This window comes from Sparus aurata, chromosome 17, assembly GCF_900880675.1.
Source record: "Sparus aurata chromosome 17, fSpaAur1.1, whole genome shotgun sequence".
In the NCBI taxonomy this organism is placed as follows: domain Eukaryota; kingdom Metazoa; phylum Chordata; class Actinopteri; order Spariformes; family Sparidae; genus Sparus; species Sparus aurata.
In genome coordinates this window covers 5,174,682-5,246,770 of record NC_044203.1, presented here as the reverse complement: position 1 = coordinate 5,246,770, position 72,089 = coordinate 5,174,682, and the positions used below count along the sequence as shown (strand labels likewise).

The 72,089-nt window shown below is 41.1% G+C and overlaps 2 protein-coding genes and 1 pseudogene across 2 annotated transcripts; all 3 read right to left on the bottom strand.

Moving 5' to 3' along the window:
* Window positions 1-23,231: 23,231 nt before the first annotated feature.
* LOC115567173 (uncharacterized) lies at window positions 23,232-62,951 on the bottom strand. The gene is made up of 22 exons (XM_030393490.1): window positions 62,935-62,951; window positions 61,013-61,388; window positions 60,771-60,869; window positions 60,584-60,647; window positions 60,305-60,405; window positions 59,941-60,213; window positions 59,425-59,518; window positions 59,273-59,340; window positions 58,755-59,135; window positions 58,523-58,639; window positions 58,354-58,431; window positions 58,110-58,232; window positions 57,930-58,007; window positions 57,771-57,854; window positions 57,470-57,550; window positions 28,202-28,338; window positions 27,841-27,934; window positions 27,583-27,748; window positions 26,676-26,821; window positions 26,426-26,504; window positions 26,206-26,333; window positions 23,232-26,095 (listed from the first exon to the last, which is right to left on the bottom strand). The coding sequence occupies exons 2-22, from the start codon at window positions 61,115-61,117 to the stop codon at window positions 25,775-25,777; spliced, it is 2,817 nt and encodes a 938-aa protein (XP_030249350.1). The 5' UTR covers window positions 61,118-61,388; window positions 62,935-62,951; the 3' UTR covers window positions 23,232-25,774.
* Window positions 47,965-54,354, bottom strand: LOC115567686 (uncharacterized). Its single transcript, XM_030394512.1, has 2 exons — window positions 48,717-54,354; window positions 47,965-48,615 (listed from the first exon to the last, which is right to left on the bottom strand). Exon 1 carries the CDS (start codon window positions 54,306-54,308, stop codon window positions 49,848-49,850), a length of 4,461 nt encoding a protein of 1,486 aa, XP_030250372.1. The 5' UTR covers window positions 54,309-54,354; the 3' UTR covers window positions 47,965-48,615; window positions 48,717-49,847.
* An 8,454-nt stretch (window positions 62,952-71,405) lies between the features above and the next one.
* Window positions 71,406-72,089, bottom strand: part of LOC115567172 (growth/differentiation factor 10-like) — a 6,183-nt pseudogene continuing 5,499 nt past the window's right edge.

Here is a 72,089-nt window from a genome sequence, read left to right as displayed (position 1 = left end):
AAAGTTACAGGTTTTGGTGACTGTTCAAGGAGACAGTGTAGGAGTCTGGGCTGGATATTTCCTGCAAAAATGAAGGTCCATTTATACCATTAAGGAAGTGTGTCTGCCATAGACCGTATTCACATGGCAGTCATTTTCCTCTGACATCACAGGGTAGGAAGCAAAACATATACTCTAGGGAATCTAACAAGCTGTTTCCTGACTGATCAGTGACTGAAAAGACAACATTTTGTAAAGATCTAGAGGGACATCAGGCTTTTATTCAAAATAAAACAACCTAATTGATAACCATTTGCTTCTGTCAGACAACTGCTGATGTTAGCATTTAATTGTTCCTAGCTAACGTTAATGTTTAATACACAGTGTTGGGAGTAACGCGTTACAAAAGTAATGCAATTACTGTAATGCATTACTTTTTGCTGTAATGCAGTATTGTAAGGCATTACAAAAAAAATGGTAATATTTTACTCGGTACAAATCATAGTAACGAGCGTTACAATGCATTTTAAACCTGAAATTAAGTGGTGTGTTTTTTTAATACAAATTCACCAACACCACGAGATTAGCAGAGGAGAAAAAATCTACGCAAATGTTTACTACCTGTTAGTGCTAGAGAACTATTGATTGAGGAGAAGATGACTGCAGCAGCAGACAAGTTGGACTCTACATTCGTGAGATGGACATACGCTCATTATTTTCAGTTCGTCAGAGACAAGGATGTGAAGAACATTATAGTTAAGTGCACTTTGTGTGCGAAACCTAAAGATCTCTCTACCGCGCGAAATAGCGCAAGTACTTTAACGAAACATCTAGAGCGGTGCCACACTAACATGCGAGCATGAGAGCAGAGAAAACAGGCTCAACAGCTTTCATCAACATCAATGCCCTCAGCCCCCTCTTCATCGCTTCCATTAAAGAACTGGGCCAAGTAGCAGGATGTGCTTTCTTCTGCACTCATTTTTGAAAAATAAAAGAGGCAACATTGTATCTTCCTATATATCAGAAAAAATCAATCTGTGTATTTCAAAAACATTCAATAAAATGTAGATGCATTATAGGAATCTGTACTGTTCCTGATACGTAGAGGAAGGTGGGACATGTCCATGCATCATGCATGTTTAATCACATCTAGAGGACATAAGCTTTTAGAAAATGTATGGTGCAATCAGCTTTCCCTTATATTAATAGAGACCAAGGTGTTGACATACAAAAAGTTTTGACACATATTGATTTCTCATGGGACTGCAAAAGGTAGTGCACCCCAAATGTTTCAATTTTAACACTGCAATTCATGTTCAGCATGGCCAGCCATTTCAAAAACTGTTGTTTTCAGTGTTGGTGGTTGTGAATTTTGGTGAAAGTAACGTAAAAGTAATGCAATAGTAGTATGATGTCTTACAATTCAAAGACAGTAATATTATAACGAATTACTTTGAAATGACAGTAATAAGTAATAAATAATGCATTACATGTTTGGAGTAACTTGCCCAACACTGTTAATCAACACACACATCTCAGACAGACTTTTTTAAGCCTGGGTGTGAAATACATACATAAGTTACATAAGTTAATGAGATATAAACATAGCAGATCTGACAGAGCTAATGTAACTGTTTGATTAGACGACATTCAGTATGTTTCTCTTCCAATGTGTCAACATGTATGTTGATGTTTTAGAATTAATTCAGGCCTTCATTGTCGTATAGTGTAACACTATGAAACAGTAACGTCAGCCACATGTAGGAACTTGTTGGACTGCTAATATTAGCTTTTGTCTAATGGTTATTGCGGCCTAGAAAACATTTCAGCTTTCAAGCTTCCCATCCTGATGTGCAGCGCTTCTCTGGATTCAGAGGCTTGTAATTCCCAACTAAATCAATTTATTAATACACTTTCTGTTTGAATGTGTAGAAGAGATTGTTCTGAATATTGAATTTGTGAATCTTGTCAAAATAGATTTCCATTAAAGTGAAACTCTAATGGTACTCTTATTTGCGATTGAATATAAGTCAAACCTTCGTGTAAAAGCATAATTACGATGAAAGACGCACTTTTAAGATTTACTGTAGTTTGGTTTTCGGGCACGTTAATTTTGAACGGGAGTAACGGGGGCAGAGATACGATGGCATCAAAATCACAATTTTTTAGAACACTAAGAAGGCTCAACACAACATGTAACTTTGCGCCACAGATGCAGCAGCTAACGTGAGTAGTTCAAAAACCTTCTCTTTCATAAACTCTGTGTACACAAACAATGTTCTCAGTGCTCAAGTGTAGAGACCCTGGTGATACTATGAGCAAAGTTTCATGTTGTGTCGAGCCTTCTTAGTGTTTTAAAAATAGAGATTTTAATGCTAGCGTAAAAGTGCCCCTAGCACTCCAGTTCAAAATTAATGTGCCCGAAAACCCAACTACAGTAAATCTTAAAAGTGAGTCGTAATTATGCTTTTACATGAAGGTTTGACTCATATTCAATCGCAAATAAAGCCTCGGTTGCTTTTTGGCGAGAATTTCACTTTAATAAATGACATTGTTTTATTTTGCCCTTCCCCTATTCGGAAGAAACAATCTCTTCTCCCTGGATAACTTGCCACTCATAATAATCAGGTTTAAGATTTTGAAAGTACTGCAATATACACATCTCAACCTTCTAGAAGAGATGTGCTTGGCATTTGTGAGCATCAAAATTGTCGAGGGAGACACATGGAAAAACAACCAAACATTTCTTAGTGCAATTGAGTATGGTTCTCTATTTTGCTCATAACCACATTGCCCTTTAGAAGTTATTGTGGGTTCCATACCCCCAACAAACACTCAAGAATTAATACATTTCTTTCAGGCAGGGCAGACAATCTTAACTGAGAAGGAATTTTACTTGAAACCCCTTTAATTTTAAATACATAAAAAAGTAAAATGTTATTTCGCAAAATTTCATGATTTCCGCCTATTGTATCACTGTTTTTATGGTTTACAGCACACAAATTAAATTAACTATAAACATAACTTTTGTTGAGACATATGCAATAGATACCTGACTATTCACATACAAAATTTGAGCAGGATCTGAGCTTCCCTTGAAAAGTAAGACAGCATTACATGGTTTTTGCACCCTCCGGGGAGATCTCAATCTGCTCTTTCTGAGTTTATGAAATGCATAATTTTATTCATTGATTTGATCCTTTTTGCCCCAAAATAAAAGTTCACAACAATCCATTTCATGAATGGGAGACCCTGAAGATTTAAAAAATATTGTGGTGTTTTGTTCTACCTCGGGTAGGGATACCTCAAAATCTGAGGGCCCTTCCTGCTAGTCTATGTGCCTTGTTCGCCAGCCAGATTCCTGAACAGAGCAAGTAGTAGTCTTTTGCTCCTTGACACACTCACACAATGAATTTCTTCATTTGCTGTCCACAGAAAGCCAATAAGTGGTGTTCACAACTGAAATATAAAATACAAATCAAGCAATTTTAAAGCACTTTTACATGGCACGTGATAAATAAGAAAAAGCAACAAGAATGATATTGATATTGATAATATAATGGTAATAGTAATGATGATGTCACCTTCTGTTTGGGTTTACCTCAAAGCCAGTACAGTGCAAGAGGCTTTTAACTGAGTGACATTAAAATTTGCGATATTTAGAAAATCAGTTGTACTACCATTGACTTTACAGCAACTGGAATGTCAGAGGGGTTGTGGTTGAGGGGGTCATGAGGGTAGTGAGATTGCTAAGATGACTCGAGAAACATCAGGCCATTATCGTCATGCTTTAATGCAGAGCTTAGCATTCAACACATCAATTTTAGTCTGCCACAGCCTGAGCTTCATTTGGAATTCAGTTACAGTTTCATATAATGGCAGCAGCAAGATTAGAGAGGTGAGACGGGAGAAATAAGAGAGAGAAATAGGGTGAAAAAGCAGAGGCCTTCAAGGTGAGGCAGCGATGGCGGTAATGGCTGTAATTTTTGCCACACACCCGGGCACATCAGCAGCAGCAGCAGCACATTAGAATAAGGAATCTATGTTTCCTTTGTGTTTTCAACTAGAACTGCCCTGAGTTCAGCTCAGAGGTCAAATATGTACCAGAAAAGGGAGGGAGAACTCAGTAAAGGGCCAACACAAACTGCTTTCAAATGCACTGTAATCATCTGTTCATTCCTGGTTGCTGAACTGTCCGTAAAAAGTAACTGACAGGTGAGTGATTTAAATAAAGCTGGTAAATATAAACTGACTTTATGTGCATTTCCTCCCCACTATAGCCTGCTACATTGTCCCTCTGAGCTTACTGTATCAAGCCATCCTGTTCTCTATTTAACTCACAACTTGAGGCTGCAGCTGGACACTCATTTTCCCTAGAACATTTTTCATTGATTTGGTGATTGGGAGTTGCTTGTCTTGTTGTTTTAAATGCTGTGAGATTATATTTACTGTTTGTCAACTGTATGCAATGGTATTTACTTTGAATCTTGCTAGCATAACATTATTATCTGGCTAAGAGCTGAGCCAAAGGGTTCAGCAAGCAGAGCTGAGTAGTTATTTACTGTTACTTTGTATCTTAGGTCCGTCCTATCAACTGGAGTAGTGAACAACTTTTCCATTACATAAGGACCTGATGGGATTTTAATGATTGTTTTCAACTATTAGTCAAACTCACAAGTGTTGCCAGGGAAACAGAGTTACTGCTTGAGAAAAACTTTATATTTCAAAATATGAATGTCATCAAAATATACACAAATGTTTTGACTGTTTGTGTGACCATGGTATTATGGAAGCAAATTTGTACCATAATTCAAATTAAAATGCATTTACAGAAATGCTTTTTCATTTTCAGAATGTAGCTGCATTTATTTATTAGTAATAAATCATCCAAATTGCATTTTCATTTTCTTCTTCAAGACTGCTTATTATGCAACTTAATTCAAATGATAAGGAAAAGGACATTTAAGATTTAATTTTCAAAAGATGGCCCAGCAAGTAGGTACCAAAATTCAATTTGAAATGTCAAATTTGAAAATTTAAATGCATTAGCCGAAATGCTTTCTCATTTTAAAGTCAGACCTGCATTTTTGACTCATAAATAAAATTAGTAATAAATCATCCAGATTGCATTTTCATTTTCTTCTTCAAAACTGCTCATTTTTTTACACAAAGACAAAGAAAACAGCTTTTTCGTTTTGAAGCCCTCCCCCTGCAAAAAAAGGTCCAAAATTCAATTTGAATTCGCAATCCCAAGCAGCGCAGGAGAGTGACGTCAGCAGCCTCTCTTCTTCTTCAGCCCCCAGTCTGACCAACCATGCTCAGTGTTGCCAGGTTTTCCACCCAATTGGGCTACTTTTGTTGACGCCAGGCCGGAAAAAAATACATTGGGCGGGTGAATAAAATTTGGGCTGCTTTTGGCGGGTTTTTAATATTGTGAAAACAGCACTCTGAACTGCGGGAGCCCATCACGAGCGCCGGAGGAGCAAGTTCAATAGAACAGAAAGCACCAACCCCACCCCCCAGCTAACGGCGAGGAGCATAACTCTCTCTCTCTCTCTCCCTTCCCTCTCCCTCTCTCTCTCTTCCCCCCCCCCCCCCCCCCACACACACACACACAAGGGTGTCTGGCAACTTCGTGATTTGGGCTGGTTTTTAGTGGATTGGGCGGGTTCTAAGATCTGATTGGGCTGGAAACTGTCAATCCGATCTGGCAACACTGACCGTGCTACGCATCTACGTTGGGGGGCGGCGGTGTGCTTATTCGACACTGGAGCAAGAGAAGGGACAAGAGGAGAGTGGGAAGGCTGTGTTGGTAGCATTTTTTTTCCAGTGCAAAATTCTCTAACATTTACGGTGATCGTAATGAAGCCGCTCTGAAGAGCTGCTGGCAGTGACGGTGGGTCAGACTGCTGACTCACAGTCAGACCCATGAAACACACACGGTACTTTACAGTCAGTATTCCCGGTAATAAACTGAAGGTATCAGCGCTGGACCGTACGTCGACGTCGCCGCCATATTGGATGTGGCAGCTCAGCCCCGTGAACTAATACAAGTCAATGGAGTGAACTTTATAAAGCTCCTTCTACAAAGTGCTATAAGCTAATGTCTCTCTCTCTCCCACACCCACGCACCTGCAGCGGGTCACAAAATCGGCGGCCGCTTTATAGCCTGGAGCCCCGCCTTTCCGAAACCCCACTGTTCCGAACATAGACTTTAATTCATCGTAATGGCGGGGTTTCCCTTTTTTTCAAAGACCCCGCTATTCCGAAAAGTCTATTGGGGAAACCCCTCCATTCCGAAACCCTCCCACTCCGAACGGACACAATCAGAAAGGAAACGGAGGCTGCGCATTTTTTTCCTTTGTGGGTTCAAACGGATCATGTGGCTGATTAACCGCCAAACAAGCCTGCTTCATATTAATGACATAACGCTCATTATGCTTCAGCTGGACAAATGGCTATGTTGAATTGAAATTATTTTATCATGCTAAATATCCGAAATTGTATGAAAATTGCTCCAATGCGTTATACCGATCTTCGTGCATATTCAGACACAGCCTGATATGGGTTCTGAGCAAAGGAATGTCTGTTTTCTCCCCCGGTCTGTTGTCAGCAGGAGCGGGGGCTGCAGGCTCGCGCCTGGGTGAAGTGGGCTCAAGCCAGAGTTCAGCCGAGAGAGAAAAAATGTGTAGCCTATGCTCTGTGGGAGATCTCCCACAACAGAGTGGATGAGAAAGCAAGGGGGACAGATCTGCCCAGCAAACATCAGAACACAGAGTGCAGCCTTTGTCTGTCACCTGGTTCAGCACCCTGGACAGCTGCCTGCGTAACTGGATGTGGGAATTTGATGCATTTGAAGCCGCGACATTTGGTTTAGAAACATCATATAATATATAATAACATTGTTTCGAGTCGTAAACAGTTCTGTAAGTGGAAGAAATAAGAATCAATTAGGCTATTAGTGTTAGTCCTTCTTCATATAAAGTTATGTTACAGTCGCACAGCTGGAGAACGCTAACAAAGTTAGAGACAAGAGAGACAATGAATGAAATCCCGCGAAATGATGTGCGGTCAATATGACCGCTTATGGCTGAAATAGGTAAAACAAATCACATTTTCTTTTCCTTTTGTGTAATTTATATAAAAACTATTCTCAATTAAAATACAGACACTTTTAGAAAAATGGTTAGAAGTCTGTAATGTTTGCATTTTGTTTACATCGCAGATTGATAACTTAATTGTGATAATGTTCAAAGTTATTATTATTATTATTATTATTATTATTATTTCACATAAACACACACACAGCAAGTATAATGGTACTGTGCTAGGTATTCTTTTCGTGGTTCTTCGTGCTTGGAGCAATATTGTTGTTGTGGCATTCATGCCAATAAAGCGAATTTGAAATGAATTGAATTAATAAACCTTTAGATTCTTGCCTATAGACTGATAGCCTAAGTGTTGTGTTTACAAATGAGCAATACATCCAGATTTCTTGAGATTTGTATTGTCAATGGGAATTTAAATTTAAATGTCAGGCGATGTTTTTTTCATGGAAATAATTTTTCAGGCAAACAATTATAAGAGAGAGAGGGAGCGCGGACGGGGGATCCGTTGTGTGACAGCGGAGCGGAAGGTCAGCAGCTGGATTTTGCACGCACGGTCAGTAGTATTAGTAGGTGTTTGAGGTTTATCACGTTTGCGGACATTATTACATTCAATGTAATAATGTAATGTAATGGATGCAAAATCAATTTCATGTAGTTTTTATTGAATCAAAAATGCATAGGTAGCCTATTGTCTTCTCCTCTGCTTTTTTTTTTCAAAGACAAACTGAGCAGCACTGCTCAATCCACTCATACATTGTTAACCTTCCACAAAGACAAGTTATGTTAAAACGAACGACCAAAGGGGTCATTCCCTGGCAGATCGCACCCATGGGCCACAGTTGATTTCAGAATTGTGCGAGTGCGGCTGGAAGTGGGGATTTCAGCACCACGGGTTGCGCGTGTAAAAAGATAAGACAAACGTTTAAATGTGTTTGCTGCAAGCAAAAATATACTACATAATAAATGAAGGTAGTGACATAGGCCTATTAGCAATAAAAAACAATGAGTTGTGTGAGTGCGGCCGGCAGTGTTTGATGTAGGAAGTAATGTAAACTTGAAAATCAATTTCGGAACAGCTGTGTTTTGAGGGGAGGGTCGGAACAGCGGTGTTTTGGAGTGGGGGTGTTTCGGAATGGTGGGGTTTCACAATGGTGGTTTGTCGGAATGTCAGGCTGTCCCCCCCGGGGGGTTGTTTTGTTGTTTTGTGTTGTTTGTGTTGGTTGTTGTTGTTGTTGTTGTTTGTGGTTTTGTTGTGTTGTTGTGCCTCGCGCCGCCCCGTTGCCAGATGATTTCGTGTTCTACACGCGGTATTTGGCTAAGTCATAGTTTTGCCAAGACTAAAGCTTTTGTGCATTAACTTCTACCAGTGTTTTCCCCCTAACTCTGCTTTACTCTGCTTTACTCTACCTCCAACGACTGGCTTTACTCTACCTCCAACGACCTCCCGTGTCAAGGAATGTTGGGAAGAGAAGAGAGCAGAGAGCACAAAACGCTTACAAACCAGAGATGTGGTGATAGCAGGTAATGTTAGGTTTTAAAAAAAATATATTTTAAGATTCAGTGGTTTGTTGAAGTTTGAATGTGATGTTCATTGAAAATAATGTATTATTTACTATTTCAATAGCGGATGGAAGAATGGACAGTCCTGGGTATTGTGCCCAGTACTGTACATACACTTCCAGAATGACTCCCAAGAAATCATTTCCATCGTAACAGTGGACAAAAGGGAAACGGGGAGAAATTCTGTGGTCATGGAGAGAGAAGCATTTGTGCGGACAGTCGATAGGCTATTGGAAGAGGTGAAGCTTGTGGAGGTCTGCACAGATGTCCATGTCCAGATCTCTGCCCTAATGAGTAAGTATTGAAAGTTTGTTAGGAATCTTACAGGAAAAATAATAGTAGTCATCGTTTTATTTATTTTTTGGGAAAATCAACTGTATTTACCGTACATAATTTTCAATTAATTTTACTGAATCAGACAAAGGAAAGTACAAAGACCTTGGGATGCAGCACAGCTTGGACATGTGGCATGTTGCCAAGAATTTGGCCAAAAGGATCCATTCTGTAAGTGTAGTTTTCATTACAAACACTTTTACCATGATAATCTAACTTGTGGTTTGTTTTGATGACTGTTTTATCTTTACATCCTAGGCTGCACAGGTGAAAGGTCAGTCCAGCTTGAGCCATTGGTTTAAGGACATCGTCAACCACTTTTGGTGGTGCTGCAAAGAGGCAGATTCGTACCAAGAATTCATTGTAAGTTGTCATGGTTTGGAAACTACTTGATTATAATTTTTTGGAGAAAGTAAAGGTTTATTTCTAAGAAGAAAACGAGCAGTGTAATAAAAAGGTAAAATAAAGTACATCTGTTTCTATGATTTTAGACTATAGATTATTTTACAGATACTGCAAACAAATAGTCTGTATTTTTATTGTATAAGTGTGTTCTCAAGAACTCAATTAGTTTGTGAAAAAAAGCTGTTATCTATATATATATTTTTTAGGAGCTGTGGCTTGGACTACTACATCATGTCACCAATGAACACAAGTGGGTCCTGGGCAGCTGGCAGCATGTGGACCTGGAATCTGGGGGAACTCAGCAGTGGCTTGTGAGAGGCTCCATGGCACACGAGGCCCTCAAATCCATCGTTGCAAAAAAGCAGTGGCTGAAAGAGGTCCACAAATACCTAAAATTTAGGTAATTTGACTGTCTCTTTACTAATAAGGATGTTTGCAAAGCTAGAAAGTAATTTACTAAATATTTGACAATGGTTGTCCCCATCTACAGGTCCACTGCTTATCTGGAGTCTTTCCAGAATCATATTCTTATGTATGCAAATAAGCGTACAGCATTTAGCCCACCAGTGTTTGAGGCCTGAACAATCCTTGCCGCCATGGATTACAATTTCCATAAGGACAGGCCAGATTTACTTAAATCTGACGGAGGCAAACAGTAAGTCACTTGCTCATTGCTCCATGTATTTATTTTTTGAAAACACTAAAGAACATGTTTTGAGGAATATACTAAGACATCATGCCCATCACCACTTTGACCTATTGCCCTCTGGGCGGTGCGATCAATCAATTCTCAGCTTACTTTCCTGAGCTGAAATATTCTAATTACATTTCTTTCTCTCTCTCTCTCTCCCCTCTGCTTCTACAAATTTCAGGTACAAGAGGCAGTACAACAAAAATGCGAGGAGGTACATGCTCTACACTGTGAAGGCTGCAAAAACATATGCATACATCCCAGAGTTGCATGCCAGGATTCTTCAGAAGAGAGTGGCTGGGAAGGGGATGCCCAGGAAGAGGTCACTTCGGCCTGATGACCCCAGAAGGCTTGGTCTGCTCCCCCCTGTCCCAGCACCAACTTTGACAGAACTCCTGCACACCCAAGTCAGGAAAGGTCTTGGTAGGTGGAATGTCTTCATTTCTTACTCATTGGGCTACAAAAGACACTCTCTAAGTTAGATCTCATGTGTAACATAACTTTATGCACAAACAAGAAACCTGTATTCTGTGCCAATGATTTAATCTACTGATTTCTTATTTTATTTGTTGTCCTCCGCAGCTCCAGCATTCAAGAGTGACTAAAGAGCCAATAAGCATTGTGGAGCATCAAAACTTTTTTTTTTTTACTCTATTTACTTTGTTTATTTTTTTGCCTTTTTGTTATTATTGGAAATTTAAAACCACGTGCTCAGTAAAAAGGAAGTCACCGTGCGATCTGTACTGTGTGTTATTTATACTTCATCTTGAGGTTTATTGCACTGTTTTCACACTGAAATGACTGAAAGAGGACAGTTTTTGGTTTGTTCTTTAGACAATAGAAATAATTCATTACATTGTAATGGCTGATGCAGTTGATAGGACCCTGGCCACAGCATTTTCTCTCCAAATCTGTGGTCATCTCCCTGTAGTTGCCATATGTGCACCATGGAAGAGCAGCCGCTGGTGGAGGAGTAGGGGTGTTCCCTAAGGTTAGTAGGGCATCAAAAACCAACCCCGGCTCCCGAGAAAAAAGTTGGGTGGTCAGCTCTCTTAGCTCCACTTCCCCCATCTGCTGAATAAGTGCCTAGGTAAACACATCACAAAGAAACAATGTTATGCATTTCAGCTAGTAAAAGTAAAAAATAAAGCTGACATCATGTAACACTGCCTCGGACCCATATAATTTAGATGGTCTACACTAAAGGTTTTATAGCCATGATGTCACTTGAGTAATCTATTCATTTATCACAGTTTTAGCATACTCTGAACATCTCTTGTGGAAACAAACCTCTGTTTGAACCCTTCTCTCAGTCTGTAGTCTCTGGACTCTTTCCTCCTCCACTTCATCTCTGCCTCCTCTCCTCCCTCTGCTTCCTCTGCCACTTCTTCTCTCACTTGGACCTACACTTTCTCCTCCTCTACCAGCTGTCTGTCCTCTGCCCACTGGGGCTGGAGCTGCCTGCTCTCGTCGTCCTCCTCTTCCCCTCTGTCCTCTACCTGTAACAGCTGTCCCCTGCATTATCTCCCCCTCTCCCTCCTCTCCCTGGCGCAGTAAAAGTAGAAGTAACTAAGTAACTAGTAAAAGTAGCTCAGTCGACATGTTACATGAGTAAGAGTAAAAAAGTACTTGCTTTTAAAGGTACTTAAGTATCCAAAAGTACATGCTTTTAAATTTACTTTAAGTAAAAGTAAGAGTAAGAGTAAGAGTAAATTTCTTATTCTTCACATCAATGAATTACTATAATTTTTTCTAAATGAATTTAAGGACCTTTTAACTCTTGTTTCTGAGAATTAACTCTTTGAAACCACCTGCACTGATGTGCTTGCTTTTAGAACCACAATGTTATATAAAGCCTGCAGAAACACCTATAAAAACAAATCAAATGAATGGGATCACAGGGGGACAGAAGATGTTGCAGATGCAGATGTTTATTAACAATCATTAAAACTGTAACCAAATGAACCTGCACCGTCCAACTAACTCTCTATCATTTAGCTAAGTTAGGAACTGGAACCCCCTCAAAGACCAATGTTGTCCCCAGACCACTGGTTGAGAATCACTGCTTTACAAAAAACTACATCTGATGCAGCCATTGTCGCGGTTTTGTGTTGACAAACGCAGTCGAGAGCGTGGCTACTTTGGTGGTGTCTTTATGGGGAGGATGACGTTTTTCCGCTTTTACGTAGATCCCAGTGGAGAGCGTGCACTGTGATAGGTTTCCTTCTTTGACAAACACAGCTTGTGTCCAATAGTATTTTAGAAAAAAATAAAATAAAAAAGAGCAGACCTGAAAGTAACGAGTACTTTTCAGCCTTCCTAGAAATTAACTCGAGTAAAAGTAAAAATATTTGTCTTGGAAATGTATTCAAGTAAGAGTAATAAGTACCAAAGAAATCTAATACTCTAGTAAAGTACAAATCCTCTGGATATGTACTTAAGTACAGTACTCAAGTAAATTTACTCCATTACTGTCCACCACTGAGACTGTACCACTCCTGAATGCTAATGCTAATTTATGTATAGAAGTAAGCTGCATACTTGTCATATCACAGTTAAACTTTATACCATCAGAGACGCTGGGATAGACTCAATACATTTAGTATTTACATCCATTGCATGTTCATAATTTTGGCCCAACCAGGACACCTGCATTCAAGATTTAAATAGGTTAATAGCATTCTGTCCAATACATGCATGTACTCACCCGAAGATAAAGTCTCATCTGGCTGTGTTGGAAGACTGTCACAGGCTGTATTTGAGGACTGGTGGTTGCTTGGAGGACTGCCCAACACATCTCTTTTGCCTTAATAAAAGACACGCAGTACTGGAGTTATGTTTTGTATTATCATGTAGTATTTTCTTTGGAGATGATAATTCAATCCTGGAAAATCATATACTTATAGTATAGCTGTCTTACTATGCATATTTTCTTAAGATGAAAGTTGCATTATGTGAGTACTTAAAACACCTACTTGTGGTTCTGAAATGTGAAAGCCGTTTCCTCACTTCCACAGGCTTTAGGACATGAAGGTCACTCTCTTGTATGTAGTTCAAGTCCTCCAGGTCATGGACTCCTGATTCCTGAAGAACCTCAAAGACTCAAGTTCACTTAGTTTGGAAGAGTGGATGTAGGCTAATAAACGAGGCAAGATCACTTCCTCCATCCAAGGCTCACACAAATTATCTGCTGAGAAAAACCCCGCTGGTACTACTACCACAGTCCATACGCATATAGAGACCAGAGCTCGGGAGCTCCGGGACAGAACCAGATACACAGAGACTTGGGCACATCAGGAGAGAGCTTGAAGAAAAGTCTGCGAGGTAGTTGGACTCCGTGCTGCCCAGAGACGGACGGCTACAACGGTACTGTAGCTGGACCGTCCAGCCCCGCCTTCCCGCAGGCTGCTGCCATTACCTTCTCAAATGATATGCAAACCACGCTCTTCTTGCCCCTCCCCTCAGGCCCCTCCCTCTCGACGCCAAAACAGTGACAGAAAGTTGAAACTGAGAAGTGACACTGAAAAAATACTGACACTGTAAAAAAAAATCTGTCACTGAAAAAAAAGTGACATGAAGAAAAAATCTGAAGATTGTCATTGAAAAATACAAAAAAATCCCAATAAAATTAAATGATAAGATTTTCGGATTTGAATTATTTGAATTACTTTCTTTTTTCAGTGCCAATATTTGTTTCAATGCCAATACAACTGTTTTCAATACAAATGTTTCAATGACAATGTTTTTTTTTTCATTACTGGTTTTGTTTTCAATGCCAATTTTTTTTTGGATGCCAAATTTTAAAGTCACGTTCTGGCTCCATACGTTAGCTTCTTTCAGTCCACCGGGCTTTCTCTCGATAGCTCCTCCCCCTGCAGTGCGCGCTCTGTGCAGCTACGTCCAAAACTCAGATACAAATTCTGATTGGCTGCAGAATGGTTCCTGATTTAACCCTTTCAATTCGTTCATGCTGTTGATAAAATAATTTAAGACCTTGCAATTCAAGTAATTATTTCTCACATGATAAAGGCTATGTGTTGCTGGAATCTTTTTTTTTTAAGCACAGAAACACTCCTGTTTCCGATCCTATATCTCCACTGTTTACATTTAAATTATTGAAGGCAGGCAGGCTCAAATTAAATTTGTTCTAAATGCTAGAACAGTAATATAATGCATTCATGCTGTACCACACAGAGAATGGTTATTTTGAAAGTAGTACCAACATCTAGTTTTATCCTGAGGTCTTTTATAAATTGTCTTTCCTAGCGACAGATAGTGATATGTTTATGCCACTACAACAGCACTCACTTTGACTGATGCATCCATGCACATCATAAACTGCATTTCATATCATAACAGGCCTACATCCCTAAAAAAAAATCTGTTTTCGGTAATTTATAAGGTGATGTACAAATTTGTATTGCCAATTTGTGAACTGGTTGGAATGTAACTTAAAAAGACCTTCACCAACATTCTCACTTACCTATATCTGTGGACTGATTTCTATGTAAAGTACTTGGGATAGTTTTTGCTATCCACAGGATGTGACCTTTATGCGACCTTTATGCACACCTGTTTAGTTTTGGCTGCCTTTTTGTAGACAATGTTTAGTTTAAATGATTTTGGTCAATGCTAGGCTAAAAGTGATGCCAAAGAGGCAATCGGTGCAGAGCAGAGCATACTGTAAATTCTTAACATTCTTAAGAATGTTATGATGTCATTTTGTACGTGTTAAGGTCAATGTTTTTGTTATTAAAGTATTTATTTATTTTCAAACATATAATACAAAAACCTTACAACGGACACCACAAACACAGACAAAACCCAAAAGGCAGTCAAAACAGAAAACAACTTAAAAGGACAACACCCCTCTGTACCACTATATAATATGTGATTGGCTGCAAAGTGTTTCAACACATTTTCAATGTATCAGGCCCTTAATATACTCAAAGAAATAGTCCCACACTAAATGAAACTTCCCTTTGACATTATTCTTCTTGGCAACCAATAATTCATAGGATGCAGTCTCTGTCATCAGTTGGATCCAATCTGCGAGCCCCGGCATACATGTGCTCTTCCAGTTTCTCAGTACCAGCCTTGCTGCAGTGATGAGGCCTACAGTTATTAGCGCATGTTGTCCTTTGTTGACTCCTTGTGGCAACAGTGTGCCATCTCCCAGGAGGCAAAACAGTGGCTCTGGCAACTTGTGTCCTAACCAATCTCCCAATTTCCTGAATACTTCTTTCCAGAAAGGTAATACCACAGGACATTCCCAAAAGGCATGTAAAAATGTACCAATTTCTCCCTTACATTTCCAACATCTTCTGTCTTCTATTAAGCCCATTCTAAAAAGCTTCACGGGAGTATAGTAGTATCTATGTATAATTTTATAATGGGTAAACTTACTTCTAATATCCCTAGTGGCCCAGCCAACTTTAGAAACTATGTTATTCCATTTCTCCTTACTTATTTCACACTCTAAATCTCTCTGCCATATTAACCTAAGATTCTCAGTATTCACCTTTCATAATTCCATTATCTCTTTGTAAAATACTGAAGCCTTATGCATTGTACTTGGCAAGTCAAAAAGACTTTGCAGCATATTAGGTTCCTCTATGTTTCTATTAAGTGGGAACACACTACACGGCAAATTTGGAAGTGTTAATCCAACTCCCTGGGAGTTAAATTCAACACTTTGAAAGTGTCTATATTGGTCCACTCTAGATCGAGTTAAAACAACACTTTTGAAAGAGTTAAACAGTTAACACTGTGACAGAGTTGGAACAACACTCTTGATAGTTGAAATTTAACACACATCAGTGTTGAATTTACCTAACACTAGTGTGTAGTGTCAAAAGTTAACACTATCAGTGTGTTTTTTAACACTGAATAAGGTTCAAATTATATTAAAGGTCCCATATCATGCAAAATACACCTGAGAGCGGTTTTCTATCAATAATATGCATCCCCGGCCTGTCTACAATCCCCCCTGGTATGAAAAAAGTTCATCCTCTCCCTTTTTTGCTTTCTCCGCCTTTAGAAAATGTGTGCTTATACAGGCCAGTTGAAATTGTCTGTCGGTGAAGGGCACAGTGAGGATCACCCAACAAAGAGAGTGTTGGAGATGTGTTGGGAAAAAGGGAAAGAACAAAAAACAAGCTTTGGATGGGTCAGTGAGGGTATAGCACAACAACTAAAAATACAGCAGATAGAATTCAGCCCAACAGTTCTGTGGACAACAAGACCAGAGTGGATGTTAGAAGAATCAAGTGTAGATCTAGAAATATGGAATATCAAGAGAAGAAATAAGACAGCAGATCTAGTACAGGAATTTTATAACTATGTAGATGAAAAGTATGGGGAATATGTAAAAACATCCAGATTAATTCAACAGGGGAGGGAAATAACGTTCATGTGGGTTCCAGCGCATTCAGGAATACAAGGAAATGAAAAAGCAGACAAAATTGCTAAGGAGGCAGTAAAGAAAGAAGAGGTGGAAATGAAAGTAAAATTATCAAAAGCAGAGGGGAAAAGTTTAGTATGGAAGGAAATAAATAATCAATGGAGTCAACATTGGAAGCAGGAGGAAAAAGGGAGACATCTATATAAATTACAAAGTGTAGTAGGAGATATAGGATGTTATGGAGATAATAGAACAGAACAAGTAATCATGAGCAGAATGAGAATAGGGCACAGTAAATTGAACAGCACACTTAGTCTGATAGGCAAACATACAACAGGTTTGTGTAACTGTGGGGAGAGGGAGACAGTAGAACATGTGGTGATGGCATGTCCTGGTTATGAACGGGAGAGGGAGATGATGGCTACAGGGTTGCGGAAGGTGGGAGTAAGGGAAATTAACTTTAATAGTATTATAGAATGTGGAAAATCTAGAGAAGGGAGGAGAATCATCTTCAGATTTCTTATATCAACTGGATTAATTAAAAGGATATAGAAGAAGAGAAAACGAGAAAAGTAAAGTCCAACAGATGGCGGTATATGCAACATTAAGGATGCCGACTGCCATTAAACACAAAAGAAGAAGAAGAAGAAGAAGAAGAAGAAGAAGAAGAAGAAGAAGAAGTCTGTCGGTGACGTCACCGACAGATTAGACGCGTCCCCCTAGGTTGGTGGCACCATAGACATATATACATAGACGCCTCATTGAGCGGGTTGGCCCGCTGCTGCGATACGTCAACGTCGCCGCCATATTGGAGGAGGCAGATCCGCCCCGTGAACTACTACGAGTCAATGGAGTGAACTTTATAAAGCTCCTTCTACAAAGTGCTATAAGTTAATGTGTCTCATTTACACATTCACACACATACGGATATATTCAGGAAACAGAGAGGAACCAAAAACAACGTCTGTAACGTTCTCTGAGGATTATAAATGTTAGCTAATCCTCATATGTTCAGTATACAGGTCGGCACCAAACCATTTTATAATGTTTTTATGAGTGTTTACAGCTGCTAATGTATGTTACGCTGTTACTGTGATGATACGTGACAGTTAAATATTTAATCTGTCCACAATAACCACATCCTGACATGCAAATGTGGCATCTGTGTGAATCAAAAACACCGTCATTTTATAAATGCAGTGATTTTTGACTAATAATATCATGGCGACAAAAATAAAGTCTGCAAATCAAGATGAGAAACTGCAACAGCAGTGAAGAGATACACACCATGACAAATATGGTATAAAATAACATTTCATGGTAAAAAAAAAAGTGAAGTATCAGCAGGCTACTATTATAAATATGCACCATATATAGTTTTCAACATTATTATTAGTGAAATCATAGTAGTAGTATTTTCTGCATATTCTTGACTTTGAATGGGAGCAGCTGTAACGCTTGAATTTCCCATCGGGGATCAATAAAGTATTTCTGATTCTGATTCGTATATTATGCAGTCAGTTGTCCATATAAAGTTAAATTAGATTAACCAAGTTGACAGTATGGCGGACAGATGTCTCATTTGCATGTCAGGATGTGGTTATTATGGACAGATTGAATATTTAACTGTCATGTATCATCACAGTAACAGCGTTACATACATTAGCAGCTGTAAACACTCATAAAAACATTATAAAATGGTTTGGTGCCGACCTGTATACTGAACATATGAGGATTAGCTAACATTTATAATCCTCAGAGAACGTTACAGACGTTGTTTTTGGTTCCTCTCTGTTTCCTGAATATATCCGTATGTGTGTGAATGTGTAAATGAGACACATTAACTTATAGCACTTTGTAGAAGGAGCTTTATAAAGTTCACTCCATTGACTCGTATTAGTTCACGGGGCGGATCTGCCTCCTCCAATATGGCGGCGACGTCGACGTACGGTCCAGCGCTCAATGAGGCGTCTATGTATATATGTCTATGGGTGGCACCATAGACATACATACATAGACGCCTCATTGAGCGCTGGACCGTACGTCGACGTCGCCGCCATATTGGAGGAGGCAGATCCGCCCCGTGAACTAATACGAGTCAATGGAGTGAACTTTATAAAGCTCCTTCTACAAAGTGCTATAAATTAATGTGTCTCATTTACACATTCACACACATACGGATATATTCAGGAAACAGAGAGGAACCAAAAACAACGTCTGTAACGTTCTCTGAGGATTATAAATGTTAGCTAATCCTCATATGTTCAGTATACAGGTCGGCACCAAACCATTTTATAATGTTTTTATGAGTGTTTACAGCTGCTAATGTATGTAACGCTGTTACTGTGATGATACATGACAGTTAAATATTCAATCTGTCCATAATAACCACATCCTGACATGCAAATGAGACATCTGTCCGCCATACTGTCAACTTGGTTAATCTAATTTAACTTTATATGGACAACTGACTGCATAATATACGAATCAGAATCAGAAATACTTTATTGATCCCCGATGGGAAATTCAAGCGTTACAGCTGCTCCCATTCAAAGTCAAGAATATGCAGAAAATACTACTACTATGATTTCACTAATAATAATGTTGAAAACTATATATGGTGCATATTTATAATAGTAGCCTGCTGATACTTCACTTTTTTTTTTTACCATGAAATGTTATTTTATACCATATTTGTCATGGTGTGTATCTCTTCACTGCTGTTGCAGTTTCTCATCTTGATTTGCAGACTTTATTTTTGTCGCCATGATATTATTAGTCAAAAATCACTGTATTTATAAAATGACGGTGTTTTTGATTCACACAGATGCCACATTTGCATGTCAGGATGTGGTTATTGTGGACAGATTAAATATTTAACTGTCACGTATCATCACAGTAACAGCGTAACATACATTAGCAGCTGTAAACACTCATAAAAACATTATAAAATGGTTTGGTGCCGACCTGTATACTGAACATATGAGGATTAGCTAACATTTATAATCCTCAGAGAACGTTACAGACGTTGTTTTTGGTTCCTCTCTGTTTCCTGAATATATCCGTATGTGTGTGAATGTGTAAATGAGACACATTAACTTATAGCACTTTGTAGAAGGAGCTTTATAAAGTTCACTCCATTGACTCGTATTAGTTCACGGGGCGGATCTGCCTCCTCCAATATGGCGGCGACGTTGACGTATCGCAGCAGCGGGCCAACCCGCTCAATGAGGCGTCTATGTATATATGTCTATGGGTGGCACCGCCCCAGGTGAAGGTTTGCCACACCCGAAGGAATTCTCTAAAGGGCGCCATTTTTTTCCGCTCGGTTAGAAAATGGCGAATGTACGACCGGGAAGAAGCGGTTGCAATGTCCTAGCTTAAGTTGGCAAAAAAACTGTTGCCAGTACAAGGCAGGAGTAGTCGGCAGACTTATACTCAAAGGAATACTTGCAGACCAAGGACATGTAAGTATACAAATGTGCTGTGTGTTTCTGTAGATAAGGCTGAACTCGTGCGTGATGTACTGTGTTTTGCCATTGAGAACAAGGTAAGGTTAGCAGCTAACCGCAAACGTTAGCTTTTCTGACCACACAAGTTAGTGCTACAGCAGAATCATTGTGTGTATTACATTTCTGATCTTGCACATTATGTAATGCGTGTCCTAGGGAAATTTCTGCATGTGCAATTATTTAGCTGTGTTTATTTAGCAATTGTACACGAACTAACCAAGCAGTGTCACATAGTATCAGCTAACGCTAACCGCGATCTTCCAAGCTAATGCCAACCGCGAGCTTCTGGTTCGCATCAACACGGTCTCCACATGCAAACCCAGAGACCCGGTCGGTCAAGCGGTACATACACACACCCTCCGCCTGGTCTAAGTTTTCAGGATTTTGTGAAATAATGCATTTGAAAACGTTTTCTAAGGTGGAATATGTTGGGCCAGGGCAAAACAAGTGTACTGTTGCCTGCTACACAGTTTAGATTCTCTGCCCGAGCCCGACGCCAGGCCGGGCCGGGCCCCTGACCAAGTATTCGTGATTTTTTGTTTTTAATAACTCAAAATAATGACCATATTTCCAGCTAGAAAACGCGCATCTCTCTCCTCCCTCCATTTTTGTGTTGCTGCGTGGTGTTACACGTGAGTTATCCTCATGGCTAAAACGTGACTTCAGACGGACGTGACACCACTCCCCGAGACGCAAGAAGAAAGCAAGAATATATATTTTTACTGAGGAAAATGACCAAAATAATTGTAATGCACAGTGACTTGAATAAATAACTTTAATCTGATCACTGGTTTGGAAATGTTAACGCGTTAGATTACTCGTTACTGAAATAAAGAGGTCAGGTTAGAGTAATGTAACGCGTTGCAGCCTTTAGTGCTTGAATTATATTGTAAAAGTGCTGTCATGTGTTATCCTATCCATATCTGGGAATTCTGTGCAGGATGATAAAACTGTGAATACTTGTTGAGAACATTTCAAATTATTTGCCCATTTCTTGCAATTGTTTTCATGTTTTATTGTATTTTTACTGTTCAAGACTCTACCTGGCTGCACTGCATTACAGTGAGAAGGCTGATAGAGGACAAGCCACCACATCAACAGGAGATCCTCTTTTCAAACTGAGCTTTCCAAAGTCCAGGAAGGAAGGGAGAGTGCAGAGCCAAACCCGTGAAGACAGAGGCGACATTCTGTAAGTTTTACAATCTTTTATTTGAACCTCACAAATTAAAATAAACATGGACACACAGGGATCACACAAAAGGTTGAACACAAACACTTAAAATCTGAATTCTTTTAAGATGGTTTTCAAAATAAATAAGGAGAATGTAAAAATAAGAAGTAATTAGGAGAAATAAGAGAAACTTCACAACAGTACAGCACAAGGCTTTTTGGTTCTACTGCAATTTTCCTGTAAACATACATTTGTGTTTATTGCACTGCAGACTGCGGTGATGCTCTGTTGGACCTGATCTTCAAGAAGGTTTTCCAGGACCCTGCCCCATATGTGATCGAGGTGCTGAAACTCATAATCCCTGAAGACCTCTCGGACTACGCAACTCTCACTCTCCACCCCAGAGAGCCCCAGCACCAGCTTACAAAGCTTCTGTAGGCTATATTGGCTGAACACAATTCAGTATAAAGTCAGCACTGAATGTTTACACCCATGGCAACTAGATACTTTCTTTGTTATTATTTTCATATTGATATTGAAGTTGATATATAAAGTCAAACTGTTTCACTTTATATTTTCTTCTTGTTATTATTTCATTCATGTCAACACATGTTTACAAATGTTTCTTACAATAAAACATCTTTCCTGACTGTTCTGTGTTTTCATTGTTTGATATTTAATTTTCATGGTAATAAGTAAAAGATAAACTATAAGCAATGTAAGATAGAGGACTATTCCCCTCAGAAGTAAAGGTCCATAGTCTGTCCGATAAATGTTCAGTGCATTCTGCAGTGCAGATACAGACAGGTTACAGGCCAGGAGGGTCCACCATGCATGATGGTGGCTCAGGATGCTGCTGTAGTCTTCGTGTAACCGAGAAATTATGAAAGGTGAGTGACAATAGATTAGAGAAAAGAGACAGCAAAATGACAACCTTGTTTGCCCAGTGTTCACACTTAATTGTGGTATTTCCATACAGCAGATATTCTCAGGTTATGTAGGCATTTGTACACAATTGCCACAGGAACACCTGTTTTTTATGCATAATTTTTATCATTCATTGGAAACTATAATCGCTAATCACGTCGCATTGTTTCTTTGGTAATATATCTAAAGTTTATAAACCGTTGTAACTGGTAAAAAACAAAACAATTCTGCTGGTAGAGAGTTGATGGGGGGGGGGGGTAACTGTGGCTTATTGAAAACTTGAAAATTGCTGGCAGTAGCTAATTACAGGTCGTCACTACAAATAAGAGGTTCTCAATCAACTTACCTGGCTACATAAAGGTAAATAATAATATGGGGTTACGCTTTTGTCTTATAATGGCTGTTGCTAAATTGCATCCGCGTTACTGTAACTGAACAGCAGTAAACACCAGCCAAGGTTTGGCTAAGCTTTATGATGTAAACACTGGAGGCAGGAGAAGGGGGCTGTTATCAGAACAACGCGGGGCAGACGGCCAGTAAGCTCGTAAAACTCGTTAGTCTGCAGTAACATAAAAGTAATGTCGAGGTAACAAACTTAACTACTAACCAATGAGAAACATCAATGTTCATTCTTGGCTGCTTACTTTCTTCTGGAGCCTCTTGTTGTTCTGGGTCGGACCATAGTCTTGTCGTCTGGCGGCCATTACTTCCAGAAACTCCGCCGTTGCCATGGTCACATGATGCCGTCCTCACGTCTTCCGCAGGCAGGAAGAGGTGGGCGGCACCGTGGGCGGCGCGCAGTAGCTCATTAGCATTTAAAGGGAAAGGCACTGAAACAGGCCACCTGGAGCAGGGCTGTGAAACTGGTGTTTCAGGAACCCTGCTGTGCTTAATCCTTCAGCTTATTTCGACCAAAGCATGTTACTAACATTCCATTTAGACTTCAAGGAACCATATCAAGAAGCAGAAATGACCATAATATGGGACCTTTAACACTGTAGAGTGTTATATATAATTCAACATAGAAATCTTTTATAGTTGATTTCATTTTAAAAATACTACTGGGAGTCAATTAATAATTTCCAATTTCACTCCTAAAAACAATACATGCCACTTGAATTTACAAAGAAAACCACACAAGTTGCAGTCTGAATCAATCTGTATTTCAAACAAGCACACCACATAAAAAACAGCACTGGCTTTGCAATAACCACAACACAGGTCACACAATATGACAATGTGGCACAATGTATGTTTTTTCACACATCTCATTAGAAAACTGTTTGTCATACGGTCTGTAATAAATCAACTCCTTAATTGGAAAAACAGACTATGAATCTGCTCTCTCATCGACACAGTATGCATTAAAATCATCATCAAAATAAAGAATATCCACTCTGCAAGTCAAAATGAAAGCTTGCTCATCATGTATAATGATGTTGGTGACCTTTCTGAAAATGGGAATTTCTGTATTTGTTCCAGTACAAACAAACATACCAATCTGATATTCTGTTCCATAGTTCTTCACCTAATTAGTGGTTGACACTTCACAGTATGCATTTACATTAAAAACAGAACTTAAAACAGCACCTCCCTCCAAGCTATCAATAATTTCTTTCTTCACTGGACCAAACTCAAATCTCTGAAAATCAAAATTCTCCCAGTGGTAAGCTAGCTTTCTCTGGTGTTGTTTCACCAATGTTTTTGTGATATTTTTGAAATTTTTCACTGATCTTTTAAAAAAATTATGTTTGGCCTCAAACCTCATGCACCATACGTGAAGGAGTAGACCTATTTTTCTAATACAACGTGGATAATGTAGCATGAAATGATGCTTTGGAATCAATCTTTTCTGTGAAAACAAAGATTTAAATAGCTTGTGGTGGTCCTTAATCAAGTGCTTCAAATAGTATGTCATACCGTTAGTTACAATGGGTGAAAACACAATATTCACAATCTGAATCAAGAGGAGGCGCAGATTCCAGTAACAATTATTTCTTTCCAATACATCACCAAAAATAAGAGGAGCATTTCTCACAAGACACCACGACTGAATTGCATTTAATCCAATATCCTTGCTAGCCTCATCCATTTTCAATCCACTTGGCCTATTTTTTCTCTCAATATAACCATAGTTGAAACTTTGGATCCTCTGTGACAATGATTCTAATGACAGATATTTCTGGTTGACAAGGTATTGAAAGACAAGTTTGAGTTCGTACTGTACTACACCTTCAAGTAAATCGTGCATTATGTAAACTGCATAGTTGTCAGAGGTGTGGAAAAAATGCAATGTATTGAGCAAGCATGTCTTTTTGACACCAAATGTTGAACCCAACATGGGATTTTCCTGTAGAGCTGCACAATGTTCTGCATGGATTTCTTTTGTACGAAAAATCATGCCAGGGTCATCTTCAGTAAAGACAGACTGTGACTCATCCTTACTTGTCAAACAAAATCTACAGAAATATGTAGCACTGAAGGACTCAACAAAACCAAACAGTCCATGTAAACCTAGGCTGTCCCCTGTTACTTGTATAACAGAACCAAGCAATGGTAAGTCTGAGAAAGGCACCTCAATTCCTTGTGTTTCAAATATTTTAAGATCATCAACAAGAGGCTTAAGGATGTCATCAAATCCATAAGTCTTCAGGTCTTGTGAGTGAAAGAGTGCCACAACATGTATATTCATCAACACAGAATTATATTTTGGGGGCAGGTTCCTCAATATAAAGTAAATACAACCAAGTTTGTGAATCCCTTTCTTTGAACCTAAGGGATTTGCTGTCTCAAACTCATCAAATTAGAGTTGAATCTGTAGACCATGTTTTTTCTGGGAAAACAAAATGTTACTCTCGAAGTATGAACCATCACATATGTCTTTATAAATGCCTTCTTCGTATTGTTTGGTTTGTAAGAAACTTTCACATAATTCAGTGTTCTTGAACATAGACTTAAGAGTTCCCAGGATGGGTGTATACACAAATTTATCTGTTACAGGGACCTGACTGTAAACTCCTGTTGTTTTATCTCTGCTAACATCAAACCGCACCCCAAGAACATATTCAACAGGTTCAACACTTTCCCATTTTTCCTCAAAGAACTTCTGTCGTTTGACTCTTGTGTTCAAGGTTGAGAAAGGATTTTCTAGTTGCTCAAAACACTTTTACACCTTCTTTTCCAAATCTGTGCCTTCAATTTCTGAAGTACAGCTGAGAACTGCCTCTCTCGCTTGCCTATGAATGTCATTTACTAGTTCCTCCATGGACCCCACCATTGCTTGGACTGTGCTCTCAGCAACACCGGATGCTTGTAACTGTGTTACAACAAAAGCACACATGTTTAACACATGATTATTGTCAACAGACGGCTGGGTAGATATTGGAGAGTCTGTACTGACTGCTTGTGAAGTTGAGGGCTCACCAACTTCATTCTGAGTGTCCACATTGTCAGCAGTATTAGTCAAAGCAACATCTCTATGGAAATGAACAAGATGCTTCTTGAAACCTGAATAAGTGCAAAATGATAAACAACATCCCGGCTGTCCACATATCAAACGTAATGTCTTTCCAGGATATAGACCGTGGTGAAGTCTTAAATGCTGACAAAGCAATGCAGAACTTTTGTGGTGTGCCTTACAGACATAACAAAGAAACATATTTGCATCCAAGGATTTTTATCACCTCAAGCGTCGTGCAAAAATCTTGCTCTTAGCTCCTTGACTCTGGGACTTTCCTTGGCACTTCCCACGTCAATGTTAAAAACTGTGGTTTGGATGAACGTATAGAAGTTGTAGAGGGATTCCTGGTAGCTGACACTGAAGACGAAGTGTGCTTTGAAGAGCTCATCAAAAGCTGCCAAGGATGTCTGTGCCTTGCAAGGGATGGCCTTGTGATCAATGATGACATAGTGTCTTTGGATGCTGTTCTTCTTCTCACCAACACACAGGAGGAAGGGCTGTCCCGGCTCCACACCAGCAAGGAAGGTTTCAACACTGGCTCCCATCTTTAAGAAAATGTAAAGAAGAATCGTGAGAAAATCATGAGTCATTCAAATGACTAAGCCAATAAAAGGATCATCAGAATAACTGCATAGGTACACTACTATTTGCATACCTGTATATATCTCACAACATGGTCAACAGCTTGACAAGAGCTGATTTTAGCGCTCTTCTTGTGGCCTTTGGAGGTAGGAGGAAGCAGGTGAACCAACAGTAGAATGCTTGACAGGTCACTGTCCCATCCTAGGGGAAAAACAGGAGAAATATCAGACACATTCACATCATAAGTAAGAGATATCTTAAAGAGAAGAATGAGCCAAGCTAACCAGACCCACCTGAGTCGTGCTGCACAGACAAGAGGTCTTCAATGTGCTCATTAAAGGTCAGTTTTTTGCAGTCTGTCAGGATCCTAGGCTTGAAAAAAGAAGGCCATTTTGCCAAAAATCTGCCCGACACTTCCTCTCCAAACATCATGGTGAAGTCTTGCTCAATTTACAGAAGAACAAGCATTTTTATACATATGCAACTTAAAAGTGTATACCTTGAGTGACAATTCACTTAATAAAAAGAAGTTGTCTTTCTTACCAAGCCAGTGATGTCGAGGAATTGTGGGAAGACATCAAAGACTGTCGAAGAGCACTGCTGATCTTGAACCAAACCTGATCTTGATCTTGTTTGGCAGTACTGAAATGTGGCCCTCATCTTCTCTTTGATTGCCGCAGGGTTCGTACACATTTTTCAAGGTCAAATTCAAGCACTTTTCACACATTTTTCAAGGTCAAATTCAAGCACTTTTCAAGCACTTTTAAGGGTCATTTACAAAATTTTCCAGCACCTTATCGCTGGGGTAAAATACATATCTACAGGAATATATATATACTCATGATTATTATTTTTTTTTACTTTTTATCACATTTATGTACATTGTATTATGCTGTAAACATCTAAAATGATGTTTCATGATAGCAAAAACTTTAGAAATTAAAAGAGTACACAAAGTTTTATCCAGAAAAAAAGGAAGCCACTTGGCGTTCTTCAGGTACACTTGCACCGGGACAAAGAGAGACCTGAGGGCACCCTGTAATTTTCTTTTTTGACATAAACTTTTATAAGATTTTCGCTTATTCATCAGGTTTATTAATATTGAACGTGTCATCAGTCCAAATTGCATCAAATTCACCTTCTCCTCAGCCATCCTTCTCTATTGCTACCAGGCTGCATGTGTGATGATACACACACACACACACACACTTATTTTATTTCTCCTTGTAATAAGAAAACTATCCAGTCTGATCCAAATGTTGCCAAGACACAGAGTCATAATGTCAAGCACTTTCAAGCACTTAAACTAAAATCCAAGCACTTTTCAGACCTTGAAAACACAACATTGAAATTCAAGCACTTTCAAGGATTTCAAGCATCCGTACGAACCCTGTTGCCGATTCATCAGTTGAATGTTTCAAAAAGGATATTGCTTCATGACAGTGCTCACCAAGCAGCTGCTTATCAATGCAGATAACCTCCCTCTTTCTCTTTGGACTATCTTGATAGGTTGTGCTGGTGGAGGATCTCCGGGACTGAGCTGCAGTGTTGCGCTGAACAGTCTTTATCCTCCAGGCCAAGTAGCCAGATCCACTCTGTGGGTCAAAGAAGTGTTCCTGTAATATTAAAAACAATAAATTGTAGAGTAAGTTCAAAACATATTACTACTCCATAAATTGACATACAAGCTTTTCATTTACAAACGTACATATCCATTGTCCGAGTATGGATCTCTGAGGCTGGGAAATAGGGAGATGATGCCCAAAGCATATTTACTTCGCACAGAGACGGGTGGGCTCCTCCTGAAAGATAAACATGACATTGCTACTACAATTCCTTCAGTGTTTAAAAGATACAAATGTTACTGCTGTTAGCTTCAGTGAGTTTTAGTCTCTCTCAAATTGTTAGTTTTTGTAAAATATTTTAGCCATTTAATATTTATTTCTGACATAGGAGAAATTAAATAATAAATTGCTGTACTAATATGCAATGTCCTAAAATGAGTGTGCCCTTTTAAAAAAAAAAAATCTCTATTAAGTAAAGTACAAATATGAACACTGAAGTCTTACCCATGAATTTCAACCATGTCGGCCACAAGAAGGTTTACCAACTGTCTCCGTGTGCTATCCGTCAACGTTGTCATTTTATCATATTCATCCAAAATAATCTGTCCACCCGGTTTAGCCTGGAGAGCATCTCTCACCATCTAAAAGATAAAGAATCAGAAAGTAAGCAATTATATCCATCATCATCATCATCATCATCATTATTATGTCCAAGAACAAAACCACAGTTTAACTGCATAATATCTTTGTGTTTGATAATTTATCAAATTATTTATTTCATTTGTTACAAAAGCTGCACACCTCTTTTGCCGATTCCCGTTCAGCATGGGTTCTCTTCCCTCCGTTTGTCTGAACAATCACTGTTGCATCTGGGCAGACAGAAGCTCCGCAGCGAAGTTTAGACGGTAAGTTTCATTTGAGATTTATTTATAGTATTCACTTCAAACCATGCATCAGTTATGCAATATAAGTTTAATAGTTTAATAGGTCCTGACTGGTTCTTCTGGTGATAGTTAGCTAACTGGCTAACTGACGCGGTGTAAAACTAACAAAAGTCCACAAATAGCTAGCTAACCAACTACATTAGGTTAACTGGCCCCTGGCGATAACTAGCCACATAATGATCCCTGAGGCTAAATTTAGATAGTATTTATTTTCAAATTGTGAAAATGTAAATAATCTCTCTGCTTTGTCTATTCAGTGTTAACTGTTGTAAGTAGGCTGCTGTATAATTTTTATGATAAATATTGGTTTAATAAGGCAAAGTGGAAGTTGCCTTACTTATCATTCGCTGTGATACAGAGCGGCCAAGTGAGTAAAAAGTAACGATTTAATGCAGGTTTAAGTTTTAAGGATCTACAGTATGTGTGTTTTGGAAATCTTTAAAGGCTTACAGTGTAATATAATCATTATAACCTGTGTTATTTTTTTCTTGTTTTTATTTATTTACACAGCTCCACAGTAAATTCCAGGGGATCACCAATAAAACATTTGCTTTTCCCCCTTTGCTTCACCCGGCAAGAATACAACCCAGCCACTAAATATCTACAAAGAAAAGGAGGCTGGAAGTTTTGATGGCAGATGAGCCATAGGTAAGGATGCTTTAATGCATCACATTGGTGTTTTATTTTCTCTCCATTTGTGACAAAGTCAAAAACTACATCAGATACAGAGATACTGGAATATCATTAATCACTTGTAGTTTTTAGTTGTGGTAAGTCCTATCGAGTTGAAAGTGTTAATGCTATCCACTCTTGAAAAAGCAGTGTTTCTTGAGGGTTTCTCATGCCTTCAGTGTCTATTTATTAGTTAATTGTAGATCAAGTGCTCTCAGCCTTTTTGGATATAGGGACCGGTAAGAAAGTGAAGAGCACTTCACTTGCACGAGGTGGTGTAGGGCCCTATAAAATCTGTTTTATTTTTTCCCAAATCCCTTCCGTTTTAATTTTTGGGAATTCCGTTTTTCCCGTTTTAATTTTTGTGAATCCCAATTTACTCTTATTATACTACCAAAAACAGTGTGTTTTTAAAGTAAATGACTAAAATGTACACAAATTAAAAAGAAATTACCTTAAAGTAATTGAGGTGACAAACATATTTCCTCAATACTGTACCATAGAGTACAGTAAAGTGCATCAAAAACATTTTGACTTCATCATTTCTTCATACAGTAGTATATTTTGCGTTTTTATGGGTTTCATTGAATAAAAACATGGTCAGCTCTCAGGCAGATCCAGAAAAGCCTCCCAGCCCAGGCAGAGTCAGCTAAGAGGGTTGTGGCTAACGGGGCTAACTAGCTAACAGCAGCTACTGTTAGCAGCAGTTAACAGTCACTCTGGTGATATGCCGATAATATGAATCATTACACCTTTAATTATGATTTCTCAGGTCTGCTTCTTTGCAAACAACAGTTCACCTGACACATACAAGTCGTCGACTTCGCCGACGAAGACGGAGCCGTGGGCAGCCGCTTCGCCATGCTTACACTGTTTTGACGGGGGAGCTCAGTCTGTGGGGGGGGGACAGCGGCGACTTGTTGTGCCACCCAGATTTGGTTCCCCCCATGCAGTTTTCCCCAGACAAACGTTCCTCTTCCACACGAGAACAACATTTCAGTGAAATTATGTCATATTCCGCGTTAAAAAGTAGATTCCGTTTTAATCAGCCAATTCCGCGATTCCGTCCGCGATTCCGTGATCGCGGAAATCATAGGGCCCTAGTGGTGGTGGAGTGGGGGTGGATACATGATGTCTGTTCTTGTCAGATAACATCTTTGCCCAGTTGTTGAGAATCATGGTTGTGGATGGTAGATTGCACTCAACTGGTCACAGTACAATCTGCACTGCACATTCCAAGAGTTTGTCACTGTTATATACAGTACTGCTCAGAAATTTGGGGTCGCCTGCCACAAAAGCTTGATTCTGTTCAGTCCGATGGCTGAGAGGGCTAGTCTGTCAAGAGGGCCTGGACTAACTTATCTCCAGAATTTGGTCACCATAACATTATTTAGGGAAACCTATTGACTACAGGATTGACATTGGTTGATGTCACAATTTGTACCTTTTTGGAAGCAAAGGTGTGTGTGTGTGTGTCCGTGTGTGTTTGTGTGTTTGTGATTTTTTTTCACCATTAGCTTATAGCTTGATGTTTAGTACAATTACACCAACACACTGAATCTGTATTATCTTCTCAGGATGATTTGGAGGCATGCCAGCAGTGGTCATTGAGAAGCAAGTAACTGCAGGAATGCCCTTTGAAACTCACCACTTGTCAATCATACTCAACCATCTCACAGATCTTGAATAGAATAGAATAGAATAGTCTTTATTGTCATTGTACAGGAGAGTACAATGAAATTGAGTGTGCTCCCGCAGCAACAAATAAAAAAAAGCAACACATAGAACAATAGTAATATAAATATAAATAAATTATATATATATAGCCCTTTAAGGTGCTAAAGGGAGGTAGGAAGAGGTAGATTGGGTTTGTTCTTGTCGGGGGGTGGTTTGTGAGTGTATCTGTTCGTATTTGTAGTTCGTATGGCCCAGGGGAAGAAGCTGTTCGTCAGCCTGCTGGTGTGGGACTTTGTTGTCCCCAGAGGGCAACAGATCAAACAGGGGGTAGGCAGGGTGTGAGGGTTTCCCTGTGATGGCCTTGGTTCTCCTTAGACAGCAGGATGTGGCGATGTGTTCTAGGCTGGTCAGGCTGACCCTCTGCACCGCCTTCCTGTCTTCGGCTGTTGAGCCTGCGTACCACACACCCAGACAGTACGTCAGTACGCTCTCCACAGAGGAGTGATAGAAGGCCAGCAGCAGCTTTGTGTCCAGTTTGTTTTTCCTGAGGACACGCAGGAAGTGTAGTCGCTGCTGAGCCTTCTTAACCAGGGCCCTGATGTTGTAGGTCCAGGAGTGGTCTGCGGAGATGTGGGTGCCCAGAAACCTGAAGGTGGTGACAGTCTCCACCTGTTCTCCATTTATGAGGAGGGGGGTGTGGTCATGTCTGTTCTTCCTGAAGTCCATGATGAGTTCTTTTGTCTTTTGGATATTCAGGGTCAGGTTGTTGTCTGAGCACCATAGCGACAGTTCCTCCACCTCGGCCCTGTACGCTGTCTCGTCCTCGCCTCGGATGAGTCCAACCACTGTGGTATCATCTAGGGCTGAACGATATGGGCAAAATTTCATATCTCGATATTCATGCCAGATATCTCGATATCGATACGATACGATATGACTACGGGTTCGGTGAAAACCAAGCATTTTTCAGAAAAATAAAGAGATTATTTTAAGCCATATACAAATGGTTGATAGAGAAATCTTAACTAAATAATCACAAACTCACTACAGAGACAAATATATCTGAAGTAACAACAGTAAAGGGAGGGAGAAGATCAAACAAACTATGTGCATTTTTACAAGATGAACGATGACATCCTAATCTGGAGAGAAAGAGTGAGAGTGAAGATCGAAACTCAGCAGCTTCAGGTTATCGCTGGTAAAGTACCAGTGGAATTTAGAAAGACTAAGAAGTCAGAGAATTAACGGATCAAAACAGAGTAGACGGCAGCTATATGGTCTCATATCCACAGAGCGAGAGGCCGCGGCGTCCGCTCCTGCTGCCCCAGCCAGCCCCCACACACACACCAGCCTGCCGCCTGCGCAGCCGCTCGGGAGGGCAGAGACCCCGGCGCTGCTGCAGAGGAGCCATGGACTGCGATGACTCTGAGCAGCAGGAGAATTACAATATAATATATTTCTCGCCTTTCCCCTGAAGATTTCTTGCTAGTCGCTTTTTAGAAATAACGTCGCTAAGAGGGTCTGAAAAGTCGCTAAACTAGCTAGAAAGTCGCCAAGTTGTGTGTGCGTCTCAGTCTCCCTCTCCATCACTCCCGCCCTCGTATGTTTGTCATTGGTTGGCTTCAGCTGTCGATCCACAGCAAGCATGAAATAAGGTTTGTGGTTGGCTGGCCTTAGCGGTGCATTCAAGGGCAATCGTAAAAAGGATATTTGTTGTGACTGCCAGAGCTGTACGTGCAGGGCGAGAGGGGTAATCTTTATCGTTTATATCATTGCTTTTTCGATATGAATATCTTGAATGTTCATATCTAGATATAGATACGATAACGATATATCGTTCAGCCCTAGTATCATCTGCATATTTAATAATGTGGTTGGTTGGGTGAGTTGGAGAGCAGTCGTAGGTGTACAGAGCGTACAGTAGAGGGCTCAGAACGCAGCCTTGAGGGGAACCAGTGCTGAGTGTGAGTGCAGTGGAGTGGTGGGGGCCGAGTCTCACAGACTGTGGGCGACTTGACAGGAAGTTTCTAATCCAATTGCAGTTGGGGAGGGGGATCTGTAGTTCCAGCAGTTTGGTGATGAGAATGTCTGTAATTATGGTGTTAAATGCTGAGCTGTCTATGGCAGGTTTTTTGGGGATGGGGACGATGATAGAGGCCTTCAGACATGTGGGGACGGTGGCATGTGTCAGGAAGAGGTTGAAGATTTTGGTGAGGATCCCTGCCAGTTGGTCTGCACATGCTTTAATCACCGCCCCTGGGATACCGTCAGGACCAGCTGCTTTTCTGGGGTTCCCTGCTCTTAAGTTTTTTCTCACCTTGTGCTCCTGGAGAGAGAGAGGTGGGGTGCTGGAACCAGGGGGAGGCAGTGACTGCAGGTGTGTGGTGGTGGTCTCAAACTGGGCAAAGAAGCTGTTTAGCTCCTCTGCCAGTGTGCTGCTGCTGTTGGAGGATGTGGGAGGGGGGTTGCCTTTGTAGTTGGTTAGGGCCTGGATGCCCCTCCACATCTGACGCGGGTTATTGTCCGTCAGGTATCCTTCTATTTTGTTCTTGTAGGAGACATTGGCCTGTTTGATGCCCCTCCTCAGGTCAGCTCTGGCAGTGCAGTAGAGAGCTCTGTCTCCCGTCCTGAAGGCCGAGTTACGAGCTCTGATCAGGGTCTTCGAAAATGCTCCAGTCTGTGCAGGCAAAGCAGTCCTGCAGCTGGTTGAGAGCATTTTCAGGCCAGGCTTTGATGGTCTGGATGGCTGGTTTTGTTTGCCTTCTGAGGGGGGTGTAGGCAGGGAAGAGGAGCAGAGAGAGGTGGTCTGATTGTCCGAGGTGGGGGAGGGGGGTTGATCTGTAGGCATGCTTGATGTTAGAATAAACATGATCAAGTGTGTTTTCTCCCCTGGTTGCTAACTTGATGTGCTGGTGAAATTTGGGGAGAACAGTCTTGAGGCATGCTTTGTTAAAGTCCCCAGCAATCAGTGCGTTTACATGCACAGCTTAGTCAGATTACAGCCATAGTTCGACTATGCTGCTCAATCGGACAACTGCAATTATCCGAGTATACATGCCAGTGAGAAAATCGAATTACTGGCCGAAAGCATGTCATACCCCCGGTACGCTAGGTGGCGCTGTACCCATTTCAACTAGTGTTAACGGCGCACCTCCGGCTGACCTCTTTACGTCACCAGCTGCCTCGGCATTCAAGAAAGATGGCGTACGAAGAGCGAGACGAAGCTACATCTTTGTACACTTCGTATATGGTGTACATGATAATTACACAAACTAGGTGCACTCTGGCACTCTTTCTTGCGGTGATTTCGGAGGAAAGCCGCCGCCGCCGCCGGCGGTCTACTTCCGGCTCATGGCCCCGGGGAAAAATCTCGCGCCTGCGCAGAACACAAAATCCGATCCGATCCGCTGGAAACGTATACATGCAGGAGTAATGCGACTTTCAATCGAATAATCTACGTGCTGTAATTCGACTATGAGAAATCCGATCCGGTCCGATTTTAGTCAGACAAAGGTGTATACATCCATCTTAAAAATCTGTTCATAGTCAGACTAACGCAGTAATTCGGTTTTCTTGAGTGTCATGTAAACGCACTGAATGATGTGCACGCCATCCGGATGAGCCCTCTGTTGTTTACACACCATGAGCTCAAGCTGGCTGAGTGCTGTGCTAACGTTAGCATGGGGAGGGATGTAAACAACGGTTACGGTCCCATGCTCTTACCAGAGGCTTCAGTCCGGTCGCAGCGGTGAAGCTCAACGGTAGCATTGGGGATATGCGGGCGCAGCCAGGATTCGCTAACAATCAAATGACAACAGTCACGGATGTGGCGGTTGTAGGTGATCTGTGACTGCAGCTCATCTATCTTGTTCGCGAGGGATCTTGCGTTTGTGAGGAAGATAGATGGTAGCGGAGGTCTGTGTGGTTGGTTCCTAAGCTGATTTAGTAGTCCTGCCTGGCATCCTCGTTTCTGCCTCCTCTCCCTGCGCCGCCTCTAGTGCTTGCTGGACCCGATAACAATCCATGGGGTGCCCGGCGGTCTCGCTAGCTCCGGTGGGATGCCGTGGGTCTGTGCGAAGGCACCCGTGATTCCTATTTTTGCCTGAAAGCCATTTCTTATCAGGTCTTGGCGACTGTAAATGGGCCGCTGTGGCATGTGTGTGCCAGAAGAACAAAAAAATGACATATAAAACACAAAAAAGATGCAAAATAACACAGAGCTCTAAGCCGCTGCGTCTGGACGCGCGGCCGTTGTCATAACAACAAAAAACAGATGAAAAGAAGAAGAAGAACAGATGTACTGTTGATTTTGTTTGGCCTTATTTATGCTCACCATATGAGCTACCTTAAGAAGCTAAGTGGTTTCTTTGAGTTCATACACCTCTTAGGGGTTTTTTTGTGCAAAGTACTATTATACAGCTACCTGATAATGAACAGTAAATTTGTGTAAAATAACAGAAAATGTTTGTTTTTTTACATTTCTACGTTGATTTAATTTACCAACTAATCAGGTATGTACAATATGAATCTCTATTTTGAGTGTTGCATAACTTTATAAGAAAAGTCTATCTGTAAAATGACATTAAATATTTGTATTTTTAATCATGTAACTGCCACTTCTTTTACCGTTAATTGTTACTAATTCTATCAAAGTTTGGAAATAACAGTTTCATCTATTCAATGAAAAATAAATATTTGTAAAAATACGATACGCTTGCAAGTAGGGCTGCAGCTATCGATTCTTTTTGTAATCGATTAATCTAGCACTTTATCAATCGAGTAATCGGATAAAAAAATGTTTTGCGTTTTTAAACAACCAAAACAAATAATGCATAACGAAAATGATGTGGCTGTAAAATGATCAAGCATTTCTCAAAAAATCAGAGGTATTCATTCCAACTCCAACATATGGCTCACAAACTAAGCCCATTTATTAAGTGCCAGTAATTAAACAACAATACAGTTAAATCAACTTACTGTAAAACATGTATAACATGTAAAACTGTAAATACAAACTTAAATAGTAAAGGCCATTTGGCCTTGGTTTAGTTTTCTTCATACAACATTACAAAAAAAGGATTGCACCTTCTGCAAATGGGTGGGTACCTGAGAACAAAGAATGAATATAAAATATCAAGCCAAACAGGTACACAATGTGTACAATTTATAAAAAAAATAAATGTAAATAAAACAATTATAAATAAATAAAATAAATAAATTATAAATAAATTAGAAATAAGACTTTTTCAGTCTTCAGTCCCCAAATCCATGATAATCACACTAATCAGCCAATCACAAGGAGGCAAATACACTGTGTGGGAAGACTAGTGTCCTACCTACTCCACATTATACGTGTCCTCCTGGAACCAAAACTTATCCTGAACTGTCAGGAATCATTTCAAAGTGACACAGACACATTGGATTAGCCGGTGGAGGCGGTGTAATGCACTCAAACAGAGTTTATAATCACAAAACAGCCAATGTAGCACGTAATTCATGATCATGTCTGTATAAAGTGATGTTTATTTTTGCTCTTCTACTGTGAGTTTTGGGCGAAGAGTGATGAGACGTGTACCGTTGAAATTTGTAGAGTCCTAGCTTTCATATGACATGCTGTATGTAGCATTAGCATGAAGTAGCGTGATCGCTAACGCCAATTTTTCAGATATGCGCCATTAGCGTGTTTTTTCTACGTGCTCCTTTAGTTGCTTGGTGTTGGAATTGAGTTTCGATTAGGTAAAAATGATTATCATGAGCGTTTAGCCGAGCTTCTTCCCGTTAAGTTGGTGTGCTGCATTAATATGTTGCTACATGGTTAGCATGCTCGCATGTATAATGCAACATGCGCAGCTCGGGTTGAAGAGGTTAAAAACATCAAAGCTAAACATCATATCTAGTCAAACCGCATCACGACATCACTACAAATACAGAGCTAAATTGTGCCAGCCAGCTAAATTCAAAATGTATGACGCGCCCCACATAGCAAGCGGGTCCGGGCCAGATCCGGCATCAAGCCGGCACCTCTGGCCTACATCTGGCATGGCAAATAGTATGTTAGCCAGATGTGGGCCAGGTCTGGCAGTGATGGCACCGTTTATGATATGGCATGCCAAATGTGGGCCAATCGTGGTTAGGTGTATGTGGCCCAGATCTGTAACAGACAGGTCTGGGCCAGATCTGGCATCAAGCCGGCACTTTTGGTCTATTTCTGACCTGGTAAATAGTATGTTAGCCAGATGTGGGCCAGGTCTGGCAATGATGGCACCGTTTATGTAATGGCATGCCAAATGTGGGCCAATTGTGGTTAGGTGTATGTGGCCCAGGTCTGTAACAGACAGGTCTGGGCCAGGTTTGGCAGTGATGGCACTGTTTATGAAATGGCATGCCAAATGTGGGCCAATTGTGGTCAGGTGTATGTGGCCCAGATTTGTGACAGACAGGTCTGGGCCAGATCTGGCATCAAGCCCGCACTTTTGGTCTATTTCTGACCTGGTAAAAAGGATGTTAGCCAGATGTGGGCCAGGTCTGGCATGACAATGTTTATGTAATGGCATGCCAAATGTGGGCCAATTGTGGTTAGGTGTATGTGGCCCAGATCTGTAACGGACAGGTCTGGGCCAGATCTGACATCAAGCCGGCACTTTTGGCCTATTTCTGACCTGGTAAATAGAATGTTAGCCAGATGTGGGCCAGGTCTGGCAATGATGGCACCGTTTATGTAATGGCATGCTAAATGTGGGCTATTTGTGGTTAGTTGTATGTGGCCCAGATATGTACCCTGCTGAAAAAAGTCAGACAAACCATTAGGCATATTCTATTGGTTTCTAATGGTTCCTGGTGGTTTCTAATGGTTTCTAATATTGTTACCTAATATTAGGTTCTAATATCTCCTACACAAATCTACAGGACTTCAACGGTCCCTACTAACGTTTTCTACGGGAGTCTAATGGTTCCTACAGGAGTCTTCTATAGGAGTCTTAATGGTTCCCACATAAGTCTTATTGGTTCCTACAGGCGTTTCTATACACTGAAACAAGTCAATCTAAGAATAAATAATTGTAACATAATTAATCCTGTGATAATAACAATACAAAACAAAGTTTTTCTCTAGACATGAATATATCAAGTTGTGAATTATTCTACATTTGTTCAAAACACAAGTCATTTTGATTGTTTTCCCTAACAAGCTGTATGTAAGCGATCAACAAATCTTCTACACTTTGTATTTACTCCGACTGCCCTCCCCCCCGTGGTGCATTCTGGGTATTCGCGCCAAACGCCTGAGCAAAGACAGAAGTAGAAATTTGAAAAATGGGAGACTGAACTGTTAAGGTAAGAATTTAGTTAATGTTAGTAATATAGTTGGTTACTTACTACAATCTTTCAGGTTTTACATTGTTGTAGAAATAAGTAAAATAACTGGAGGCACTAGATGTAATTTGGAATTATCAATAGTGGCTTCAACAGACTTCTGTGTAACTTGAAACTAATGTTAGCAAGTTTTAAAATACTTGCTTCAAATGTAATTTGAACCTGACGTTTGCAAGTGACTATAATTTAAAGTAAGCATGGATGTGTTTTTTCTTTCACATTACGTTAGTCAGACAGCGCTGGGTGCCGGTTTATGGCTGCATGCAGAACCAGAGTGATAGAGTAAACTAACGTTAGTATGCATTTCTATCTATGGCGCTGTGCAGAATCCCTCTCTATTGGCTAACACCGGGGGGGTTAGCCGTTAGCCAGGGGTGTTCGCGACACACGGCGCCCCTCGGTAACTGCTAACTCCTCACTAACGGCTAACCGTTAATGGCTAACACCGTTAGCGAGGCAGTAGCCGTTAGCGTGGGGCGCCTGGTGCCGCGAACACCCCTCGCTAATGGCTAACACCCCGGTGTACGGGGCTACCCCTCGCTAACGGTGTTAGCTGTTAACTAGAAAAATTTGCATTTCCTACGAAAATACAGTGTGAATGCTGAAGACTGAAGTGAAATCTGCTGAACATACTGTAGGAAATGCATAAAACTATAGGCTGAATGGTCAGGATTTTGCAGAAAAAGCAGTATATTCCAATCGCTGGTAAGGCGGAAAGGCTTAAAAGCAATAGGTTTAATGGGCTAACAAAGTTGAACATTTTGATAGCTGAACAGTTTCTCTAGCTAAACATGAAGTTGTATGTTTGAAGGAGTTGAAAAGGCAGAAACATGAATATCTAAAGAGGCTAAAAAGCTGTAGAGTAAGAGGGCTGAAAGAGCTTAAAAAGGTGAAAGAAGGCAAAAAAGGTGAAAAGTTAAAGGCTGATGAAGACCAAAAAGGTGAAAAAGGATGAAAAGCTGTAGAGCAAAAGGGCTGGAAGAGGTTAAAAAGGTGAAAACATATGAAAGCTGTAAAGTAAGGGGGCTGGAAGAGGTTAAAAAGGTGAATAAAGGATGAAAAGCTGTAGAGTAAGAGGGCTGGAAGAGGTTAAAAAGGTGAAAACATGTGAAAAGCTGTAGAGTAAGAGGGCTGGGAGAGGTTTAAAGGTGAAAAAATGTGAACAGTTGTAGAGTAAGAGGGCTGGAAGAGGTTAAAAAGGTGAAAAAACAATGAAAAGGTAAAAAAGTTCAAGGGTGAAAGAGCTCAAACAGGTGAGAAAAGGATTAAAAGGTAAAAAGATGTCGAGTAAGAGGGTTGGAAGAGGTTAAAAAGGTAAAAAGAATATGAAAATCTGTAGAGTAAGAGGGCTGGAAGGGGTTAAAATGGTAATAACATGTTAAAAGTTGTAGAGTAAGAGGGCTGGAAGAGGTTAAAAAGGTGAAAAGAATATGAAAATCTGTAGATTAAGAGGGCTGGAGGAGGTTAAAAAGGTGAAAAGTATATGAAAATCTGTAGAGTAAGAGGGCTCGAAGAGGTTAAAAAGGTGAAAAAAGGATGAAAATGTAAAAAAGTCAAAGGTCGAAAGAGCTTAAAAAGGTGTAAAAGGAATGAAAGCGATGAAAAGCTGTTGGGTAAGAGGGCTGGAGGACGTTAAAAAGGTGAAAAAATATGAAAAGCTGTAGAGTAGGGGGCAGGAAGATGTTAAAATGATGAAAGAAGGCAAAAAAGGTGAAAAGTTAAAGGCTGACGAGGACCGAAAAAGGTGAAAAAGGATGAAAAGCTGTAGAGTGAGAGGGCTGAAAGAGGTTAAAATGGTAATAAAATATGAAAAGCTGTAGAGTAACGAGAGTTGGAAGAGGTTAAAAAGGTGAAAAGACTATGAAAATCTGTAGATTAAGAGGGCTGGAAGAGGTTAAAAAGGTGAATAAAGGATGACAAGCAGTAGAGTAAGAGGCCTGGAAGAGGTTAAAAGGTGAAAACATATGAACAGCTGTAGAGTAAGAGGGCGGAATGAGCATAAAAAGGAGAAAAAAAGACTGAAAAGGCCAAAAAGTTGTAGAGTAAGAGGGCAGAAAGAGGTTAAAAAGGCGAAAAAAGGCTGACAGGTGAGAAGTTAAAGGCAGAAAGAGGTTAAAATGGCTGCAGACATGCTGCAGCAGGAGCAGAAACACAGACAAAAATGTCCCCATAAGGAATGAATGGGAGAATACCTGCCAAACTCCTGCGATTCTTGAGAAAACTGTCATAGTTATTGCCAAAACATGCTATATGTTGAGTAACAGGAGACACTGCTGAACGCACCCATGTTATTTTTATTTCTGTAGAGTGCATAATGAGGGCACAGGAGCGAGAGACAAACATGTCCCGTCTGTGATCCTCCAGAAATTTTGCCTCAAAATTAACATTGCCGCTTATGGGGAACATTCAGGTGTGCTTGTCGCTCTCGGGCTTCTAGATCCAGAACCTTAAGTCCTACAGCTAAAATGAGAACATCAGCTGAAACCCAACAAGATTTCCTACATTTATATGCCTATATTGTCTATGTCAAGTACAAGATGTGGGATCCAAATCAAGCTGAAGCAAAAAAAAATCCAGTTTTCGGAGCTGCTCCTCACTCTGGGGTGCGGCAGTTGATGATGTCACGCACTCTAGCTCACGCAATACACACCCATTATAAACTCAGAAGACGGGCTTAAAATCCTTAAAACTAAAACTGCGACCATTTCAAAACCGTACAAGATTTTTAAAAACTGAATACAAGGTCAATAGTTCAAGGTTTTGTGATTCATTTAAAGTTTGAATGGTGTCTCTCGCTCAAAGTATGAGGAACAAGAAGAGGTTGAAAGTCGATGAGTTTTGAAGAGGATTTGAAGCTTTTCCCATCTGCTGCAATGTTAATTTTTTTTTGGAAAAAGCTGAATAGCTGAAAAAGTTGAAAAGTTGAAAAGAAGAAGGTTGAAAGAGCGGAAAAAGGTGAACATTTGAATATTTGAATGGTTTGAATAGCTGAACGTATGCTGAAGTTATAGCAGAATGAAATTTGAAAAAATCCCCATAAGAATGAATGGGCAAAATTTTGCAGAAAAAGCTGAATATTTCCAAAAGTATAAAAGGTAGAAACGAGAAAAATAGACCCCGTAATGTCCTAAAAAGGCTGAACATTTAGATATTTGAATGGTTGAATGGATTGAAGATTTGAAGGAGGAGTAGTGTGCCAAAAAATGTACGGAAGAAGAATAATAACTAGAAAAATTTGCATTTCCTACGAAAATACAGTGTGAATGCTGAAGACTGAAGCGAAATCTGCTGAACGTACTGCCGGAAATGCATAAAACTATAGTCTGAATGGTTGGGATTTTGCAGAAAAAGCAGAATTTTCCAATAGCTGGTAAGGCGGAAAGGCTTAAAAGCAATAGGTTTAATGGGCTAACAAAGTTGAACATTTTGATAGCTGAACAGTTTCTCTAGCTGAACATGAAGTTGTATGTTTGAAGGAGTTGAAAAGGCAGAAACATGAATATCTAAAAAGGCTAAAAAGCTGTAGAGTAACACGGCTGAAAGAGCTTAAAAAAGTGAAAGAAGGCAAAAAAGGCAAAAAGTTCAAGGCTGACGAGGACCGAAAAAGTTTAAAAAGATGAAAAAGGATGAAACCTATAGAGTAAGAGGGCTGGAAGAGGTTCAAAAGGTGAAAACATGAAAAGCTGTAGAGTAAGAGGGCTGGAAGAGGTTAAAAAGGTGAAAAAATATGAACAGTTGTAGAGTAAGAGGGCTGGAAGAGGTTAAAACGGTGATAACAGATGAAAAGCTGTAGAGAAAGAGGGCTGGAAGATGTTAAAAAGGTGAAAAAGGATGAAAAGCTGTAGAGTAAGAGGGCTGGAAGAGGTTCAAAAGGTGAAAACATGAAAAGCTGTAGAGTAAGAGGGCTGGAAGAGGTTAAAAAGGTGAAAAAGGATGAAAAGCTGTAGAGTAAGAGGGCTGGAAGAGGTTCAAAAGGTGAAAACATGAAAAGCTGTAGAGTAAGAGGGCTGGAAGAGGTTAAAAAGGTGAAAAAATATGAACAGTTGTAGAGAAAGAGGGCTGGAAGAGGTTAAAATGGTGATAACATATGAAAAGCTGTAGAGTAAGAGGGCTGGAAGATGTTAAAAAGGTGAAAAAGGATGAAAAGCTGTAGAGTAAGAGGGCTGGAAGAGGTTAAAAAGGTGAAAAGATATGAAAGCTGTAAAGTAAGAGGGCTGTAAGAGGTTAAAAAGGTGAATAAAGGATGAAAAGCTGCAGAGTAAGACGGCTGGAAGAGGATAAAAAGTTGAAAAAAGGATGAAAAGGTAAAGTTTAAGGGTGAAAGAGCTCAAATAGGTGAGAAAAGGATGAAAAGGTAAAAAGATGTAGAGTAAGAGGGTTGAAAGAGGTTAAATAGGTGAAAAGAATATGAAAATATGTAGATTAAGAGGGCTGGAAGAGGTTAAAATGGTGATAACATGAAAAGCTGCAGAGTAAGAGGACTTGAAGAGGTTAAAAAGGTGAAAAGAATATGAAAATCTGTAGATTAAGAGGGCTGGAAGAGGTTAAAATGGTGATAACATATGAAAAGCTGTAGAGTAAGAGGGCTTGAAGAGGTTAAACAGGTGAAAAAAGAATGAAAAGGTGAAAAGGTTTAAGGGTGTAAGAGCTCAAATAGGTGAGAAAAGGATGAACAGATAAAAAGATGTAGAGTAAGAGGGTTGGAAGAGGTTAAAAGGTGACAAGAATATTAAAATCTGTAGATTAAGAGGGCTGGAAGAGGTTAAAATGGTGATAACATATGAAAAGCTGTGGAGTAAGAGGGCTGGAAGAGGTTAAAAAGGTGAAAGAAGGATGAAAAGGTAAAGAAGTTTAAGGGTGCATGAGCTCAAATAGGTGAGAAAAGGATGAAAAGGAAAAAGATGCAGAGTAAGAGCGTTGGAAGATGTTAAAAAGTTGAAAAGAACATGAAAATCTGTAGAGTAAGAGGCCTGGAAGAGGTTAAAATGGTGATAACATATGAAAGGCTGTGGAGTAAGAGGGTGGAATGAGCATAAAAAGGTGAAAAAAAGACTGAAAAGGCCAAAAACTTGTAGAGTAAGAGGGCAGAAAGAGGTTAAAAAGGTCAAAAAAGGCTGACAGGTGAGAAGTTAAAGGCAGAAAGAGCTTCAAATGGCTGCAGACATGCTGCAGCAGGAGCAGAAACACAGACGAAAATGTCCCCATAAGGAATGAATGGGAGAATGCCTCCCAAACTCCTGCGATTTTTGGGAAACTGTTACAGTTATCGCCAAAACATGTGACATGGTGAGTAACAGGAGACATTGCTGAACGCACCCATGTTATTTTTATTTCTGTAGAGTGCATAATGAGGGCACAGGAGCGAGAGACAAAACATGTACCGTCTGCGATCCTCCAGAAATTTTGGCTCAAAATTAACATTGCGGCTTATGGGGAACATTCAGGAGTGCTTGTCGCTCTCGGGCTTCTAAATCCAAAACCGTAAGTCCTACAGCTGAAATGAGACCATCAGCTGAAACCCAACAAGATTTCCTACATTTATATGCCTATATTGTCTATGTCAAGTACAAGATGTGGGATCCAAGTCAAGCTGAAGCAAAAAAAAATCCCGTTTTCGGAGCTGCTCCTCACTCTGGGGTGCGGCAGTTGATGATGTCACGCACTCTAGCTCACGCAATACACACCCATTATAAACTCAGAAGACGGGCTTAAAATCCTTAAAACTAAAACTGCGACCATTTCAAAACCGTACAAGATTTTTAAAAACTGAATACAAGGTCAATAGTTCAAGGTTTTGTGATTCATTTAAAGTTTGAATGGTGTCTCTCGCTCAACGTATGAGGAACAAGAAGAGGTTGAAAGTCGATGAGTTTTGAAGAGGATTTGAAGCTTTTCCCATTTGATTCAATGTTAAATTTTTTGGGGAAAAAGCTGAATAGCTGAAAAAGGTGAAAAGTTGAAAAGTTGAAAAGCAGAGGGTTGAAAGAGCTGAAAAAGCTGAACATTTGAATATTTGAATGGTTTGAATAGCTGAACGTATGCTGAAGTTATAGCAGAATGAAATTTGAAAAAATCCCCATAAGGATGAATGGGCAAAATTTTGCAGAAAAAGCTTAATATTTCCAAAAGTATAAAAGATTGAAATGAGAAAAATACAAGCAGTAATGTCCTTAAAAAGCTGAACATTTTGATATTTGAATGGTTTGAATAGCTCAAGATTTGAAGAAGGAGAAGAGTGCTGAAAAACGTACGGAAGCTGGAATAATAATAACTTTAACTAGACAATTCCCCGCCGGGAAATCGCGAGAGTGGGCTGTGCGCTTTGCCCCGTGACGAAAAAGCAAACATGGCATCAGCAAAGTTTCCTCACCATCAAGCGGGAAAGGCCTTAAGGAACACACACATTAAGTTTTGTGGTCCTAGTTTCAGAAATGTGGTAATAGGAGCGAGTTAAAAAAGGCCGCAGTTTTGCAAATCCTCTTCCCGATTTACATTGGAGTGAATGGAGCAGTTGAGAGCTACTCTTGTCGGTTAGAGGCAGATCAATCCAAAACCATAAATCCTACCGATAAAGTAGACACATTGGGAGAAAGAAGACACGTGTGGCTACAACTCTGGAAAATATCACTGTTTTTGAGCCTAATTTGTGGCCAGGATCATCACGGAAAGAGAAAATGTCTGAGCAAATTTTTGAAGTTCTCTCACTCTGTCAGTTGGCCCTCTCCACTCTGCTGCACGAACATTCCGCCATACACAATCATTGAAAACCCAGAATTTTTCCAAAATCACTCACCGTCATTCAAGGATCACAGTTCAAAAACTACACATCATAGGAAAAAAGTTCAAATACAATTTAAATACTCAGTACTTGTGCCTACATTTTAAAGCTGAAATGGTGTTTCTACGTGAACGTATGCCAGAGCAGGAGATGTTTGAAAAACGTTGCAGATTTGCGACTTTTTTGGCCTCCCCCATTCATTCCTCATGGGAAACTTTATCGCAGTTTTCGCGACTTATGTCGTGAAAAATTAACATTTCGTAAAGCTGAATAATAGCAACCTGAGTCCGATCGAGCCGCACATTGAATGAGCAAAAAAATAATCATTAAATGTAGTTTAAATGTTGGGAAATATACTGTGTGTGCGTTTGTGGGCATGTGAGTGCACGCTTAAGCATTGCTGTGTGTGTGTGTGTGTGTGTGTGTACATGTCTCTCTGTCTGTCTGTCTGTCTCATGTGTGTCTCCTGTCTGTCTGTCTGTCTGTCTGTCCGATGTGTGTCTCCTGTCTGTCTGTCTGTCTGTCTGTCTGTCTGATGTATGTCTCCTGTCTGTCTGTCTGTCTGTCTGGCACTCTCTCTCTTTGCCCAGCTGATTTCGGTTGCTAGGTGACAGTTGGCAGGGGCCGTAGCAACGGACTGTGACGGAGTCAGTTGGCCCTCTCCACTCTGCTGCACGAACATTCCCCCATACACAATCATTGAAAACCCAGAATTTCTCCAAAATCACTCACCATCGTTCAAGGATCACAGTTCAAAAACTACACATCATAGGAAAAAAGTTCAAATACAACAAAAATACTCAAGACCTGTGCCTACATTTTAAAGCTGGAATGGTGTTTCTAGCTGAATGTATGCCAGAGCAGGAGATGTTTGAAAAACATCGCAGACTTGCGAGTTTTTTGACCTCATCCCATTCATTCCTTATGGGAAGTGTCTCGCAGCTGTTCGCGTCTTACGACGCGAAAGATTAATATTCTAGAGAACTGAATTATAGCATACAGAGTCCGATCAAGCCGCACATTGAATGAGTGAAAAAATGATCGTTTAATGTAGTTTAAATGCTGGGAAATATACTGTGTGTGTGCGTCTGTGTGCATGTGAGAGCACGCTTAAGCAGCTCTGTGTGTGTGTGTCTACATGTCGCTCTGTCTGTCTGTCCGTCTGTCTGTCTGATGTGTGTCTCCTGTCTGTCTGTCTGTCTGTCTGTCTGATGTGTGTCTCCTGTGTGTCTGTCTGTCTGTCTGTCTGTCTGATGTGTGTCTAGTGTCTGTCTGTCTGTCACTCTCTCTCTTGGCCCAGCTGTTTTTGGTTGCTAGGTGACCGTTGGCAAGGGCCGTAGCAACGGCCTGTGAGGGAGCTGATTTGAGAGCAATTTCTGCCTCACATCTAGGACGTCAAACTAGTGCTATTTGGTCAAAATCATACATGATATCGACAATTTTTTTTCACGATCGAGCCAGAAAGGCCTTAAAGAACACACTCATTAAGTTTTGTGGTCCTAGCTTCAGAAATGTGGAAATGGCAGCGAGTTAAAAAAGCGTGCAGTTTTGGAAATCCTTCTCCCGATTTACATTGGAGTAAATGGAGCATTTCAGAGCTACTCTTGTCGGTTAGCGGTCGATAATTCAAAAACCGTAAATCCTACCGATAAAGTGGACACATTGGGAGAAAGAAGACAAGTGTGGCTACAACTCTGGAAAGTATCACTGTTTTTGAGCCCAATTTGTGGCCAGGATCGTCACGGAAAGAGAAAATCTCTGAGCGAATTTTTGAATCTCGCTCACTCTGTCAGTTGGTCCTCTCCACTGTGCTGCACGAACATTCCGCCATACACACTCATTGAAAACCCTGAATTTCTCCAAAATCACTCACCGCCATTCAAGGGTCACAGTTCAAAAACTACACATCGTAGGAAAAAAGTTCAAATACAACAAAAATACTCAGGACTTGTGCCTACATTTTAAAGCTGGAATGGTGTTTCCACGTGAACGTATGCCCGAGCAGGAGATGTTTGAAAAACATCGCAGATTTGCGAGTTTTTTGACCTCGTCCCATTCATTCCTTATGGGAAATTTGTCGCAGTTTTTCGCGACGTACGTCGCGAAAAATTAATATTTTCATGAGAAAAATAATAGCATACCGAGTCCGCCCGAGCCGCACGTTTTGATGTATTTTTTGTTGGTATTCGCTCAACGGTGCGGGGCGTGAAAAGTGCCAAAAAAAGGACGGAAGAAGAAAAATAACTAGACAATTCCCCGCCGGGAAATCGCGAGAGTGGGCTGTGCGCTTTGCCCCGTGACGAAAAAAGTATGAAAGCTACAGCAAAAGTTGAATGCCACGTTGATAATTTAGACTTTTATCTACATTTTAAAGTTTCAATGGTGTGTCTCGGTCAAAGTATGCCAGAGATGTCGACCTTTGAAAAACAAAGATTCATTTTTTCCCCCCAGCTCCATTCATTGTCAACGGGAAATGGGGATTGCCAATGCTGTGATACTACAATGCAATGCTACAATGTATTCATGTCACCACCTACCATTCATTCTCAGCGTCTTCATCTATGGTCCTTGTTACAAAGGAAAACTAAACTTGGAACATAATTAATAAGTCAACAGGCATACACTGACATATTGTAACAGATAACATTTATTTTTCTCCAAAAAAAAAAAAAAAAAGCAGAGGAGGCCTTCTTCCTGGAGGTCTTCATCCTGAGTTTGTGAGTTGTTGTTCTTCCTAAAATATTAAAAACATTCATTTAGTCAGGTAGGTTGGAAGTGTTCTCTAAGCACTTAATCAATGAAGACACAATGTTAAATGTCCCTTACTTCTCTGCTGCTGGGTTGACGTCTTCAGTGGAGAGTGAGCTGCTGCAGTCCTCTGGCAGTCTTCTTCCTGGATCACTGTTGCTGAATTTAAAAAGAGACATGAATTAGTTTAAAATCATCGCATAAACATTTGAAGAGAAAACAATATTACTTCCCTTATTTTGCTGCAGTGCACTGAAGGTCTTCTTCCTGGAACACTGTTGCTAGATTTAAAGGACATTAATTAGTTACAGGTTCCAAAGATTGATGTAAACATTCTACAAGAACCTTTATACATTTTACAAAAATATTACTTCCCTTATTGTTGCTGCAGTCTTCTGGAGGTCTTCTTCCTGTAGTCTCTATGAATGTTGCCAGATTTAAGACATAAGTTACAGATTTCAAAGACTGATGTAAACATTTGAAGTTAAAGTTGAGAATGAAATATTACTTCCCTTATTGTTGCTGCAGTCCTCTGACGTCTTCTTCCTGTAGTCTGTATAAATGTTGCCAGATTTAAAAGACATAAATTAGTTACAGAGTTCAAAGACTGATGTAAACATTTAAATTGAAAGTTGAGAATTTAATGAAATATTACTTCCCTTATTTTCTACTGGGTTGTTGTCTTCATTGGAGAGAGATCAGCTGCAGTCCTCTGGAGGTCCTTCTCACTGAATCATCCGAGAAAGACAATGACATCATCATTGAGTTAAATCACTCAATGCAAGTGAATCACTTAAAAAAAAAAAGAAAAAAAAAGAGACATACTTACTTTGTGATGCACCTGGGTTTGACATGCTGAGATGCAGACCAAGCTGCATCTCAGCTGGATGTTCAGCTTCCTCCCTGACTCTCCTATATATCCTATCCTATCCTATCCTATATTAGCCAAGATTAGCTTAACTAATATATTGACAACAACCCAGCAGAAAAAAAAAAAAAAAAAAGCAAAAAAAAGATTACATGATACAAAATAATTGAAAAAATAAAAGTACATGATTAATTAAACATGCATCCTTAAATTACATAATTACATGACAAGCTTAGCTAATGTAATTTTTTACATTAGCTTAGCTATTACATTGCAGCTTACACATGCCATTCTCATCTAAATAGATGAGAACAACATGAGTTAAGATATTACAAACAATGTCAATAAATACATGATAAATATATTTAAAAATTGTTGAAAAGTATTTACAAAATGATTACACTACATGTAACACACTGGCCCAGTCGTTCTCATCATCTCAAGAGATGATAAGAAGGACATGAAAAAAGTTGCTGACCCCATTGTAAAATAAATAAATACATAGACATTTACACAATACGATTAAACTATTTCCAGCCAAGACATGCCACTGCAACAACATATATATGAAAAACAATTACATAGGACTAAACACACTAAACAAGACTAAAACCTGAAATAAATTACATCAATCACTAGTGAGCACAGTGAGCAAATCTCCGAGTGCAAATGATCATCCAAGCAAGCCCACTGGTACCTGCCTAACTCCAAACTAAACCTAACTACCTTCTGAGACGTGCCGGGCTCGAGGCTTCTTTAAAGCAAAACTTCAGTAAACCTCAGCCAAGTGACCAAGGCCCTGAAATGCTCGCCCCCACCAGAGAAACATGTCTCCACCCAGGATTACCTCGAAAATAAAAAAGGCAAAATAACAAATAGTACACCGATGGAAGGACAGATTGCTCTGCCCAGCTGGCACACTCCCTAACTAACCAGGGAGATCAATCACAACCTGAAATCAGAAACACTCAGATGCTATACTCACCAGGAGAAGACCGCAGCTGCAGGTGCAGGAGGAGGAGAGTAAGGACTCAAGGTACACTGTAAAGCATGGCACAACAGGTCTTGGACATAACAGCTGGAGATTAGTCATTAGTCAGTCAAAATACAATAAACTGGACTGTGGTAACGGTAATATGTTTGGAGAACACCTGATTGAAGACATTTATCAGGATGTGAAATATAAATGTGGTCAATTAGTGTGTTCTTTTCAGTTGTCGAATTTGCTTCTAATTGAGTGTAACCTCTGGACTGAAACAAATCTTTGATACTTTTTTTTCCTTTTGAAAGGAGGTCCTCATTAAAATCGCCACAAACAATGATGGGCTGGTGATTTATCATGTCCAATGAGTCCAAGAGGTTTTTCAAGTTTTGGAGAAAGATTCCCAGTTGAAAACTTGGCGGTTTGTACACAGTCGCTAATAGCACTTTGACTGGAGCCTCAATTTTAAGGACAACAAACTCCAAATCAGTGACCTGTTGCATGTACCTGCGAGGCTCTGCTTGAACAGTGTCTCTACAGTACATGGCAACTCCACCTCCCTCTTTTTTGGCCATGTTCACACAGCTGTTGTAAGACAGCTGTCTGCTACGTGTGAACATGGTGTACCCCTCCAATTGAAAAATTTCAGCTACAGAGGACCCCGACAAATGTGTCTCTGTAAGGCAAAGCACATCTGCTCGTTGGAGCTCGTGATGTGCTTTGAGGTCCACCATATGACATGGCAGACCCTGCGTGTTGTGGTGGACAATTGTCAAAACCTTTGGATTTTCTTGTACAGATTTTAAAAGCGTTAATAATGGTCTACAGCTCTGGAATGATGCATGAGGCATACTTTCCAGAGCCGTCTTGATCTTGGGGTCAGCGTAAATTTTCTTCTCATCAAAGTCAAGGATGGTGAGACCTTGAAGCGAGGTTGTACGGCTGAGCGCGACGTACGCCATACCAGGTTCAAAAACACGCTTCAGACACACAACCGCCGACGGCATGGTCATTCCTTGAACTTTGTGGGCCGTACAAGCAAAAGCTAATTTCATGGGGAACTGCCGGCGAACAACCCCTTTCTTGTTACTTAGGTTCTCCTCAGATCTTTCGATGTACACCGAGTTATCTGAGGGACCTAAGATTTTTTTGCGGAATCTCTGTCCTGCTGTAGGATTGTCCAGCAGGAGTCCAATCATCTTCACGCCTCCTGGTTCTCTGATTACAATGTTAGAAATTGTTCCAAATGTACCGTTCACAAGACCATCTTCCACATCTAAATTTCGGATCAACATAACGCGTACTCCTTGAGCAGCCATTATGTTGTCGGGCAAATCTCGCTTGTGTCCTTTAATTTCCCCAGACACAAACGTCATGCAGCCAGTTCTGGGGTCTTTTCGAAAATCACGAGCTGCAATGCCAATCGCATCATTGTAGGAAGCAGTTATGATGTCGGCGTTGTGACGGTCTACTTCTTTGTTTGTGGCGTAGATGTGTAGAGTCAGTGCCGGACAATGCCGACCATCAGCCACTGCCTGTGTAAGCAAGAGCCTGTCTTCATCTAACAAAGGATCTTCCTTTTGCTTGACCCTGAGACGGTTCAACAGTTCAGCAAAAGCTCGATCGTCTTTCTGTCGCATGATCTCTGTCAGGGTGACCATTTTGAAGTTATCCTTCCAGAGATCGAACTCCGTCTCCTCGTACACACACAGTGGCTTGGCTTTACCGAGGGGCGGCAGTTGATAAAAGTCACCTACAGCAAGGACAGACATGCCTCCAAATGGTTTCCGATTACCCCTGATCTGCTGAAATCGCCAATGCACGTATGCAAATAGCTCTTTAGAGACCATGGATATCTCATCGATGATGAGAATCTCAGCGTTGGCCAGTGTTGCTCTGACTTCGTCAAGTGCATTCCCAAGACCTTGATAAGGTGGCTTCAAGGACCTTGGTAATTTAAGAATGGAGTGCAACGTGTTGCCTGATATGTTAAATGCTGCTGTACCTGTGAATGCGGTCAGCAGCACTGCGGGTTGGGACATGTCTGCGTGGTCCCGAAATCTCGGGAGCTCACGCAGAATTCTCGTTGCCTCGTGGTGAATGCACTTAATCACATGCGATTTGCCACATCCAGCCCCTCCCGACAGGAAGTAATAAAATGGTTCTGGATTGTGGCCCCAGACTTGTTCAAAGCACCACTGTCGAACACTGTAGAAAACGGAAGCCTGAGTTTCGTTCAGACTTTGGTACATTTTCCTAACAAAGTCTGGACTCAACTCTGGAGCTTCTATTCTAGGCATAGAGCTCCCCTTATCCTTTTTAGTGCCGAATTCAGGGACATCTTCACCGTTTTGATCTTCATCGCGAGGTTCACATTCAGCCAGGCACTCCAGCCGGTCCACTTCAATTTCAGGCGCAAAAGAGTTCCAAGCGTTTACGAGAGGACCACACACCTGAAGCTGTTGAAACGCAGCTTCCATGGTTTTTCCTTGGCCCTCATAACGTTTTTTGTTGTGCCCCACGATTAACTCTACTCTCGTACCCCACTTCTCGCTACACCTATAAAACTCTTCATAAGTGGGGTGCGCTTCATCTCTCAGATCGGCGTCGGATCGATGTGGGAGATAAAGTTTCAGCAATCTTCTATAAAACTTCTCGGGAGTTTTTTCCTCTGAGAAGCGAGTAAATCTAATGATTGCTGGTTTTCCTACAGTTCGTTTTTGAATGAATCCTTGATCATTTAACAATAAAATGGCATTTGGGCTTTCCGTTTGCTGGCCGTAGAGTACCCTGTAATCCGACGCAAACTCGGCCAGACACATACGTTCAAACTCTCGAGTGAGAGGTCTGTTGACGTATTTTTCAGGCAACCCCGACATCCATACATCCTCTGATCCGGGTTCCATTCCTACCAGTCTACTCATTGGGTGACTCATTTTCAGACCTTCCTCATCGGTCTGAATAAACACCACGGATCGGGAGCACTTCTTGAGGCGTAAGCTGCAGGTACGGGCTACGGCCTCCTGAGCGCTGACCTCTCTGTGTTTAGAGTAGGCCTGCATAATTTGTTTCATTTCGTCGCGCTTGTTAACATCAGATTTCTTAACATCTTTGATGACGTTCTTGAGGAATTCCGTCATCTCGTGCTCCGGTTTCGCTACATATGACATCATGTACATGATGCAGCTGTAGTCGTCTATGACGTACTGGATGTCCATGTTTGCGTTCCATGCTCTAAGCAAATCAGGATTGTAGGCATTAACCCAACAATCATTTGGATGGCGCCTCAGCATCACAACATGGTTGTTTGCCAGGCGCTGCGTGGCGGAGAAGTATTGCTCATAAGTTAAGTTGCACTGGCAAAGCAAGTCTGTCAAACTGCTGAACGAAGCGCCTGGATCCATAAGCAGATCTCTAACTGGTTGGAGCGTTCGCTTAGCCAATTTTTGGTTTTCTGCGAGGGCCTTTTTCTGCTCCGCTATTTGCGTTTCGAAGTCTGCATCATCTTGATCCTCTTTTTGGTGGTAATCAATAGTGGGGGGCCTGGTGATGAATGTTTTATCCATCGGTAGTTTTGGAAAGCCGAACCTGCAGGCTACATTTCCCTTCTTACAGGACTTTGAATGTTTCCTGCTGTGCACCTGAACCTCTGACACTATTTTGTGGAGTTCCGGATCTGTGTCAGGGTCGGGCATTTTGCAACTAATGTATCTATCTATAAATTCCATGATGTGACTATCGGGGTCCTCTTCAAATTTAGGTGAATTTTTTATCCAAATTAGCATGTGGATGTGCGGGCTTCCCCTGGCTTGGAACTCAACGCGATAAAAATAATCTTCAACTTCACCAATTGGTCGTGCAGGAGAGAGGATGAGGTTCGTCATGAGAGCCTCGACTCTCTTTTCAAACATGCGCATTACTGTGACAGGGTTACTTCTCAAAATGTCGCATTTTGCTTTCCAATCTAAATCTGAGAACAGCCCTTGTTCTCCCTGTTGAGCTTTGATGACCTCTATGAACTCAGGCCATCTCATCTCAGCAGCGGAGAACGTGGCAAAAAATGTTGGTTTTCCAATTTGACGAACCATGGCGTGCACATCTTTAAGTGTTTTGTTCCAATAGGCTGGAGTGCCTCTAAGAGGCTGCATGAACCTGGTCGCATCTTGGCTCATAATGAGCCGTTCTACCTCATCCTTGTCCTGGAGCATGACATTGTTAATGCGACGTCCGTCTTTGGTTTTCGACTTTCCTTTGCGCATTTGTATAGACATACTATTTGTTGCAAGGTGAGTCTCTGTAACAAACTGCGCAAAGAAAAGATAACTCTGGTCACTTGCAAAACGTGTATCTGCAGCAAAGAGCCTAGAATTAAAGTAAAGGCTCGGGGACAGGGAGACGGTTCTAGCTTCATCTAATGTGTTCCCTCCTGTCGGAAATTGTACAGGAAAAGCCATGGCCTCCAACTTAGGTATGCTAAAAAAACCAACCGGCTTGTTGCCTTGCGCGGGTGCAACACTAAATACTCCGTCGCCATACGAAAGGATTTCCTGTGCAATGTCGGGGGGCTGCATGCAAGTGTCCAGGGAGAGGCCTGGTCTCAGCTCCTCCTGTTCTTACTCATCTGCCTCTAACTGTCCCGGCTCGTTCTGGCTTTTAAAAATTTCCTCCAAATCCACATCCCCATCTTCCTCTAGGATGCAGGACTCCTCTTCTAGGATGGGCTCCTCTTCTTCGAGCAGACAGTCAAAAGTGGCAGTCTCATCGATTAACACGTCTTTATATTCTGAATGTGTCTCTTTCAATGTTGCAAGGCCAGCTAGCACATTCTTCATATTAACGCTGTAAAAGTGCTGGTAACCTTTGTATTTGATGTGCCTTTTCAATTTCACTTGAAGCAGCTGCGCTTCTGCTCTGGGCCTCGGGAGACTGTTAACGGTTGCTTCCACCTCTGATGGAACGCACACAACAGCTCCGTGGACTGCTCTCTGTTGGCCTTTTGGCAGAGCAACAATTTTTGCAAACGGAAGGATTTTTGCAATCAGCTGCCTCTCAAGCAAATTAAGTGCAGCCAATTTTGGGGGGATGGGTGCCAACTCCAAATTGTTTACGACTGCCATGGGTGGTATGCGTCCTCTGCTGAGGTGGCTGTCGCAGGTGTAGCATATCCACTCATGCAGTCTCTCTTGTGGCACAGAGCAAGGGGTAGAGCAGTCACTGTCACAAAAGTGAACATAGTTTCCTTTCAAGCATGCTGCTGCCACTTTTGGATGTTTACTATATTTTTGTCTTTTGCATTCTTTGACCTGATTAGGAAACAGGGTTCTGTTACAAACAGTACAAATGTATGTGGGTCCATGTCTAATGGACTCACGAAAGACAGCTATGGCTGCTTCGATCACTGGATCAATCAGGGGCTGGGAGCGGTGGGGCACAATTTGTCTGTATTTTCTCTTGATTCTAAGCGCTCTCTGCATCTTGTAAAATATGCTAAAGGCAGGATTTGTGGCCAATTTGGTTCCTCTCTGCTGGTTACAACGTTGATTAAAACGACGTTTAAATTCCGGATCATTGCGATATCTAAGATTGAAATCTTGCTTTTTCTTTTGGCTGTAATTTTGATCCGTGTTGTACCTCTGACACATGTCAAATTTGTGTCTGCTCTGAAACACTGGATCTGACTTGTATCTATCTGTAATGTGTTTCTTTTGTCTGGTGCGGAACGTGGCATCTTCCCTGTATTTATTTGTGAGGCAAGTCTTCCGTTGGCTCCTGAAAGTAGCATCTTCAATGTATCTTTTGGCGAGTTCTTCCTTCTTCTTATCTTGAACAATTTCATAGTAACATTTGAAGGACAGTAATCGCTGTTTCTTATGGAGACTGTGTTGGCCATATCTTTTCCTTTGTGCTCTGAGTTTTTTTCTCCTAAATTCTGGACAGCTGCTGTATCTTTTCCTTTCATATTGGGTTTTCTTCCCTTTTTTTCCACCAGACAGTAATGTGTGTTGGTTTTTGCTGGCTCTCCGCATTGCTCTTCGTCGCTGTTGCTTTGGCAACTTTGCAAAATGTTTTTTTGATGGTGGTGCAGGAGCCGTCTTGAGGACTCGCTCTGCTGCTGGTGGTGGTGCAGGAGCCGTCTTGAGGACGCGCTCTGCTGCTGATGGTGGTGCAGGAGCCGTCTTGAGGACGCGCTCTGCTGCTGGTGGTGGTGCAGGAGCCGTCTTGAGGACGCGCTCTGCTGCTGGTGGTGGTGCAGGAGCCGTCTTGAGGACGCGCTCTGCTGCTGGTGCAGGAGCCGTCTTGAGGACGCGCTCTGCTGCTGGTGCAGGAGCCGTCTTAAGGACGCGCTCTGCTGGTGGTGTAGGAGCCGTCTTAAGGACAGGTTCTGCTACTGGTGAGTGAGCTGTCCCGGATACACTGTGTGCCAGAGATGCCTGAGGGTGTTCTCTGGAACCAATGGCTTCAAATAACACCGGCACAAACTCATAACTGGCAGAAGGTCCACGATTTGCAAAGAGTTGATGCAGGTGGTCAGCCAAGTCACTGATTTCCGAGAAGGTCTTCATAATTGCAGTTCCGTGGGGGTGAGGTAAGCCCACCACGTTTCTTGAGTGTGAATCAAACACACCATACCTGCCTGATTGGTCACGGAAAACTGCAATACACTCTGGACTTACTATGATTAAAGCCAGATTAACATCACCTGATAGACACTCTAACTGTGTGGCAAGGGGCAGACCCCAAGCCTGGCTTCCACTGGCTTTCACAGGTCCACACCTGATTTCAGGCCAGTGGAAGTGAAACATATCTGTGTCTGTCAGGACTTGTTTGGGCAGTTCTTCCACAGTGAGATGGTCACTGTGGAATCTTTTTTCCCGGATCAGCTGTCGTTTTACACCTACATAAAGTAAATCTCCCTTTGCCAGCACTCTATCGAGGGCAGCAGTGTTGAACTGACAGCCCTCGTTCTGATAAGCCAGAAAAGTCAGGGACATGCAGGTACACTGGTGGTTCCTGGAGAACTTCCTGTACCTCATGTCACTCTGACTATGACTGGCCCTAATACTAGCACTAACTGGCACCTGAAATGTAAGATACATTATAATCATTATCATAAAGGATTACTTATTAGCATAATCATGAGCCTATTTAACATTAATTGTAGTAATTAACTGTTTCATATACTACAGTCATAGCATAGTGACAGTTTAAGCAATTTTAACTAAAAACATTTTACCTACTGCAGCTTCAAAACCAACTATCCAATTATACAGTATCAATTCCACAAAATGTTCTCGATCAATTGAACATATACAAAAAAAAAGCTGACAATCTTACAAATACACAAAAATATCATACTTGACTTTAACACATTACCAACACAGATTATTCCATATTTCAAATTTAAATGTTTTGAGACCATCATAAACCTTTGTCACCCCTTGTCATCTTGATCGAAGTTTGAAGGATGCTTTAAAGAACCATTAACTCTCATACATCTTGTACTTGTGTCACACTGTTTACACATGAAAACATTGCTAATATGTCAAACTAGTTTTGTTCATAAATGTATTGATTACCACTATTACTTTTATAATTGTTAACAATAATTGTATTAATATATTAATTCTCTCCTTCATTTCCTTAATAGTTTTTTTTTTTTGCATTTCAGTTGAAAGTAAACCACACTTTCCCTCGAACAAACTCTTTAAACCCAAATGTAAAACGTCCTTACCTCTTTGGAAGGGGAATGAGAGGTGGAGAGTCCGTCATCGATGATCCAGGGCCAGCAGGTCGATGACGGTGTCTGGACGGTCTGTGATAAATCATAACACCAGTTAATATTTAGACACGAGGCAACACAACGCAGCAAGTTGATACAAGAAAATGTTTCCAAATGTATTTCAATTACTCACTGACATTTGTTAACTGCAGAGAAAGATAATGGTATCAGAGATGTTAAATGAACCAGTTTAATGTAGTTACAGTTGATTTTACAGTAAATGTTCTGTGTGTGTCAGTTGTGGAGTAAATACCTTAGCTGGGCGAGGAGACTGACAGGCTGCAGCTTTAAGGGTCTGGGACGGTCCAGCCGGTGAAGGGGTCTGCATCCTGGCCACCTGAGAACAAATAATAATTCAGTAAAATGAAGACTAATGACATTATGAACTTTATTCAATAGGAATAATATTTACCTTCGCAACCGGTGAACAGCAGGGGGTCGCCGGATCACCCAAACTACAGGAAAACCTGACTGGAGGGGATCCAACCAGCTGTTGACACATGAGAACAAACAAGTTGAACTTTACAAGTCTCAGTGAACACACTGTATGTTCTGTGTGAGATTGTGTCTGTTGTGTCAGAGAGTAACATACGTTGGTCACTGAAGTTTGGGTGCGGGGCGGTGATCCATCCGTGGTCCTGGACCGAGGAACCGGGCTGGAGGGGGCGTCGTCCTCCAGTCTCCGTGACAGCCTGGCTGGAGGGGATCCAACCAGCTGTTGATAGATGAGAACAAATATATCAAAATTCAGACAGCGAAGACAATGTAGTTATTTCTCCATGAAGACACCGTTTCAGCTATAAACATTGACTGTGTGTGTCAGTTGTGTAACATACATTGTTCACAGGAGACTGGTGGAGAGGGGGGCGTCTCTCCGTGGTCCTACGACGCCTGGCTGCCGCTGGTGAGGCCACCTACACCGTCAAATAAAACATAGCAACAGTAACTGAAGGGAACAAGGAGAAACTTTATAATACAGCTGAGAAGAGATGTCAGACAATTTACCTTGCGCGCTGGAGGAGACGGGACGTCAGACAGCTGAGAGGGAGACACTTCCTCCATAGCACGAAGGGCCGTGCTACTGAACCACATTGGGTTCAGTGGAAGGAAGGACTCCTTCTCCTGTGAAAGACAAAAAAACAAAATAAACACAAAGACAAATGAATATTTGGTCAAATTCCCAAAGTTTAAATACTAACCAGTAATCTTGTTGTTAAAAAAAAGAAAAATCTCTCACCTGCTGCTGAGCCACGCTGGCCTGACTAGGAACCTGCGACTGGAAAAGCACATCACACATTTGATTATATAGGTGCCTTTTAGTTATGACTGTGAACCCGTTCACCAAAAGGTGCACAAACACATGTAAACACACATAATATAATAAAAAAAACCTACTAACCTTGCTGCTCTGACCAACGACCTTCCACTGGAAGGGGTCAGGAGACAGAGGAGCACGTACCTCTCCCTTCACAACCAGCTTAGGAGAAAACTTCCTAAGCGGCTGTGAAGGAGTAGGAGACACCGGGGGAGGGGGAGGAGGTGTCTCGAGGAACTGCTCCGTGGAAGTCCACAGCAGCTGGGTGAGGATCCCCATCCCCTCACGGTCGCTCAGGTGAACCTGCAGACATGACAATACAAATCCATTTACAGACAAAGTTCAACTTCAAAAGTAGCTCATGTTGACTGTTTCATATCAAAACACAAGAAATTATAGCAAATTAGACTTTTTCTGTCACACAGAGATATTCTACTTACGCCGTCGCTGCTCCACAGAACCAAGCGCGTACGGGGGAAGTACTCCTCCGCAGAGAAGTACCTCAAGCCTAAAAATATAAAGACATTTTTAAGTACATTTCTTTTTCGTGCTTTTATTGACAAGTTTTTTTTGTTTTTTTTAAAAAACATACCCATACGAGCCGTCACGCGGTGGTACTCGCGGCGAAGGTCCCTCTGGTGCTCCTCATCCTCGTTCAGGCGGGGGGGGAAGTCCAGCACAAAGACCTGTAGAGAACAACATTTTAGAAACCACCAATTGACAGTTTCATTCAAAATCACACACACACACACACACACACACACACACTAAGCTGACATTAAGCTCAAACAATTAGTCTTATTGGAGTAATCAATCTACTTCTATTGTTGTAAAACTACTAAGAATACAGGAAAAGTGAGACATGAAAGAAAAAAAGCTTACCTTCGGCCAGCGGCTCCTCACAGCAGTGAGGTGTGGGCATGCAGGTAGTCGAGTGGTTAAAGCGCATGCCACATATGCAGCAGACCCTGGTTTGAATCCTGGCCAGCAGACCTTTGCTGCATGTGACACCCCCTCTCTTTCCCATTTCAAAAAATCACTGTCTAATTAAAAAGGTGTAGATGCCTAAAAAAAACAAAAAAACAACTATAAATAAATAAAAGCTTACCTTCGGCCAGCGGCTCCTCACAGCAGTGAGGAATCGGGCGTAGTCGACGGCTGCCTCATCCACGGTCCTGCTCGCCGTCAGGTTGTTGCTAGGGGCAAGAACACAAACAGCATCAGGGGAGCGAGGAACTTTAGCATGCAGGACCTCAGTCCGCAGCTGAGCGGCATGGGCCCCGGGGGTCGACATGAAACCAAAAGAAAACTTCCCTTCTGGCATCACGACGAAACCGTCCACGATGGACCGGAGATGGGAGTCCCCGACAATCAGAACAAACTGCAACAACAAAGAAAGTTTCTTTAGCATGAAAATCATTAATCCCTCTCAAGATTGATTACTTCCTTCATAAACTGGACAATAATAGCACCTTCTTGTCAGACTCCGGTGGGATGACCAGCTTGTGGCTCCGTCCAGTCCACTCCGAAGGTGGCCAGCTCGTCGCCGGATGGCGGTAACCGGTACCGCAGCCTGTTTAGTAAAGGACAAAACAGATAAAAGGTAAAACTGATGAGGGAAAGCCTACCAGGAAATATCAACAATCACTTGTAAAAAAAAAAAAAAGCACAGGAAAACGAGTTTAAAAAGTTTAATATTGATGATGAATTAATTTCTGGATCATTTAGGGATAAAACAGGTGAATACTTACGTGCACGAACTTCAGCATCAGCCAGGCACCAGAAAGGCTTGGCAGGGGGTGAAGATCCAAATGCCTGATGACAGATTACAAACACATTAAACCTCAGACAATGTCCCATTGAGAGAGGGGGAGAGAGAGAGAGAGAGAGAGAGAGAGTGTGTGAGTGAGTGTGTGAGTGTGTGAGGTCGGAACATACGTTGCCGACTGGAGCTCGGGAGCAGGGGGGGCGGGTCTCCCTGGTCCTCTTGGTCCTTGACCCTCTGGAAGGCTCCTCTCCAGCCAGGGGGGACACCGTCTGATGACACATTAACATCAAAGACATGGCAGACATACAGAAATCAGTAGTTAATGAGAAAGCAATAGATGTAACATTTCTACAGCCATTTGCATGCAGATAGCTGTCACTGCGACACAGAAGCTTATTTACTGTGCAAGTACCTCCGGGGGGGGCGGGGGGGACCTCAGCTCCTCCAGGTCGAGCTTCCTCCACTCCGACTCCCAGCGCTTCCTCGCCGCCACAGACCGTCTCGACTTCCTTGGCATCCTGCTGACAGAAGTTGAAGACAGAAAAAAAAACAGAAATGCCTCTCAAAAGGTTAATAGGCTAACTTGTCAAACTGACCTAAACCTAAACTACCTAATGTAAAGTAATCTAATCTATGACAACCTAATGTAATATCTTATACATAAAATGAAATTTGAATTGATGAGGTTTGTGTGTGTGTGATGTGGTGATACTGCTCTGCGAAGGTTGAGGGCGATGAATCAACAATGATGGTCACTCTCAGCTGTCGAAGCACAGGAGCCCTTTAATCTGATCAAAGACATTATGCAATAAAAAGTTAAATGTCTCGCAAATGTTACGAGTCACTGTAAATTGTGTCAATTCTATATTATACTTGCTTTAAATGATAAATATAATACTATATTAATTTTATACTACACAGTATTATATTATAATAGTTTATTCTTCAAATCAAAGAATTACTATGACAAAATAAATATACAACACAAGTAACAAGTAAAAATGACATTAACTTCATCAAATGTACAGGATTTTATCAACATCTGAATGCACTTTATTATCAAAAGCAAATATAGCCATGTTTTAAAATGCTTCCTTTTCCATTTAATCAAGGCAGGTTGTAAAAGTCTATAATACATTTAAGTATGATATTTTTACACTACATAAAAAAAAACATTTAATCACATATCATCAGACAATCTAACAAACAAAAGGAGAAATGTGTTTTTAGGTGGACAGAAGGTAGTATTAAATACTAGTCACAAACGAAACAAGCAGATAGATAAATTTTAAATCCCCAAATCATGGAGTGTAAAAATCTGGATCTATGCAAGACAGTTCACAGAGAGAAAAATGGCTGCCGTTCGCGCCGCGAGAGAACAAAGGCCAACGCTTGCGCAGTTAGAATCTAGCTTGACCTAATGTTATAGCTTTTAACTCAGAGTTCTTATCTTGTAACAGGTCGACCATAAACAATCAGTCTTCCGAAAATCGCGAGACACTTATGTCTAGCTTCAGTAATCTCACTTTTGTTAACGGTGTACAGATGTTAGCACAGTTAACGCAGTTAGAAATCTGACCCCTGTTAAGGATCTATGCATGACAGGGACAGTTCAGGGGAGAGAAAAATGGCTACCGTTCGCGCCGCGAGAGAACAAAGGCCAAGATTTGCGCAGTTAGCATCTAGGTTGGCCTAATGTTTTAGCTTATAGCTCAGAGTTCTTATATAGCAACAGGTCGACCATAAACAATCAGTCTTCCCAAAATCACGAGACAGTAATGTCTATCTTCAATAATCTCACTTTTGTTGAAGGTGTACGGATGTTAGCACAGTTAGCTTTTCGCTGCGGTTAATATTTCCCTATAGAAAAAGCTAAGTCACCGCTGTTGGCTTAGAGCGCGGCCTAATGTTTTATATAGCAGAGCCGAGTAGCGCCGTTAGCTCGTCTAAATAATGTTGTATTGAAACAGACTGACGGAGCCCCGTTACTGTTAGCTAGACAGACATATTATATATTTATGGAGCCCTACAGCTTTGCTAGACGCTGTTGGCCCGGAGCTACTGGGCTCCGAGTAGCCGAGCTAATGTAGGCCCGTTAGACGTTAGCTTGTCCGGGCTAATAGCTAACGCTAGCTGTTAGTTTGGCTACTCGGTAATCCGGCGCCAAGTACCGGATTAATATCGCTGAAACAGACCGACCATAAACTATTACATTCATTTTTCCGAAATCATAAGTAATCGTGATCATGGGAGGGAAAGAAATATCTAGCTTCAATAAAATCCACTTTTATTAATGATTTCAGTATGCTAATGTAAGATATAACAGGTACTTACCTCTGATGAGGTCAAAGGGTATCGTGCAGAGCCGGACCAGTGGTTTATATCAAGGCCAAAAAAAAAAAATGCACACACAGCTGTCCAATCAGAGTCGTCTTGGGATGTCTGTCATCTGTATCCGAGGTGATTTGTCAAATGAGATGGCTGATATCTGTGCACTTGACACAGACTCCGGACGATCATACTTTGCTGCAGTTCACTATTTATATTTATTTTTATGAATGTATTAGGATGTTATACATTAAAAACATCAATGTTAATTAGAACACTTGATTAAATATATATAAAATAATATATTAATTGATAACAATTTAATTATGATATATTATGAAATACAAATCGTATATATTTAATCATTTTTATATTTAATTAATGTATTATAATATAATACACTAATGAAAATGTTATTATGAATCAATAAATATTATTAATAATATTAAGTAATTTTCAATAAAAATTTAAGCCAGCATTCCAGTTTGTTTTGTTTCAGCTGATGGAGTATGAAGAGATGTTACAGTGAGAATGAGTCAAATATTTTGAGAGAAATTCAATTCAATCTCAATATATCGATGAGCTGAAACATTTACATATTTGACTGGAGTTCCTGGCTTGAATGAATGAAAAGATAATCGTTAAATATAGTTTTTATAATAACGTTGGGAAATATACTGTGTGTGTGTTTGTGTGCATGTGAGTGCATGCTAAAGCAGGAGGATGAATGATAATAATAATAATAAGAAGAGGCACGAGGAATAACAGCCTATTATTGTTATTCCTCGCGTCTCTTCTTATTAGTGGTGCTGTGCTCTGCTCTCTGTGTGTATTAAACTGACTCATTGATAAATCTGTCACTCTCTCTTCCTGTGCTCCGCACAGCCCACAATGGGCCCCTATTGCTTTGCCATTGAGGGGTCCCATTCCGTCATCCCATTAATTCCCATTAATTAAGTTTTTTGCGACTTGCGATATTTCCTAACAAATATAGTTTGTTAGGAAATATCCTGTGTGTGTGTGTGTGTGTCTATCTGTCTGTCTCATGTGTGTCTCCTGTCTGTCTGTCTGTCTCATGTGTGTCTCCTGTCTGCCTGTCTGTCTGTCTTTCGCTCTCTTTACATTGGAGTGAATGGAGCAGTTGAGAGCTACTCTTGTCGGTTAGAGGCAGGTAAATCCAAAACCATAAATCCTACCGATAAAGTAGACACATTGGGAGAAAGAAGATACGTGTGGCTACAACTCTGGAAAATATCACTGTTTTTGAGTAAAGTGGCTGGGAGCGTCACTGAAAGAGAACATTTCTGAGAGTTTTTTAAAGTCTCTCACCGTTCAAAAATGATACATCTTAGGAAAAAAGTTCAAATGCAGCTCAAATACACAGGACTTGTGCCTACATTTTAAAGTTTGAATGGTGTTTCTAGGTGAATGCATGCCAGAGCAGGAGATGTTTGAAAAACATCGCAGATTTGCGAGTTTTTTGACCTCATCCCATTCATTCCTTATGGGAAGTGTCTCGCAGCTGTTCGCGTCTTACGACGCGAAAGATTAATATTCTAGAAAACTGAATTATAGCATACAGAGTCCGATCAAGCCGCACATTGAATGAGTGAAAAAATGATCGTTTAATGTAGTTTAAATGTTGGGAAATATACTGTGTGTGTGCGTCTGTGTGCATGTGAGAGCACGCTTAAGCAGCTCTGTGTGTGTGTGTCTACATGTCGCTCTGTCTGTCTGTCCGTCTGATGTGTGTCTGTCTGTCTGTCTGTCTGATGTGTGTCTCCTGTCTGTCTGTCTGTCTGATGTGTGTCTCCTGTCTGTCTGTCTGTCTGTCTGATGTGTGTCTCGTGTCTGTCTGTCTGTCACTCTCTCTCTTGGCCCAGCTGTTTTTGGTTGCTAGGTGACCGTTGGCAAGGGCCGTAGCAACGGCCTGTGAGGGAGCTGATTTGAGAGCAATTTCTGCCTCACATCTACGGACGTCAAACTAGTGCTATTTGGTCAAAATCATACATGATATCGACAATTTTTTTTCACGATCGAGCCAGAAAGGCCTTAAAGAACACACTCATTAAGTTTTGTGGTCCTAGCTTCAGAAATGTGGAAATGGCAGCGAGTTAAAAAAGGGTTGCAGTTTTGGAAATCCTTCTCCCGATTTACATTGGAGTAAATGGAGCATTTGCAGAGCTACTCTTGTCGGTTAGCGGTCGATAATTCAAAAACCGTAAATCCTACCGATAAAGTGGACACATTGGGAGAAAGAAGACAAGTGTGGCTACAACTCTGGAAAGTATCACTGTTTTTGAGCCTAATTTGTGGCCAGGATCGTCACGGAAAGAGAAAATCTCTGAGCGAATTTTTGAATCTCGCTCACTCTGTCAGTTGGTCCTCTCCACTGTGCTGCACGAACATTCCGCCATACACACTCATTGAAAACCCTGAATTTCTCCAAAATCACTCACCGCCATTCAAGGGTCACAGTTCAAAAACTACACATCGTAGGAAAAAAGTTCAAATACAACAAAAATACTCAGGACTTGTGCCTACATTTTAAAGCTGGAATGGTGTTTCCACGTGAACGTATGCCCGAGCAGGAGATGTTTGAAAAACATCGCAGATTTGCGACTTTTTTGACCTCGTCCCATTCATTCCTTATGGGAAATTTGTCGCAGTTTTTCGCGACTTACGTCGCGAAAAATTCAGTATTTCTGTGAGAAAAATAATAGCATACCCGAGTCCGCCCGAGCCGCACGTTTTGATATATTTTTGTTTGTATGCGCTCAACGGTGCGGGGTGAGTTAGCGACAGAAAAAAGGACGTAGGGAGAATAATAACTAGACAATTCCCCGCCGGGAAATCGCGAGAGTGGGCTGTGCGCTTTGCCCCGTGAAGAAAAAGCAAACATGGCATCAGCAAAGTTTCCTCACCATCAAGCGGGAAAGGCCTTAAGGAACACACACATTAAGTTTTGTGGTCCTAGTTTCAGAAATGTGGTAATAGGAGCGAGTTAAAAAAGGCCGCAGTTTTGCAAATCCTCTTCCCGATTTACATTGGAGTGAATGGAGCAGTTGAGAGCTACTCTTGTCGGTTAGAGGCAGATCAATCCAAAACCATAAATCCTACCGATAAAGTAGACACATTGGGAGAAAGAAGACACGTGTGGCTAAAACTCTGGAAAATATCACTGTTTTTGAGCCTAATTTGTGGCCAGGATCATCACGAAAAGAGAAAATGTCTGAGCAAAATTTTGAAGTTCTCTCACTCTGTCAGTTGGCCCTCTCCACTCTGCTGCACGAACATTCCGCCATACACAATCATTGAAAACCCAGAATTTTTCCAAAATCACTCACCGTCATTCAAGGATCACAGTTCAAAAACTACACATCATAGGAAAAAAGTTCAAATACAATTTAAATACTCAGTACTTGTGCCTACATTTTAAAGCTGAAATGGTGTTTCTACGTGAACGTATGCCAGAGCAGGAGATGTTTGAAAAACGTTGCAGATTTGCGACTTTTTTGGCCTCCCCCCATTCATTCCTTATGGGAAACTTTATCGCAGTTTTCGCGACTTATGTCGTGAAAAATTAACATTTCGTAAAGCTGAATAATAGCAACCCGAGTCCGATCGAGCCGCACATTGAATGAGCAAAAAAATAATCATTAAATGTAGTTTAAATGTTGGGAAATATACTGTGTGTGCGTTTGTGGGCATGTGAGTGCACGCTTAAGCATTGCTGTGTGTGTGTGTGTGTGTGTGTGTGTGTGTGTGTGTGTACATGTCTCTCTGTCTGTCTGTCTGTCTCATGTGTGTCTCCTGTCTGTCTGTCTGTCTGTCTGTCCGATGTGTGTCTCCTGTCTGTCTGTCTGTCTGTCTGATGTATGTCTCCTGTCTGTCTGTCTGTCTGTCTGTCACTCTCTCTCTTGCCCAGCTGATTTCGGTTGCTAGGTGACAGTTGGCAGGGGCCGTAGCAATGGACTGTGACGGAGTCAGTTGGCCCTCTCGACTCTGCTGCACGAACATTCCCCCATACACAATCATTGAAAACCCAGAATTTCTCCAAAATCACTCACCATCGTTCAATGATCACAGTTCAAAAACTACACATCATAGGAAAAAAGTTCAAATACAACAAAAATACTCAAGACCTGTGCCTACATTTTAAAGCTGGAATGGTGTTTCTAGCTGAATGTATGCCAGAGCAGGAGATGTTTGAAAAACATCGCAGACTTGCGAGTTTTTTGACCTCATCCCATTCATTCCTTATGGGAAGTGTCTCGCAGCTGTTCGCGTCTTACGACGCGAAAGATTAATATTCTAGAGAACTGAATTATAGCATACAGAGTCCGATCAAGCCGCACATTGAATGAGTGAAAAAATGATCGTTTAATGTCGTTTAAATGCTGGGAAATATACTGTGTGTGTGCGTCTGTGTGCATGTGAGAGCACGCTTAAGCAGCTCTGTGTGTGTGTCTACATGTCGCTCTGTCTGTCTGTCCGTCTGTCTGTCTGATGTGTGTCTCCTGTCTGTCTTTCTGTCTGTCTGATGTGTGTCTCCTGTGTGTCTGTCTGTCTGTCTGTCTGTCTGATGTGTGTCTAGTGTCTGTCTGTCTGTCACTCTCTCTCTTGGCCCAGCTGTTTTTGGTTGCTAGGTGACCGTTGGCAAGGGCCGTAGCAACGGCCTGTGAGGGAGCTGATTTGAGAGCAATTTCTGCCTCACATCTAGGACGTCAAACTAGTGCTATTTGGTCAAAATCATACATGATATCGACAATTTTTTTTCACGATCGAGCCAGAAAGGCCTTAAAGAACACACTCATTAAGTTTTGTGGTCCTAGCTTCAGAAATGTGGAAATGGCAGCGAGTTAAAAAGGGTGCAGTTTTGGAAATCCTTCTCCCGATTTACATTGGAGTAAATGGAGCATTTCAGAGCTACTCTTGTCGGTTAGCGGTCGATAATTCAAAAACCGTAAATCCTACCGATAAAGTGGACACATTGGGAGAAAGAAGACAAGTGTGGCTACAACTCTGGAAAATATCACTGTTTTTGAGCCTAATTTGTGGCCAGGATCGTCACGGAAAGAGAAAATTTCAGGAGCGAATTTTTGAGTCTCTCTCACTCTGTCAGTTGGCCCTCTCCACGCTGCTGCACGAACATTCCGCCATACACAATCATTGAAAACCCTGAATTTTTCCAAAATCACTCACCGTCATTCAAGGATCACAGTTCAAAAACTACAACTCATAGGAAAAAAGTTCAAATACAACTTAAATACTCAGGACTTTTGCCTACATTTTAAAGCTGGAATGGTGTTTCTACGTGAACGTATGCCAGAGCAGGAGATGTTTGAAAAACGTCGCAGATTTGTGACTTTTTTGACCTCGTCCCATTCATTCCTTATAGGAAATTTATCGCAGTTTTTCGCGACTTACGTCGCGAAAAATTTATATTCTGGTGAGAAAAATAATAGCATACCGAGTCTGCCCGAGCCGCACGTTTTGATATATTTTTTGTGTGTATTCGCTCAACGGTGCGGGGCGTGAAAAGTGCCAAAAAAGAGCGGGAGGATGAAAAATAATAAGAAGAGGCGCGAGCAATAACAATAGTGGGCTGTGCTCCGCACAGCCCACTATGGACACCTATAGCTCTGCTATAGAGGTGTCCATAGTGGGCTGGCGAGCACAGCCCACTAAAAAGACAGCATCAATGGAGCCCTGATTCGAAGAGTCACCATGGCAACGGGGAAGAGGAGGGCTACGTTTTTCACCCCACTGGAAATGTAAATATTAATGCGCTCATACAGTGAGTTTGAGCACGTTTTTAGAAGGAAGTGTAACACCGCTGCAGCAGCAAAAGAGAGGGAGACGGCGTGGGAGAACATTGGCGCTCGGGTCAATGCGTAATTTTAAATGAAGTCCTTTGCAATCACAATAAAATTACAGGGGGAAACTGCGTGAGTGGTAGCCTATTAATTTATTTCATTTAGGTGCAACCCCGGCTGAGAAGCGCACTTGGCTGCAGCTTAAGATGAAACATAAAACATTAGACCTCGGCATAATCTCATGGGGGTACCTCATTTTGATCATGTTTTACATTGTAAAGTAAATATTAAGTGGCTGTGTGACTGTACAGTTGTTTTATCCCCAACATAATGCTGTTTTCACACACATAAATGTCTTTCTCATCTATATCATGTTCTGTTAAATAATTAAGCCTATTAAACTAACAGACGGGTGGTGGCCCAGCACCGCCACCTCTAACGGAGGCAGAGGAGCTGAAAATGATAAAAATGGGTATAGCCGTTTCAGGGCGAGGCACACTTTTGTGACCGCTCTGCATACAGTTGCCTTGCTCAAGTGCTCTGCATCTCCGAAGTTGTATAAAAAAAACTCCCATTTGCAAAAAAAACGCAGCGCAACACACAATATCTGCTGGGATGTGAGAGCATGACTTCGGTTGGTAATGTTGGAAATGTAAGGACGGATTAGGTTGTGTATGTAAATGATGGACTGTGACGTGAAACGGTACCGCTCAAAAAGATAATTGTCTGGAAATGCAAGAACATCTATGCGCGTCTGATAATCATCTCCCGACGAATATTTAATTCTCTGCGCAGTAATGCTGCACCTTCATCCACGGGATAATTATCAAAAGGACATGCCATGGTAGTGAAAATAGTCGCCACCTAATATAACTTTGAATGTAGGCCTACTGACTGATTTTTGCAATGATCAATGAGAACTATACTACGCCAAAACTCGCCTGCTGACTGAATGAATGAGGAAATCAAATACCGTGTGTGGCTGAAAGAGGGCGGAGACAGAGAGAAACTCGAGGTTTGTTGAGAAAAACCTGGTCCCGACCAGGTTAGTTTCAGAGAGTATGTTACCATGGTAACTGACCGAGAGCTTAAGTTACCTCTCTCTGTGAAACAGGCTGGAGTTACCCCTCTTTCTCTGGTTTGAGTTACCTCCCTTTGTGAAACGGAAAACTCAGAGTTTCCCTCATTTCAGGGTTAACAGACTCAGAGTTTTCACTAAACCTGCTTGTGAACGGACCCCAGCATCTAAACCATGCTTATTTGTCGCAAACCCAAAGGGTATCTATGGAAAGTGATAGCCAATAGCTGTTGTTTTCAAGATTAGCATTACACTTAAATAAACAGAGATATCTGCTTAGATTTAGATAAAAGATATGTGCAATCTAATCTTGCAGGTTCTACCTAATGTATGTGTCAGTCTGGTATGTGTCTAGGTCTATGCTTAATATACTGTCTATAAAACCTAAATAAAGTCAGCAATTATCTCTGACCGTATGTACAGATCAGTTTATTTCCACACCAGGCATACATTATATTCATGATATGTTGAACCACACATCACACAACTATTCAAATACACGTTAGCCATACAGTTACAAAGGCTGGATACATTAATCCCTTATTAATTAATGACTATGGAATTCTATTGTTATTACAAACTGTACATGTCACTTTTGATAAGCAGTATTTATGTATGAAAGGTAAACACTGAATGGCCACAGGAAGCAATACAGCCGCTTCCTTCAAAATGTTTTAGTCCCTTAAACGTTCCAGAATGCACAGCAGGTGGCAGCAACGCACTTTTTTTTCCCCCTCCATGCTGTAACATGCAGCAGACACAAGAGACTCAATGCTTGAAGGACATCAAATCTTATTATATACAAGATATAAACAAATGACTATTAGAATGTAGTTCAAAGACAAAAATGACCTCTCGTGCATGATTAACATTTCTTAGCTAATATATGGGAGGCATTCAGTGACAACATCTGACAGCCTGTGAGACACATCACTGAGAATAAGTACCATTGGCGTTAGTAACTACAGTATTTACACAGACAAAGGACTGATTAGTTTTGCAGGACGTAAGCGTGTGTCCCTTCGACCCTCCTGAGCCTGTGAGTCAATGTGCAGTTTGTCCATAATTCTGTTGAATCCCTCGAGACAGGGACAGGCAACAGAAGTACTGATGCCAGATCAGCTATCAGAACTGTCGAAATTGAGCTTGGTCATGTTGGACCAAATCCCAAAACCAGGTTTGAGTCCAGGACAAGTCAAGTCTTATCTTGTCTAATATTAATACAGGCAAAAAAAATAAAAATATATATCACTTTATAAAAGTGGAAATGTGCTGAAAAAGAAGTGAAAAGCTTATGAAGGGTCAACAGAGATGAAGATCCACCGATAGGATTTTTGTACTTTTACTTCAACGTCCAGTAATACATAGAAAATGTAGGGGCATGACTCAAAACTGCTTTTAGATACAAAATACATGCAGTGTGGAGGAAAACACATTATTAAAATTGTTAGATACACAGGAAAGAATGGAGTAACGTCGATGGACCAAGACCAGTCCAAGGGTCAGAAGAGAGTTCTCAACTAAGACTCCAGACCTAGAGTTTATCTCCACTGTCCTCATCAGTACTGTCCTCCCCGATGCGGAAATGCCCTGCTCACATCTGCCGAGTCTACATCTACGTCCTCGCAGTAATCTTTTAAAAAAAAATCTCTATTGATCGCCTGACCCCGTGGCTCCGGCCCTATCGACAGGCGCAGGTATCCACAGACATGCCGGGGTAAACCTTCAGCACCATATTCCTGTTTGGGTCGAGGAGAGAACGCTGAGGGGACTCATCTTCTCTGGGACACAGCACGGCTCAGGGACACCCGGGACGATCCCCACAGCTCTGACGATGCTCTGGATGGTGGCGTGGTTGGAAGGACGCACCACCTGAGGAATGGAGAGACAGTGAAAGGAGTTAATGTTAATGCATCCTAGTGTACAAAAACGAAAGACGCCAGCAAAAGGCTGCTTGATAGATGTCATTTTGGATATTGTTAAACTAAATATCCTCCTTTAATTACATATTTTTGTACCATATTTGAGGGATCACTGCAAAAATGTCAGTGTCTGTACATATGCCCCATAAATCAGGTATTGGTCCGGCTCTAATGCTGCCCAGTCGCCAAGATAAACCGTTCATCCAAATGTATGTGTCATAGGCTTTCTATCATATTGACATTTGCATCAAACTTGGCATATCATGTCCATGTTACATGTTTATTACCTTAATTACTTAACTGGAGGTGGAGGGGACGATGGGGAGTTAAAGGCAACAAGGC

Excerpts from the sequence above, each read along its gene's own strand:
- LOC115567686 (XM_030394512.1), bottom strand. The coding sequence starts at position 54,308 with ATGCAGCCCCCCGACATTGCACAGGAAATCCTTTCGTATGGCGACGGA.
- LOC115567173 (XM_030393490.1), bottom strand. The coding sequence starts at position 61,117 with ATGCCAAGGAAGTCGAGACGGTCTGTGGCGGCGAGGAAGCGCTGGGAG. Across the intron at positions 59,136-59,272 it reads TTCTGTGGAGCAGCGACGGC|GTTCACCTGAGCGACCGTGA; the intron begins GTAAGTAGAATA and ends TCATGTCTGCAG. Across the intron at positions 57,855-57,929 it reads GCTGTTCACCGGTTGCGAAG|GTGGCCAGGATGCAGACCCC; the intron begins GTAAATATTATT and ends ATTTGTTCTCAG.